This window comes from Punica granatum, chromosome 1 (genome assembly GCF_007655135.1).
Source record: "Punica granatum isolate Tunisia-2019 chromosome 1, ASM765513v2, whole genome shotgun sequence".
In the NCBI taxonomy this organism is placed as follows: Eukaryota; Viridiplantae; Streptophyta; class Magnoliopsida; order Myrtales; family Lythraceae; genus Punica; species Punica granatum.
Window position 1 is genome coordinate 12,627,975 of NC_045127.1, and position 71,639 is coordinate 12,699,613.

General features: G+C 38.4%; 4 protein-coding genes, 2 long non-coding RNA genes, 1 other non-coding gene and 1 pseudogene across 10 annotated transcripts; 5 read left to right on the forward strand and 3 right to left on the reverse strand.

The window, feature by feature from the left end:
* Positions 1 to 1,141: 1,141 nt before the first annotated feature.
* Positions 1,142 to 7,847, reverse strand: LOC116200988 (DEAD-box ATP-dependent RNA helicase 40). Its single transcript, XM_031532034.1, has 8 exons — positions 7,683 to 7,847; positions 5,969 to 7,138; positions 5,267 to 5,479; positions 4,796 to 4,864; positions 4,006 to 4,275; positions 3,561 to 3,911; positions 2,917 to 3,194; positions 1,142 to 2,605 (listed from the first exon to the last, which is right to left on the reverse strand). Exons 2-8 carry the CDS (start codon positions 7,127 to 7,129, stop codon positions 1,591 to 1,593), a joined length of 3,357 nt encoding a protein of 1,118 aa, XP_031387894.1. The 5' UTR covers positions 7,130 to 7,138; positions 7,683 to 7,847; the 3' UTR covers positions 1,142 to 1,590.
* Positions 7,848 to 17,692: 9,845 nt separating this feature from the next.
* LOC116203434 lies at positions 17,693 to 20,148 on the reverse strand. The gene is made up of 3 exons (XM_031535164.1): positions 18,662 to 20,148; positions 18,157 to 18,550; positions 17,693 to 18,079 (listed from the first exon to the last, which is right to left on the reverse strand). Exons 1-3 carry the CDS (start codon positions 20,146 to 20,148, stop codon positions 17,693 to 17,695), a joined length of 2,268 nt encoding a protein of 755 aa, XP_031391024.1.
* A 15,372-nt stretch (positions 20,149 to 35,520) lies between these two features.
* Positions 35,521 to 39,547, forward strand: LOC116196540 (solute carrier family 25 member 44-like). Of its 2 annotated transcripts, none has more exons than XM_031526431.1 (6): positions 35,521 to 35,989; positions 36,697 to 37,073; positions 37,830 to 38,026; positions 38,259 to 38,400; positions 38,628 to 38,787; positions 39,175 to 39,547. In XM_031526431.1, exons 2-6 carry the CDS (start codon positions 36,783 to 36,785, stop codon positions 39,198 to 39,200), a joined length of 816 nt encoding a protein of 271 aa, XP_031382291.1. In that variant the 5' UTR covers positions 35,521 to 35,989; positions 36,697 to 36,782; the 3' UTR covers positions 39,201 to 39,547. The 2 variants fall into 2 exon arrangements, with proteins under 2 accessions (XP_031382291.1, XP_031382212.1); XM_031526352.1 differs by having other exon boundaries at positions 35,522 to 35,989; positions 36,692 to 37,073.
* Positions 39,548 to 40,280: 733 nt separating this feature from the next.
* Positions 40,281 to 42,243, forward strand: LOC116193098 (trafficking protein particle complex subunit 4-like). The gene is made up of 3 exons (XM_031521862.1): positions 40,281 to 40,441; positions 40,525 to 40,693; positions 41,875 to 42,243. Exons 1-3 carry the CDS (start codon positions 40,376 to 40,378, stop codon positions 42,069 to 42,071), a joined length of 432 nt encoding a protein of 143 aa, XP_031377722.1. The 5' UTR covers positions 40,281 to 40,375; the 3' UTR covers positions 42,072 to 42,243.
* Positions 42,244 to 43,225: 982 nt separating this feature from the next.
* Positions 43,226 to 43,298, reverse strand: TRNAA-UGC. Its single transcript has one exon. It is a non-coding gene; the product is annotated as a tRNA-Ala (tRNA).
* A 3,227-nt stretch (positions 43,299 to 46,525) lies between these two features.
* On the forward strand, positions 46,526 to 50,003 carry LOC116195886. Of its 3 annotated transcripts, none has more exons than XR_004154727.1 (4): positions 46,526 to 46,902; positions 47,046 to 47,596; positions 47,679 to 47,837; positions 47,975 to 48,676. It is a non-coding gene; the product is annotated as an uncharacterized LOC116195886 (long non-coding RNA). The 3 variants fall into 3 exon arrangements; XR_004154726.1 differs by lacking the exon at positions 47,975 to 48,676 and adding an exon at positions 49,625 to 50,003 and having other exon boundaries at positions 46,528 to 46,902; XR_004154725.1 differs by having other exon boundaries at positions 46,528 to 46,902; positions 47,679 to 48,676.
* Positions 50,004 to 58,189: 8,186 nt separating this feature from the next.
* LOC116192491 lies at positions 58,190 to 59,454 on the forward strand. Its single transcript, XR_004154090.1, has 2 exons — positions 58,190 to 59,002; positions 59,111 to 59,454. It is a non-coding gene; the product is annotated as an uncharacterized LOC116192491 (long non-coding RNA).
* A 5,434-nt stretch (positions 59,455 to 64,888) lies between these two features.
* Positions 64,889 to 66,154, forward strand: LOC116192672 (annotated as a pseudogene).
* The last annotated feature ends 5,485 nt before the right edge of the window (positions 66,155 to 71,639 follow it).

A 71,639-nucleotide genomic window follows, 5' to 3' on the forward strand; every position in this document is an offset into this window, starting at 1 on the left:
TTAGCTCTATCGGATAATTAATTGAATCATATAAAAATTAGAAAAAGAAAAGAAGATAAAGAAATAGCATGGGTTGGTCTAACGGTTAGACGCTTACTTATTATTATTAAATAAAAACTCGAGTTCGAGTATTATAAATAAAAAAAATCTATAATGAAATTCTAACAATGCTTTACCTTTAATTGTTCTTAGTCGGGCCCATTGGAAGAGAAGGGGATTTCAAAGTTTAATAATATAAACGCGTCCGATAGTAATGATTTTACATTAGCATTTCCATGAATTTCTTTTTATCCATCTCATGATCATGCCTTATCTTCCAATGCAAAACGTACACAACTCCTCTTAATTTATTAGTTAATATAGAGAAATCTCGATGCTTCCTCGTAATTGCTCATTTTACTAAATTAATCAATTAACAATTTTATGCCTTTTGTCTTCCAAGATGTCACCAAGATGTTAGGTTAGGTCATTCCTCCCCATTTGTTAATATTCCATTGGGAAAAAACTAGCTTTTGTATGATTTGAAGGACAGAGAGATTAGATTCAACTCCCAATTGATTCACAGGTTGTGACATTTTGAGGAGCAAGAGTATGATCAGTTGCCCTTGTACTTGGCACATTGGATAATTTGCTCGGGTATATCATTGAATGTACGACGAATCATCTAATACCATAACGCTCATCTTACTAATACCATAACAAGGGTCGGTTAAAATTGTTCTCTTCCTCGTTCACTCTTTCCCTCCGCTCACTGGTGCTCTTGCCTGTGCATCCATTGCCAGCAACAGGGTCCCGGTCACCGGAGGTAACTAATTACTGCTGGCCATCTGCCTCTTTCTGGTTATCTAACCACTAACATATTAGAGGCTTCCCAGAAGTTCCGAGACTCGGGTAGGTTTAGGAGCTTAGGTTCTGATCCGGCCTTAGGCCTAAATCAAGGTACTTATAGCCATGACCGGATACAAGTCCATGGGTCTAAGAAGAAGCTAGCAGGCCACACACAGTTTAATAACTAGCATAGAGTGGTGTTAAGCGAAGGCATACTACTCGCTGGAGTTGCGAGCTAGGTGGAGTTACTAGCTAAGTGAAGAAAACACTTTATACTGCTTAACAAACACATATTTGTACACATCAACATAAATACATGAAGCTAAATGCCTAAAAATTCATTTCAATTTCATATAGGAATCAATAGCATCGCACAGTCGGAATACAATTGTGAGCCGGAAAACAGAGCTCATTTCTTACTACATGTAAAGTCATAAACCCAAAGAAGAACGGCCAAAATAATTCAAAGGACCAAAAGAGCCCTATTACTCAGCTTCCCCACAAAGAAAGGTCCTATATTATCCAGATAAACAGTAAAGAAATTGTGCCGTACCTCTCCAATCGCGACCACCAGCGACACCATAGATTCGATTCCAAACCCTCGCAAACCAAAAAAAATCCCCCAGTGGATTGCCTCGGACATTCTGGAAATGCCATCCCTGTATCAGCTACCAGATCTGTGGAACCATAATGAATCGGTGGGATGGTGGTTGAGGTTCATCCAGTCCGGCCTGAAGCCAGAGAAAAATATCGAGGCAATGTTTAGAGCTCCACAGCCGGCTGCTCATCTTGGTCGGTTGCTCCAGCCTCAGGAGGTGACATGCCAACAGTATCAACCGGCTGCACATGGTCCGAGGGCTCAACTGCAGCAGCTGCACTGTCCTGTGTTTTCAAGGGAACTGGAGGAGCTGGGTTTGGGACAAGTGGAGCATCGAAGCCCGAAACCCTGGGTTCTCTCTGATCAAACTTGCTGACCCGTGGCGCCCTCTCATAACTGCGGCTCCGGCTCCTGCTCCTGCTCCTGCTTCGGCTAGGGCTACGGCTGTAGCTATGAGAACGTCCTCTCGACCAGCTCCGGCTCCTGCTGCGGCTCTGGCTCCTCGACCAACTCCGGCTCCGGCTGCGGCTCCGACTCCGGCTCCTGCTCCGGCTGTAACCAACCCATGTCCTAACCATATCAGGGCTCCGGCTGTAATTTCTTCCTCTGCCTCGATCGGGACCGTCTCTCCTATCCCCAAAACGGCCCCGCCCACGGCCTCGTCCTCCACGTCCATCCATGCTGTTGAACCGATCATGTGGGCCAGGCCCTCCAAAGCCGCGAGGCCCAATTCCACGCCCTGGAAAGAAATCAGCCCTCCCACCCCTTCCGCCGAACCCGCCATCCCTCCCGCCACCTCGGCCACCAAATCCACCATCCCTCATCCCACCCCTACCCCCAAATCCACCATCCCTCATCCCTCCCCTACCACCAAACCCTCCATCTCTCATCCCACCACGGCCTCCTGAATCCCAACGGCTACCACCACCAGAGTCAAAGCGGCTAATGCGGGCCCGGTCCTTTCCAAACCCGGGTCCAGCACGAGAAGCCATCTCCCGGACTTCCGGGGGCACTTGCTGATTTGCACCTTCCAAAACTTTTATGAGGTCGGCCGCATACTTCCAGTCCTGGTCGGAGAAAAAAGTGTAGGACACCCCAGTGGCACCAGCCCTCCCGGTTCTCCCAATTCGATGAACATAATCCTCAATTCCAGTAGGAAAATCAAAATTGATCACCACCCTATATCGAACAATGAACATTTGCATGAAGAGAGGATAAAAAAAAGGGTAAATAGGATTATCACTAGGAGGATCTACAGAGAACAGGCATCCAAAAAGACTGGACCAGACCTCAACTGTAAATCAACCATGTGCCGGGTCTAAATGTTACCAATGTACTGAAATGCATGAAACGGAAAAAGCCCCTTCTTTATGCCATAAGGACACCCACAGAGACCCATGAACTGACCAATCAACCCTAATTGTATCCATTAACCCACACATTAAGGACCGGCCTGACCATAAAAATAATGACAAGAAAACAAGGCTGACCTTATTTCTTTAATGTCCAGTCCCCTAGCAGCAACATCGGTGGCGACTAATATGGGGGACTTCCCACTTCGGAACTGATTCAAAGCCCAGTCTCTCTCACCCTGAGATTTGTCTCCATGAATCGCGACTGCTCCAAAATTGCGCGCGATACCCCGTGCAAGTTGGTCACACAATCGCTTTGTGGAACAGAAGATTATGACCTTAGACCCACGTTCTTGTGATCGAAGAATTTGCTCCAGCCGCCTCTGTTTCTCCATCTGAGGTACAACCTCAACAAACTGCAGAGTGAAGAGAATCGCATTAATAACAAAATCGTCTATCATCTCATTTTCAAGACCAGGTTCACATACCTGACAGGTAGTTCCACAATGATGACTGATCAAATCAAATCAACCAATGATCTGATTTTAAAAGCATCGAATGGAAGATCCTCTCACTCAACAAGTAACAAAAGTGCGCTACCACAAACTATAGTCCACCTCTAGATATATCTATGAAAATAACAACAATTATTGCTGCACTAACAGGAGGTACCTCATTTCTATTTTAGAAATTCAATTCACAAAATATGAGCTTCAAAAATGCAGAATGAGTATAGTCAGTGGGGTAGTTAGAAAATATCTATGACTTACAGGATGCATTACCTGTGTAATAGATTTGTTAGCAGCAAGCTCATCGGCATTCCCAATGTTCACCTGGACTGGATTTACAAGAAGATCGCTTGCTATCTTCCTCACTTCTTTGGGCCAGGTTGCAGTATACATTAGAGTTTGTCTCCTGGGAGGTATCTCATTCACGATCTTACGGATCTGAGGCTCGAAACCCATGTCGAGCATTCGATCTGCCTCGTCAAGCACAAGCAGGGAAACCTGCTGAAGGTCAATCTGTCTCGTTTCAAGGATATCATTGAGTCGGCCTGGAGTTGCAACCACAATATCTGCCCCTCGATCTAGTTCTTTCAATTGAGGTCCCTTTGGAGCTCCACCATACAGGCACTGAAAAAGGAGAATTTACATAATGATTAAAACTCCTCAAGGCACTCAAAGTGAAGAAGATATGAGATCATCAAAAAGATCAAAGAAACCCCACCGTGCAAGATACCCGCGAAGACCGTCCGAATTTGATGGTCTCGTCTTGTATCTGTGTTGCAAGCTCTCTTGTAGGGGACAAGACAAGTACAGTGGGGCCATTCTGAGGGTTATTGCGGCGTGTTCTGAGAAGCATGAAAGCAGGCATTAAGTAACCCAATGTTTTCCCTGAGCCTGTTTTGGCAATTGCTACTATGTCTCTACTTTGCAGAGCAATTGGCCAAGTTTGCGCCTGTATAGGTGTTGGGGCAGTGAAACCAGCAGAGTATATCTAGAAAGAAAGTTTCATTATCAGTAACAAACCAAAGAGGGGATCAAAACACATCTCGTGGAGCTACTTAAAAACTTTAGTTGGGTTAGAATCTATTAGTATGGGAAATGACTAAAGAAATAGAATCCAAAAAAGTGTGGGGTTGCTTACAGAAGCAACTAGAGGTAACAAAAGAGGACAATAAAGACATAGGAGGCGGAGCCAATTAGCAAGGAATCCCAGTCATGAGGTGTGATTTGGACAAAAAGAGCCAACCACCCTTCTAGAAGATGCCCAAGAAAGGCTCCAAGAATCCATTTTGCAGCCTCCGAAAATTAGGGTTATTGTGCCAATAGCAGTGCAGCGTACGACATATGCTCCTCCTCTCGGAGCAAATATCGCACCTGCGACAAGTCAGAATGGATGAGATTAAAGTATATCAAAGGAATTATTGACAACCAAACGAAGCAACAAAAGGTTTCTGCAATTGCTTTTCTAACCCAACATGTTGAGGCATCGCTTCTAGCATTAACAGATATACCTCTCTCAGAATCTCCGGAGGGAAACCAGTAGCCTCAAATGTCATGAATGGCGGTGGAATATTGTCTCCCTATAAAATGGAAAGCACTTTCAGAAGCCAAAACCACGACGTAAACATCATTGATCAAGAAAGCGGTAATATGAGAGAAGACAAATAAAACATGTAGGAAATATAATATAAGATGCCCCCATAACTAATGGTGACAATTCAACAATTATTAATTTTAAAATAACCAAAGGAAGTGCTTTGTCAAACCAAGCTACGCGCATAATACAAATTTAACAATCAAAATGAACAAGATCACTTTCCCCAGGCATCAAGAGCATCCAACTTGTGTCATTTACTTCTCTGTTCTATACAATATTAAGGACTGAAAGTCAACCGCTCTTCCACCCAGTTAGTTAGCACTGTATAAATTTCTGCAAAATTTAAGCAAATATTAAGAGCTGGCTAGAAGTTTAGAGTACTGACAGTTGCTGTAACTTCATGATGTTGGCAGTAAGCTTCAACAGATGTTAGATGACCATCAAGAGGTCCAGCATAAGGAGCATTATTTGTAAAAGGCGGAGGGCCACTTCCATGGCCACCCATACTATGCATCCCATGGCCCGTTAAAGCATTCAATCCACTGGTAGGTCCAGGTGGAGCATTTTGGAATGGCACACTGCCTGGACCAATCATGCTCTGAATGATACAAACCAAAGTGCAATGTCATAATCATTTACAGCATCATAAAGTGATTCAAAAAAGCTTCACACAGATAATCAGCGACAATCCAACATGAAGAAAAACGAAAGAATTTTAAGGATCTAATTGTACAGAGGAATTTGTAATCCTCATTGAATCTGAGCCAAACCATTGGTATAGCAAGTAAAGACGCGTCCCCATCGCGATGCAAGGATGCAGCATCTCATAGATAACTGCAACTTTCATGCAACGAGGAATTTCCAAAGAATTACAAGAGTCATAATTAAAGGTATCAATTTATGAAGACAACTGACTATGCATCGGTTTTCTTTCTAACATCTGATTAGCACAACATCAAACTTGACTTGGACAATGTTTTTTTCATCAGTTACAACCATCTAAAATAAGTGCTTCGCAATAGTATTTCCAGAGTTCGTTAAGTTCTCCAAATCAACTTACGTAAAAGATGATAAGGAGGGAAATTACCGGCTGATTTCTGGCCACTGGTATTGGTGCAAGCTTCGGGAGCTGAGGACTCAGCATCGGCCCTTCCTTATTAGCATTGTAATAATACTCATTTCCGGGTCTGCCACGCGAGTTATCCTCAGGCCCCATTCGCATCCCAGCTGAAGCCACATTAGATTGCTGTGCATGCATCATTGATGGGCCCATCTGATTTGGGAATCTTGGAAAATGCTGTTGGTTACCCATATCAGGCCCAGGATGCTGGAACTGAGCTGTGGTGCTCCGCCTCTGCATATTGCCTTGCAAGCCACTGTACTGCTGAACTGGGCCTGAGTGTGCACCCATCTGTGCCATGACTGAATTTGGACCGCCTTGCAGGTTTGGAGTCGATGTACTTCCACCTTGCTGTGGTTGAGGTGGAGAAAATTTGGCTTCCTCTTGCTTCGGGAATCCTGCACTATATTCTTGTGGGCCAGGGAACGGCAGCCCGTGGGCACTATTCTGAACTTGTTGCGAATTATCTTGCTTCGGAATAGGAAACGTTTGCTGATACCCCATCGGTTGAGTCTGCTGATGCAAAAACTGATGTCCTTGAGATTGACCCACTTTCTGCCCCAGTTGAAGTGGAACCTGTGGAGCAGCCTCCTGGGGAATCTGGTGCCCCGACTGCTGTTGTGGTGCTTGCTGTCCCAAATGGTGCTGCAATTGTTGAGGTATCTGCTGCCCTGTCTGCAGGAACATCTGGTGAGATGGATGCTGCATCATATACTGATGTGGCACATGGTTACCAGGGGGTCCTAACTGAGAAACCTGCTGGGACACAACTTGGCCAATTTGAGGTCCTTCTTGGTGAGCACCCTGCATCCCTAATGGAGATTGCTGCTCCGAATTCAATTGCCCATGCTGATGCGGTAACTGATTCCCTTGCAGCCCTTGAAGGGATTGATTCATCTGCTGTCCCGACTGAGTAAGCATCCCATTCCCTGCAGTATTGGCAGGTGGTGGACCTTGGGGGAGGGGAGGAGGCAAGGCCACAGGCTTCTCGTACTGGGTAACATTAGTCTCGGGATTCCAATAGTACAGGTTACCGGTGCTCCCATCAATCAAACCCTTCCACGGTTTAGGAAGAGTCGGATCATCAGGCGCGTACCGTGGACCGAGGGATGCCTCTGCTGTTGCCATCGCAAGTATCTACAACAAAACACAGGGCATAACTTCGTCAGAGAGGCATAGCTTTGTCAGAGAGGATCGCCACTTTATCATTGCAGAAGGGAACTACAGTTCAACATGAACTGGCTTCCGTTTCCAAGTCTGATAAATGGAGAAATTATATGGTCGGAAGGCATCTCCTCACGTAAAAAACAGGAAATGTCACATCACCTTAATCCCCCGGATTTCTCACTTGATCATGCGGAATGAAAACAAATATAACAAAAAAAAATGCAAATTTGATATACTGGCAACCATATGCTTCCTCAAATTCAGGTTCTCAATTAGAACCTCTGTTTCGCAAACCTCCAGAAGAAGGAAACGAGGAAAGCTCACGAGAGCTCGTTCGCCGATACTAAGTAAACAAGCAATGGAGGATGCACTACCCAGACGCGTTCAGACGTGCAAAAAGATGATCAAGGATCCCAATCCCAGAGGACGAAATCATCTTCCAGAAACCTAGCCAATTTTTTTTCGATTGGGAAAAAAAGAAGGCGAAGATAGAGCGGGCAGAATGGACGCACACCTTGTATGGAGCAGCAGAGACAGCGGCGACGCCGGCAGCCGCGAAACCCTAAGAATCAGCGAGCTCTAGTCATGCATGAAAGGAGGATGACTGAGCAGAACAGAACTATGTGAGCGGAGGAGAAGAATCAGACCCTTTTAGGGTTAGAGGGAAGAGGATGTATTGCCTGCAGTGACGGTTCAGCGCACGAGGCTGTCGCGTTTTTCTCGGTTCGGTCCCTTTAATTTTGTTATTTATTATTTATCTCGGAAACTTTGGCAGGTTCGTCATATGCGTCCCTTTTGTAAGAAAAGTTGAAAACAGCGCTGCAAACCAAAAGTTACCAATCCATCCCAACCCCAGCGACGTATGGTCATTGACTTCCTCATCTATATCTATATATAAAGTTATATTCCCGTGATAAATTGGGTTAGAAATGAAATTCTATATATATTTTAAGGTCATGAAGGTAAATATTTAAATAAATAATTATAAATGTATATGTACAATTAAGATTAAATTAGTAAATGCATATAAATCATTAACATAACGTTTGGTAACGAAGTTAAGTTTTATTTAATTTGATTCAAGAAAATGAAGACAAAAGTAATTGGAAAAAGTATGTGAATGCATATAAATCATTAAACATTTAATAGTTTTTAAATTTTTAATACAAGCACATTCTTGATTAAAAAAAAGTAATCTCAAAGTTTGTTTAGGAAAATCTATATATATATATATATATAATTGTATCCTTGTAATAAATAGAATTAGAAAGGTAATTTAATATATAGTATAAGGACATAAAGGTAAATATTTAAATAAACAATTGTAATTGTATATATACAATTATGATTAAATTAGTAATCTATATCTATATAAAGTTTTATCTCCGTAATAAATGGGGTTTGAAATGTAATTATATATATTATAATGTCATAAAGGTAAATGTTTAAATAAACAATTATAAATATACATACAATTAGGATTAAATTAGTAAATGAATATAAATCATTAAATATTAATTAGTTTTTAATTTTTAATAAAAGTACATTCTTGAATTAAAAAAATGTAATCTCAAAGTTTGTTTAGAAAAATCTATATGTGTGTGTGTGTATATATATATATATATATATATAAAGTTGTATCCCTGCAATGAATAGGATTAGAAAGGTAATTTTTATATAGAATAAGGTCATAAAGGTAAATATTTAATAAAATAATTATAATTGTATGTACACAATTATGATTAAATTAGTAATCTATATCTATATATAAAGTTCTATCCCCATAACAAATAGAGTTAGAAATGTAATTTTATATATATTATAATTATAATGTCATAAATTTAAATGTTTAAATAAACAATTGTAAACGTATACATACAATTAGGATTAGGTTAGTAAATGTATATAAATCATCAAATATTTAATAGTTTTTTAATATTTAATACAAGTACATTCTTCATTTAAAAAATAATAATCTCAAAATTATTAGCTTAGAAAAATTCATATATATATATATATATATGTAAAGTTGTATCTCCATAATAAATGGGGTTAAAAAGGTAATTTTATATAATATAATGTCATAAAGATAAATATTTAAATAAATAATTGTAATTATATGCATATAATTATGATTAAATTAGTAAATGCATATAAATCATTAAATATATAATATATTTTTAATTTTAATACAAGCATATTCTTGTTTTAAAAAAGTAATATCAAAATTTGTTTAGAAAAAAGTACAAAAATAACACATCTATAAAAAAACTTTCCGATTTAATTAGTAACTAAAAGAAAAATCAACTAATATGCAATAAACATGCTTAAATATTGAACATTTTTGGAAAAGTAAAAGGTAAATCTATTTAAAAAAAATTTTAAAGTAAGAATTTACAAGAGGAATTTATGATAATCGATGATATGCATTTTCTTTTTTAACTTAAAAAAATCTACCGACATGCAATAAGAATATTTAAATATCGAAAATTTTTAAAAAGTAAAAGATATATTTAAAAAATTTTAAAAGTAACAATTTGCAAGAAGAATTTATGACAATAGATGATTTGCATTTTCTTTTTAAAAAATACATGAAAGTTATTTATTATAATTTTTAAAATTTGATATTTAAGATAGATAATATTTTTTCTTAGCAATATCATTTTCTTCATCCATATTTGGTATTATAATTATTTTAAATCATTCTTAATTTGTTATTGTAGGCAATAAAATTTGAATGGTTTCAATTTAAGAATATATATAACTTAATAAACATTTCAACTATGATGTCAAAATTTCTAAAACCATCTAAAAATAACTTCTCTAACCAATAACATGTATATCACACGGGTAAAAAAGCTAATAAGTCATTAGGGAAGAAAATTTCCTACATGATCTTTCTTTTTCTTTTCTTTTCGAATATAAAGTATCTTCAACTTATTGCCTATATTGGCAAAAAAAATTATTGGTTGAGACGAATTTTCGCAAGCATCGATATAGCCTTGGTCATGAGATATTCCAAGTGAATTTTGAATTCCTATACTACATGTAAAGCTCACTCTCAGACAGCGCAATTTGTCAATTACATCACGCTTCATTCTTGTAGGTTCATCTTATTTGGACACATCTATGAGTCTAATATAATTAACCTTTAAGAAAAAAAAATTTATAGGTCTAATTTTTGTACGGACATAATTGAGATAAATCATATCGATCCGATTAAAAATACTACTGTACAAGTTAATTGGATTGTGTACCTCAAATCCTAACATCATATATGGACTAATTTTCAGTTTTTAATAGAAAGTAATATTTAAGAGGGTAAATTTCAATTAAAAATATGATGTTAAATACTTGTACAGCATATTTAATCAGTAAGTTTTTAAATACAAACTATTTTTTAGTCCATAATATTTTCCTAATCATATATCGTATTGATGTCATCAAATTGCATAATATTTTGAAATTTTTTCATGGCATAACACGGTGTCAATTTTCCGTCAATTCCTTAACAAAGAGCTGACGTGGCCAACATTGTGGGCCCATTTTGCACAGCTGGACTTTTGTACCCCCTTAAACTTTATATGGTATAGCACGAAACTTTAGAAAATTTCACAATGTAGCACATATAATATTAAGGGTGGGCCCAAAACGTCAGCCACATTAGCTCTTCGTTAAGGAATTGACGGAAAATTGACATCGTGCGATGTCATGAAAAAATTTCAAAATACTGTACAATTTGATGAACTAATATGATATGTGCTATGGTGAAAATTTTCAAAATATCGTGTTGTACAGTAAAATAAGCCCAATTTAAAATTAAATACATTACACTTTTTTATAAAAATATTATGGATTAAAAATAGTTTTCTCTTGAATATTGAATCAATTTATTGGAGGAAAATTGACATTTCATCAAAAACATTGGTTTTTTGAAATCCTAAGTACAATTTTCATATCTAAAATCGAAATTAAATTCTAAGATTAATATATCTCAAAAAAGAAAAACGATTGAAATTATAATAAACCAAATTACTGGAAAAAATAATTACTGAAGTACATAGCCGAGAAATTATTTATCTCTTCAACGATAATGAAATCGGTAATTTTGATTCAATGTTGCAGTGAGAACTAAATAAGTAATCTAAAATAGTTGTTTTGTTCAGAAAAGAAAGACAATTGTTTTAGAAAAACAAAGTAGTTAGAGAAATAATTACTTAAAATAATTAAATTTATTTTTCATGTTTAAGAAATAATTAATTTCGATTTAGTGATATGTATAGACGTAAACTACAAAATATAAAATCATAAGAGGTCCATCAATCACATTTATTGACATATTTATCTAATCTATATATTGAAAATTTGCATATATGTATATATCAACATTTAAATTCTAAACATATATTTACTTTGTTAACATTAGAAATTTTCAAAAAAAAAGTATCATATCCATTAAAAAATATATTATGATTTCAATTCAAAGAGCTTAATTTATCTTATAAGAAAGGTATTTTTGGGAGGAAAAATCTTAAAATCAATAATAATATTAATCTCTTTTGGGAATTAGTTATTGGATCAATATTTTTAGTGGATAAGAGAGGAAAGTTATAATTTTTTTAAAATATTTAGAAAAAAAATACATAATTAGACCGTATCATACTTTCTTTGGGCATAAAATTATATAAATAAAAGTAATCTTATTTTGGGAGAAACAACATGATTTACTTTATTGCTCGGAATCTTGATTCATGATGAATTTGATAATATGTTCCATTTTTTCTTGTAGGCTCCAAGGGATATATGTCAAATGAATCATACGTAAAAAAGAGAAGTTAAATTAGAATTATAAATTAATTAGAAGAAATCTCCTACCTTGCTTTGTAATTATTTTGCCCAATAGATAGGAATACCCGAATCAAGAGTTTGTGATGATATTGGCAAAACAACCTCACCACGTGCATATGAGCTCCAAAACCAACTTAATAGAGACATCTATGCAATTAAAATAATTTAGAAGTTAATAGCCATAATAATACCATTTTTTCCAATTGTTACTAAATTTATTATTTCTTTTATTAATTGATGGCATTTGTGGTAAAATTTAGATTGAATTGATATTGATAGTAAAATAATATTATGAAGGCGATTTAATGCAGACAATTAGTGGAGTTTGTCATTCATAATCAATTTATTAGTATGGAGAGGTGGAAATCAATATTTTTGTACAATATTATAGTAGTTAATGGCAATCAATATTTCTGTATAATATTATAGTAGTTAAAGTAAGGGAAAATGACAGCTTCAGTCCTATATGTTTGCCAATTTTTGACATTGAGTTCTAAAAGTTTCACTTCGAAAAATCAAATCCTAAAAGGTTTGAAAAAGTGCCAGAATTGGTCCTAAAAGGTTTCCAAAAGTGCCAGAATTGGTCATATCCGTCCGCTTCCGTTACCGACCCGCCACGGTGGATTTAACGCCATCAACTCCTTACACGTGTCAGTTAAATGATGACGTGGCACCATTGGGCCGAATAAAAACTCGAGATTTCCGTTCGGGTTGAAACCAACTTCCGAATTTCCGCCCCTCTCTTCTTTTCCCCGACCCGGTTCCATTCAAATCGAAACCCTAAGATTTCCGGATTCCCGCCCTTCTTTTACTTTCCCCAATCTGGTTCCTTTCGGGTCGAAACCCTAAAATTTTCGAATTCCCGCCCTTATTTTCCTTTCCCCAACCCAGTTCCGTTCGTTTCTTCCAAATGTGGAGTATCGGTGCTCTGTAGCAGATTTCATTCTTCCAAACTTTTGAAATCGTGGAGGTGAACTTTAATTTCTTTCGTTGCGAAGATTGTGAGTTCAATAAATGAGGGAGCTTCCAATTTCTTCTAATTTCTTCTAATTGTGAGTTATGTTTCAACCAATTTCTTCGGTTTCAATGTCGGTGAACCAATTTCTTCGGTTTTGAAGATTGTGAGTTCAGTTCAGTAAATCAGGGAGCTTCCAATTTCTTCTAACTTCTTCGGTTTCAACCAATTTCTTTCGTTTCAATCACAACTGGAGTTCAGTTCAGTAAATGTTGTATTGTGAGTGCAGTAACGAAAGAAATTAAACAGTTCAGTAAATTGAAGAGTTTGCTTTTTAAGGAAGTGAATTTGGTCCAGGCGATTCAAGCCATGCATGCCAAAAAAAAAATTATATGTCCTCTTTATGAGAATCGATTACTGTATAAACATGAAAACTGATGAGAACAACAACTCATGCACTTGTGAGTTCCTAAAAGTTCCGAAGAAGATTGTGATTGTGAGTTCTTGTTGTCTCTGCTCGCAGGAGAACAACAAGACGAAGAATAACAAGACGAAGCACCCCCAATTGGTTTACGAGGCCACATTATACGGGAGAGGAGGAGAGGGAAGCAGCAGACCCGACCCATAGAAGAAGAACTAGAAATTTTTACTGATCATTTATGAAGCTTTCCTTAGTAAGTACTCTTCATGAACTGTTGAAATTTTTTGGCAAATCGTGTTTTAATGAAAAATTATCAATATTGTGATGCTTGTTCTATTAAATTGGTCTTGCAGAATGGATGACATTCACAATTTGAACTATCATGGATACCCTCTTGAAATACACCATGGTGGGTCTTTTAAGGAAGAAAGAGGGAAACTGTTGTACAATGGGGGTGAGATATCGCGTTAGGATATTGATCCGGACAAAGTGTCTATCAGGCATATGGTGAAAGAATTAGAAAAAGATGGGGTATAAAGGTAATGTAGAGGTGGTTTTGTGTAGGGTCCATGGGAAAGGGTTAAAAGATGGATTATTTGAGGTGTACAAGGACAGTTCTGTCATTCAACTCATAGGGTAATTGTTGGAATATAAATATTGTCAATTGTATGTGAAGCACATAACCGACCCTTGCCCTAAAGTTGCTGAGGGAGGTGTTGTAAGAAGGAAGGGAGTTGACGCTGTAGTAGATCGAGTTGTAGAAGAAAGCGAAGGGAACAATAGTGGGAGTGAGAGTGATTTTGCTTATGCGGATGTGCTTGTAGATCTAAGTGAAGAAGATAATCCTGAGCTCCAAGACATCAGATCTCAAGTTGAAATTGCAAAGAAGAAGAGAGCTGAAAAATTGAAGAGTTTGCGGCTACAGAAGGATCTAGAGACTGTTATAAGGGAAGCAAGACAAGATAAGCCAGACAAGAAGGGGAAAGAGAAAGGGCGCTATCGTTGTTGTTGAAAAAGGAGATGAAGGATACATAACCGATTGTCCATCTTCGAATGAGGCATGCAGTATTAACTCTGGTGACTCAACTTCGAAATTTGGAGATGATGAAGACACTGTGAGAAAAGAAACCCATAAGTCACTTCAGAAAGTCAGGTACTTTCCCTCAATATGAACCGACTTCTAAGTTGCCTACTTTTACAGTAGGCCAACTGTTTGAAGATAGAAAACAATTTAAGGATGCAATTTGTTTGGCTTCTGTGAAGAGCCAAAGGAACCTATACTTCAAAAAAAATTGCAAAGAGTATATTAGAGTGAGGTGTAAAGAAAGGAGTTGTCATTGGAAGATAGTTGCTAAATTCATGAAGAACCTTGGTGCATACCAGGTGAGGAAAATGTTTAACAATCACACTTGCAATATCAGTTACAAGAATAGTAGAGTGAATAGCCAATGGTTGGCTAGACATTACATGGGCACAATCAAATCTCTTCCATCCATCAAGCTAAATGAATTCAAAAAGTTAGTGAAGGAGCAACTAGGTGTGGAGGTATCTAGATCCCATTGCTTGGGCCGTAGTTCAAGTTGAGAGTAGAGACTCATGGTGTTGGTTTTTGCGTCTGCTTAAGAAGGACTTAAACATAACTGATGGCTTGGGCTGGTCAATCATATCTGATCAACAAAAGGTAATGTAAATAATATATATACTGCTTAATTATTCTCCTTATGTTAATTTCAAAAAGTGCTAATTTTTGAAACTTTTTATGTAGGGGTTGGTACAAGCGGTAAGTGAGTTGTTCCCTCTTGTAGAGCATATAATGTGTGCAAAGCACATCTATCCTAATTGAGGTGGAAGTCACAAGGGGCCAAAGATACAAAGGCAATTCTGGAACATTGCAAAATCAACCACTGAAGTCGATCTCAAGGAAAATATGGAATTACTCCGTAAAATGTCAACCGAAGCATATGACGACTTGCTGGAAAGACCAAATCTCAAGTACTGGTGTAAGGCTTTCTTTAATCCCATGGTTAAGTGTGACATTGTTGATAATAATCTCTGCGAAGCCTTCAATGGGAGAATACTTGAAGCAAGGTATAAATCCATTTATTCGATGTTAGAGGACATTAGGAAGTTGGTGACGAAAAGGATCCCCACTGAGAGAGCAAACTGTGAGAAGTTGACAAATGATTTTGGTCCTAGGATTGAAAAGAACTTGCAAGAAAATCCGAAACTGAGTAGGTATTGTCATGTTATTTGGAATGGTGAAAATGGTTATGAGATCGAGGCTTGGGGCACCAAGTTTGTGGTTGACATCAAGAATAAATCATGTGATTGTAGGGCATGGCAGCTTTCTGGAATTTCTTGTTGTCATGTTGTTTGTGCCTTATTACATAAGAGTTTAGACCCTGGTGATTCCGTTCATAGCTTCTACAAGAATGAGATGTTTTTAGAAGCTTATGGGAAGGTGATGGAGCCTATGAGGGACCCCAAGTTTTGGGACAAAACTAACATGCATGAACCACCAATACCACCGGTCTTATAGAAGAAGAAAGGCAGACCCAAGAAACTAAGAAGAAGAACAGTGTTGAGGACTACTATTGGAAAAGATGGGGTTGAGCAAATGTCTCGTAAAGGTACAGCTAATACGTGCAGCCTATGTAGGCAGCTTGGGCATAATAGGAGGATATGTAATCTAAGAGCCAAAGACAACACTGAACCGATAAGAACATTTTAAGATTTTAATTATTATCATAATTATTATTCTTAATGCATCCTTAATCAGAGGTATCGAATTTTTTAAGATTTTTTCTATGCATCGCAATTATCCTGGTCATGGAACCCGAAGTAGGAAACACAGTGCTGCCCCTTGATGTAAACATCCTCGTCCTCTTGTTCTTGCATTCAGACTGCCTAATACGATGTTATCAGATCCAAATTTGGTCAAACATAGCAGCTGCAATCCTCCAAGATAATCCTAGACGATAAGAGATGATAGAGAGAGTCAATTAAGTTTAACAAATTATTTTTTTTGATAGAGATGAATCTCCCTTATTCCTACAATGCAACAAATGCCAACCCAACAAAATTCAAGGGTATGTTCGGGAAAAATATGTATGTTGTTACATACTAGATATTATATATATGATTCCTTGTATCATTTTATTTCTCACTTTAAACATCCATCATAATTAGAGGCAGAAAAGGCATGGGGATTTTAAAGATGGAAGAAGGACGAAAAAATCCAAGACACAAAAGGGGATATCATACCTTCAATCAGAAACTACGGATATCAGTGCAACTACATACAAAGACCATGCAGCCTCAACTCAGTCATCAGAACAAAATAGAAGCATTACAGCAACAAGGCCTTTTGATAATAGAGAATACATTGTAATGAATGTGAGTGAATTGTTATAATGCATGTCATCCTCTGCTTACTTTTACCAATTATTAATGGAAACATAACTGTATAATACATGTCTGTGTAAGTGCAGCCAGGAAGTGTAGGCGAATTGCTCGTGGCTAGGGAAGCTGATATGTCAAGGCAGATAGTGACAGCCAACCAACTTCAAGCCCAAGCACAAAAGAGACCGACACATAAAAAGTTAGAGGGGAGCACAAAAATGGGACTACAATTATCACAAGGGAGTTCGAGTGTCAAACGTCTCTGATGGAATCTTTCCCTTTTGGTTTCGTATAAGCATTAATGTTGATGGAAAACGTGTCTGTATAGATTGATGTTGGATTTGTTGTTGGAATCTTTTGTTGTTTGGCAATACAGAATAGTGGATTTGGTGATGTGTTATGTTGAAAAAAAACAATTTGTTGTTTGGCAATACAGAACAGTGGATTTGGTGATGTATTTTGTTGAAAAAAATAATTTGTTGTTTGACAATACAAAATAGTGAATATGGTGATGTATTCTGTTGAAAAAAATAATTTGTTGTTTGGCAATACAGAAGAGTGGATTTAGTAATGTATTATCCAAGGTTTTCAGAATCGCGATTCTACCTAGAATCGGTCGAGGGTCGTAGAATCGTGAATCGCGATTCGAATCGTGAATCGTAAGATTCTACCTGTAATTAAAAAAAAATATATATATATATATGTAACATATTTTCCTGAGCAAAAAAAATCAATTCTAACCAACAAATCAACAATAAGTCATAAAATGATAAAAACACAAAATATCGTTACAAATTATCGAAATTCAAGGTCCAAAATTTCAAATCATAACTCAAACTCCCGAAATAAAAAGTTAACAACATAAGTCATAAGTCATAACATAAAATGAACAAATAGATCAAATCTCATCCAAATCTTCATCATCACCAACATCATCATCATACAAAATATCAAACTCATCTTCTTCGGGAAGTTCTAAGTCATCAACCGTGCCATGCTCTTGTGTGCGCATATTCTCTGCATGTTCATCGCCAATTTGAATACCTTCACTTTCTTCATCACCATCATCCCCACGACCAAGAGAACGCAAGTTAAAATTATGACTTAAAGTTGCGGTATTCTCTGTCTCATCTTCGACAATCCATTCATCATCGGAAGAAATGTCATCTACTTGAAGATCAACTTGCTTCCTGATCTTCTTATCTTTCAACTTCAAATTGTACATCACAAATACTAAATCATTCATCTTCTTTTGATGCAACCGATTTCTTCTCTTTGTGTGTACCTAAGCAAAACAAAACAATTAGTTGATATATTAACATGAATTCTGATAAGGTAACGAAATTCATATTCATAAAATACCATTTCAAAAGCACTCCAATTACGCTCACATCCCGAAGAGCTACAGGTCAAACTTAATATCCTTATACTAAATCTTTGCAACTCTGGGGTATCGGCACCATATGATTCCCACCAATCTGCCGGTGTCTTCTTAAACCTCATAGACTTTGCAGATGAGAATCCAAAGAGTCCTCTTTCATGTTTGAATTCCTCTAGCTGCAAATCAACCTTATCCCTCTCTTCATCATCTAGCATCCGATCCATAACCTTATATAATCCACGCATAACTTCTCTATCAGCTCTAAATTCAGAAGAGAAATGCAACTGGGGATTCAGGTAATAAGCAGCAGCATGTAGAGGCCTATGAAGTTGAACCTCCCATCTCTCATCAATAACTTTCCAAATAGGATCATAGCTAAAATCATGAAACAAATCATTATTAGATACTTACAAATTTCAAATATAATGATAAATAAGTAAGTAAAGACTAAGCATATAAGTTATAACAGCTTATAAATAATTTTACCTCTTCCGATCATCCTTGAAGTTTGTTTTGATCTTCTGCTTAGCTTTCTCCATCTCATTATAAATAAAGCCCATCGCGGGCTTTTCATCCGAATCCACCATGCGGAGGACCTTAATGAGAGGATATGCAGCCTTCAAACATGTATTAACATTACTCCAAAATCTGGTATCCATAATAACACGTTCCGCATACTTTCCACCTTCTAACTTCGCAAATCGACTCCCTTTCCATTGCTTGGATGCAAACATTGTCCTTAGAGCATTTCTATTGTCGAAGAGGCATCCCAAAGTCAGATAAGCAGTGGCAAAGCGAGTCACAGCCGGTCTAATCAAATCTTTGCCCTTGGTGAAATGCTTCAGCATTGTGATGAGAAGTGTTCTCGAGTAAATGAATGTCGTAATCTTCCTACCCTTCATTATTGTCAGCTCATGTACCTTAATCTTCTTCTCCAAATCCTCTAACATAAGATCTATGCAATGAGCTGCACAAGGAGTCCAAAATAACTTCTTCCGTTTCTCCATTAGCATCTCACCTGCTGCCTTGTAATTAGCAGCATTATCCGTGACAATTTGAACCACGTTCTCTTCCCCAACTTGCTCCACTATATCATCTATCATCTGAAATACTTTCACTGCAGTCTTAGAGATGTCTGATGTGTCACTGGAAGTCAAAAAAATTGTTCCCTTAGGGCTATTCACTAAGAAATTGCATATGGACCTCTTCTTCTTATCAGTCCAACCATCTGACATTATAGAACACCCCGACTTTCTCCACATAGCTTTATGCTCCTCAAGCAATGACATAGTATTATCAACCTCTTTTCTCAAATATTTATCACTAAGCTCATGATAAGACGGCGGTTTCAATCCAATACCATACTTCCCAATCAAATGACACATCTTTTCAAACTCAGGATTCTTGACACAATTAAATGGAATTGCACTTGTATAGAAAAAACGAGCAATCTGCATGCAAACATCCTCTCTCAAATCTTTCTTCATCATCTGATTAATTGTTGATTGTTTTTGCTTGCTTTGAATGTTCAAATTCCTCTTCTTAAAGAAACTAGAAATTTCAGCTGTTTCATTTCCCTTTCTCTTTGTATTAACCCTTGCATCTTCATCATCATTACCAACATCTACAACATCATCACCTTCTAAACCACAACTACTAGCTTGTTTTTTCTTCACTGAAAGATCCTCTAAACGCATACAAATAGCGAGCATATTATTCTTAACATCATCAGGAACAGCTGGAAAAGGTGCCACGTTAATCTTGGTACATCCCAAGTGATGTTTCAACCTATAGGGACCTCCAGAAACTACCTTGTCACAATATTTACATTTAATCTTCAGCCTCTCTCCTGGAACTTCATAACCGTGCGCCCAAGCCGGATCATCTCTAACTCCAGTTGCATTTTTCCTAGATTTGGCTACTGCCCCAGTATTACTAGCCGATGCACTCCCAGATCCACTTGCAGAAGCCATCTCTATTCAATCCAAAGATTCCAAACTTAATAATCACTCACTCAACAAATCTAACTCAATAGAAAATTATAGCACAATGCGGGAAAAAAATTAGCACAATTTCAGTGCAATAACATAAGCAATTCCATCAGGCATCAGCATTATTACATACAGGGCAAATGGGCACTTTCATTTCATCAGCACAATTTCTTCAGAATCACCACAATTAGAACAAATTCATCAGCACAAGATTCAATTGAAATCACCAAGATTCAGAAACATAAATCACAATTTCATCTGGAAGATTGGAACCATGAAGACAACTAGATTACCCATAAAATTAGCACAATTTCAGTACAATAACATAAGCAATTCCATCAGGCACCAGCATTATTACATACAGGGCAAATGGGCACTTTCATTTCATCAGCATAATTTCTTCAGAATCAGCACAATTAGAACAAATTCATCAGCACAAGATTCAATTAAAATCACCAAGATTCAGAAACATAATCCATCTCTGGAACAGATTACCCATAAACAAAAATGATAAATCGCATGTTAATCTGTTATCATCTAATTCATCTCTGGAAGTTCCAGACTGGAACCATAAAGATTCTGAGTCCGATTTAGAAATCAATTAGAAGCAAGAAATTCAGAAATAAATTGGAATCAAGAAAATCACAGAGGCCATAGTCAATGGAACGACTGAACAGTCCTTATTCATCAACTAATAAGTGACGGAAATGGAACCCGGATGAGAGTTCCCATCAATCGACAATGAAAGAATCGATCAGAAGTTCAAAAGAACTGACTTGGGATTGAGAGGAGGAACCTTGATGGTGCGGGCCTGTTCGGCCGTGAGGGAGGCTCTTGCGAAGGTCACTGTGGAAGCGGAATTCAGACTCGGAACCACGGACCCACGGTCTCGGAGCTTCAAGCTCGTCGGAACAAGAAGAAAATAAGATCAATTTGAAGCAGCAATGTCGAAGATGGGGAAGCTAGGGCACAGAACATAGGAGAAATCGAGCGCTGGAGAAGAAGTGGAAAACGAAGGAGAAGAAGGGGGGAGGGGAGACCTATCGGGCTCGGGCCTGGGCTTCGCCATAATCAGGCCTGGGCTTCACGTGAGGGGCCTGGGCTTCGCCATAATCAGGCCTGGGCTTCACGTGAATCTGGGCTGAATCCGGAATCGCAGAATCGGCCCGATTCCGCGATTCCGCGATCCAACACCCGATTCACATACGATTGTACATTTTCCGACTCAATACCTTGACTCGGAATCGCATGGCCCTCTGTGAATCGTAGAATCGTACGATTCTACGATTCGAATCATGATTCTGAAAACCATGGTATTATCTTGAGAAAACAATTTGTTGTTTGGCAATACAGAACAGTTGATATGGTGATGTATTTTGTTGAAAAAAATAATTTGTTATTTGGCAATACAAAACGGTGGATTTGGTGATGTATTCTGTTGAAAAAAATGATTTGTTGTTTGGCAATACAGAACGGTGGATTTGGTGATGTATTCTGTTGAAAAAAAGGATTTGTTGTTTGGCAATACAGAACGGTGGATTTGGTGATGTATTCTGTTGAAAAAAAGGATTTGTTGTTTGGCAATACAGAACAGTGGATATGGTGATGTATTCTGTTGAAAAAAATGATTTGTTGTTTGGCAATACAAAACAGTGAATATGGTAATGTATTATGTTGAAAAAAACATTTTGTTGTTTGGCAATACAGAACAGTGGATTTGGTGATGTATTCTATTGAAATAACAACTTGTTGTCCAATACAACAAATTCCATTACATATACTTAGCCATCAACTGATATCCAAATATTATATGACAGAACGGCAGAACAACCAACAACTTAGGCAACATTACATATACAGCCAATACAACAAATTCCATTACATAGACTTAGCCATCAACTGATATCCAAACATTACAGGACAGAACTGCAAAATAGCCAACAACTTAGGCAACATTACATATGCAGACAATGAGCCACTTCTGTCACTTGAGGGGCAGCAGAGGAGAACTTTGGTGCAACGAGAATTCTACCTTTGCTGCTGCAGGAGAAATACAAAATTCCATTTCCTTCATTACTGCTGCAGGAGAAAAAGAAACAACACCAGATCCTTGCCTTATCCAAAGTGGCCAGCTGATCATGCAACACAATGCACAGACAAACAAGACAACAACATTGTCTTTCTAACCGAAAAGACCTATGTCAACTGAAACCAGACAAACTAGCACAACGCAGCACAACTTCACCTATAATCACTAACAGCAGCACAACTTCACCTATAATCACTAAGCAGCACAACTAGACAACAAACATAATCACCAAGCAGGGGGAAACATGGCAGGACAAGACATAAGCATAACCGAAATCGAACAAACAGGACCAGGCATAAGCAATGATATCCAACACTGATATCCAAAGATCTGCCAAACAGTGATATCCAAGGCAGTGATATCCAACATTGATATCCAAAGATCAGCCAAACAGTGATATCCAACACCGATATCAAAATAGAAATCCAACATATCCAAAGGTCTGCAAAACAATGATATCAGAATAGAAATTATATTTCATTCACAACCAGATGACTCAGTACAAAGTACAAGCCTACTTGCCAATATAGAACTTACTGCCCAACCATATCCCAAACAAAATTCCAATCATAATACAGATACAAATTGCAGAAATAGCTACCCTAACATCACAACAATGACTCTTCGGTGCTTTAACTCCTTCTCCAATTCCTTCATCTTCAATTTCAGGTACTTCATTTTCCATTTAGAAGAGGAAACTTCTTCTTCAGCAACAATTTCTAAATTCGAAGCTTCAAATGGACGGTCAATCCACCTAAAATACCCACACCCCCTATTATCTCGGTACCTTGGACATCCAAAGAATATTCTACCCGGGTTATTTACTGTCCGTGAAATCTTCTGTTGAAGTCGCAGTCCGCACCTACAAACGCCCACACTGCTCCCAGAGAAGGTAGCAGATTCCCTTGAAGCACATGTCTCCCCTCTTTGGGCCTTTCCTCTAGAACCATGACCACTCACCGCTTCCATGACAGCTACGAAATCCCATTCGGGCCTTCAGGGTTCCTGGTAGGGTTGGGATTTCAAGAAGGAATTGCGTCAGGAAATGAGACAAAAAAAAATCAATCAATTGGGTTTCATCGATTTAGGGTTCTTGGTAGCGTCAGGAAATGGATTTAGGGTTCCTGGATTTAGCGTCAAGAAATGGATTTCGATTGAAGGGGACAGATAAAATCATCAAAGGAAATAACTACAGTCAATCGAAGGGCCGAGGGGACTCAGGAGGGGATTAGGTTCACGAAAGAGGATTCAATCGAAGACGGAGAGGGAGAGGGGTTACGATTTCAGGGTTCGAAGGGTTCCTGGTAAGGAAGACGCGCACGATTTCAGGAGGGAGGGAGAGGGAGGAATTAGGGTTACGATTTGGGAATTAGGGTTACGAGAGGGGTTACGATTCGGGTTGAACTTGAAGCCGGGTTGTAATTCAAGTCGGGTCTTTCGAAATTCGGCCCGTCCACTTGGGTGGAGTCGGTGCAATGTGCCACGTCATCATTTAACGGCCAGCTGGACGCGCCGTCTGCCTTGGTGGCACTTCCGTTAACGGAGGTAACGGATAGGACCAATTCTGGCATTTTTTCAAACTTTTTAGGACTTGATTTTTCGAAGTGAAACTTTTAAAACTCAATCTCAAAAATTGGCAAACATATAGGACCGAAGCTGTCATTTTCCCGTTAAAGTAATATGAATTTATTGAGAAAGGGGGTGTAGTGCAGTGGCTAACACCCTCACCTGGTAACCTAGAGGTTCCAAGTTCGATTATCATTAGTGGGACTACGCGTGCCCCTTTATTTAGATTTCCTTTCCATTTCTTTATACTAGGCCATGAGCCTCCTATTGTAACCGAAAAAAAAAAGTAATATGAGTTTATTGCCTACAATTTATTCCTGTCCACATACATATATGTATATATATATATATATACATAACATAGCTTTCCACGAAGATATATTAACCATAATCATATATACACGCCATTAGGTTATATTTTATTTATTTGATATTATCGTTCTACCGCTATTTATTAACAGGAATGTCAAATATTGGAGTATGGTGGGTGCCTTGCAGTGCATCACAATTACTAGACCAGACATATGTTTTGCGGTGAACCTCGTGAGTCAGCTCATGCATGCACCACGAACCTCACATCTTCAGGCGGTCAAGCGGATCATGCGCTACCTCTAAGGTACGACCTGTTTTCAATGTGTGGTGAATAAGGTCTTAATACTCATTTGGTCTACATCTTTGCGGGTCCCTAGATCTTCATATCACAACATATATTGATGCTGACTGGGATGGTTACCCAGATAGTCGCCGGTCAACGGTAGGCTATGCGGTCTTCGTCAAACATAATCTTATCTCATGGAGATCCTAGAAACAGCCAACCATCTCTCACAGTTCGACCAATGCTGAATATTGAGATCTTGCTTATGTAGTGGTTGAGACCTTATCGCTTCGTCAACTCATTCATCGTATGTCATTCTCCGAGTCCTATTATTTCCTGTAGTGATAACAATAGTGTCACTTACCTTGTGGCGAACCCAGTTCAGCATGATTGCAATAAATACATTACCGTTGATTGTCACTTCATCAGGGAGCAACTCGCTCGTGGAGACTTCTTAGTTTGATATGTCTCTGCACATTACTAAGAATGTATTTGTTTCTATTTTTCAGTCTCATCGTAGCAATTTGTCAGTAGGTATTAGGGATACATATGTAATATTCTCACATTATGGGAATTGTACTGTAATTTCGTAAACTTTATTTTTTATACATACATCATATGGCTACCCACATAGGATAAAGCTTCATAGTTGTACATTCAGTACTGAAGATAAGTAAAAGGAAAAATAGAAGGTAGATTAGATTGACTGACAGCTATGATGGGCTCAACATCAGTATTTCATTTAGCTCCAATGTTGTAGTTCTTTATCTTGTTTGAACCTGAATCCTTATGAGGAATTTGATGGTTTTTGTTTCATTTACTTTCTTGGCTTGGCAGGTTGATAGAAAGGCTAATCCTCCTGTTGTTAAGATAATGGATTACCATATGGAGAGGTACAAACAACAGCAGTAGGAAAGGGAGCGTACTAAAGCCAACGGAAAATGTTGTCCGATTCCTTAATATTTGATCTTGATGCTTCTTTGACTGATGGCGGCCTATATGCATAACCTTTGCACGTATATCAGGCATGGTCCTTTTCTGTGATTTTCAGTATTTCATTTACGTGGTATATTTATGTTAAAACCTTTGTTTATGCAAACGACCATCAAACAAAGGGTTTGCAAAGAAGTTTGATTTACTATAAAAGTTGTGAGTTGGTTTCCCTGAACACCTCTTCTGTTCCCTAAGATCCTTCGTACATCATTCCTTCTTTTAGAAACGGACACCCTTGCCACAGACTATTTTGCCCCTCATGCTACTTATGTAGTCCCATGGGTCGCATGATCGCTCTCTCGCCTCAGTGCAAACTCGAATAATGATCTAATAGTTCAGCTTGACATGCCTTCATGTCTGAGCGCAAACTTATTGGTTCGATAGATAGTTTGACGTGTTATCCACTTTCTCATTTCAAATGTCGGCCCATATTAGAGTAAGCAAGTCAATTTTTAGAGTAAATTAATGATTTGGTCCTCTAGAGATACATGTTACATCAAATCTAACCTCAATGAATTTTTTGCATCAAATTGAACCTTGAGAAATTAAGTGTATATCAAATCCGACCTCTAATTTTTTTTTACATCAAATTGAACTTTGAGAGATTACATGAACATCAAATTGAACCTTGAGAGATTAAGTGTACATCAAATCCGATCTTCCGTCAGAATGCTATCCAAAAATAGATGGAAAAATTTGATATAGCATTTAACAGCTGATGTGGCATTGTTTGATTGTTTTCTTCCATCATGTTGCTCCTTCCCATTGCTTTATGACATTATATATTTATTTTATTTCAATTTTAATCATTCCCTCTCTTATTACTCATCTTACCCCTGCGCAATCATGTTTTCCAACAAAACTAAATTAAAACTATATTGAGAATTCTAAACCCAATTATCAAATGTATTTACAAACCAGCTAGTAAGCATAAAGATTTGCAAAAGCAAAACTAAGCAGGAAAATATTTGCTATTTTCTCATTAAAATCAAAGCTGGATACCAAAGAAAAAAATCACAGCAGCAATTGAGGCAAGACTCGATTAAAACATTTGCATTTAAAGGAATAGAAAAACCGTCTCTCGCTTGTATCTCTTGGGGAAACAACAGTGCTGTTAATGAATCAACATGAGATTCCTCATCACTAGAACAATAGAAAAAGCTACTAGATAAACTGAGATCATTGTTTCAAATTGAGACAAAGCCCCAAATATTGATACCTACCCACCAGAAAAGAATACATAGACATCAAGAGAGAAGGAGAAAGGAAAAAAGAAAAAAAAGAGTTGGCAGAGCACATGCATATTTTTATAAATAAGAGAAGTATGGCTTGATCGTCATGTTGATTGCAGGCAGAGCATCATGAAGATGCAAATGAAGATGCCTATGGAGCCACATCGGAAACACAAAAAAGATGATGAACAGATCTTTCGGCCGATCAAGTCACAACATTATGCCAAAACACAAATGACACACTCACAATCGTCAAGAAAAAAGACGAAATCCTCCCATAAATCCACATTTTGGGCAGAGAAAGCTAATCGACAACGAAACAGTGGCAATTAACACGAAAATGGAGCGGACAAGATGAGCCTCGAACATAAAGGTGAGGCGGAAAAGCGCGCAGGGACACACGATACAGTCAGGTAAGGCAAAGCATAGAGAGCTAGAGGCAATGAAAGAGAAGGTGACTGAGAGATTATGGTGGCAGCGATTGGCGAGTCTACGCTGAGAGCACCAATGATTGAGGAAGATGCGCCGGGAGGAGGAAGTTTCCTGCCTCCGATTGAAAAGTGAAGGAGCTGTAGGAAATATTTTTTTTAAGCTAGACAAAAATGTGAAATAATAAAAAAATGGAAGAAAACAATCAAACAATGCCACATCAGCTGTTGAATGTCTTATCATATTTTTCCATCCATTTTTGGACGGCATTCTGACGGAAGGTCGGATTTGATGTACACTTAATCTCTCAAGATTCAATTTGATATAAAAAATTTATTGAGGCCGAATTTGATGTACACTTAATCTCTGAAGGTTCAATTTGATGTAAAAAATTTCTTGAGTTCGGATTTAATGCACACTTAATCTCTCAAGGTTTAATTTGATGTAAAAAATTTCTTAAGGCACTTAATCTCTCAAGGTTCAATTTGATGTAAAAAATTTCTTGAGGTCGGATTTGATGTATACTTAATCTCTCAAAGTTCAATTTGATATACACTTAATCTCTCAATGTTCAATTTGATATAAAAAATTTCTTGAGGTCGGTTTTGATGTACACTTAATCTATTGAGGTTCAATTTGATGTAAAAAATTTATTGAGATTAGATTGATGTAGCATGCACCTCTGGATGACCAAATCATGAATTTACTCCAATTTTTACTGCACTACACGCATGTGTACCATACGATTGCTATAGACTCCTGTATGTACCACTCAAGGTTTCTGTTGCATTAGTCATTACTCATAGATCGCAATTCTATACGCCTTAGTCATACTTACAAATCGTAATTTTATACGCAAAAGATAATATCTTATAAATTGATAGAAATTGAAAACTCCAAAAAAATAAAAGAAAAAAAAGAAGGAAAATAAGTGTCCAACGGCAATCTCTTTCCAATAGGACAAGTTGATGGGCATTTTTTTTCTTTTGCTGGACTAGCAGCAGTGTGGGCATTTTTTTTTCTTGGCCTAATTTACAGGACGAGGAGCTAATAGAATAGAAAAATGGATATTTTTTTTGTGGTTACAAAAAAATAGATAAGTTTTAGATAATTAAAATGTCGTACAATTCAACTTTTCCTTTTAATAACAGTACTAGATCGATATGCTCTACTAAAGTTTCCAACATGATTAGAGTACTCTTGGGAAATGCAAATCCAACTCAATTCGGACATGTTAGCAAACTATATTATGTAATTCAAACTATTCTCATTAGAGTCTTTCGTTTCGAGCAAGTAAGAGCTGCCAAGTAAACTTTTCCATGGGAGGAGGAACTATCACATAAGACCTATTCATTATTATTATTATTATTTGGTAAGAAGGCCTCTAACGAGGTGGAGTCCACAGGCAGATCGACCCCCCTCCCCTCTTCCTCTGTTTTCGACTCGAAAAATAGAGGAAGAGGGGAGGGTGGCCGACTTGGCTCGAGGCTCCCCTCGCCGACCCTCAATCCCGTCGCCGACGTCTCTTCCTTCTCCTTTCTCCTTCCCTTTCAGCCACAACTCCACCGGTAGGTGCGGTGGCCAATGGGTGGTCCCAAAAAAGATAATGGGCCAAATTTTAAAAATAAGAAATATTAGGGCCTTTTTATAAAAGCGAGTGGTAACGCAAGTCCCTGTGTCGTTATTTTATTAGGCTTAAAATAGTTAGCCACGTCATCCGCCGTTACTTTGCTACGTCAGAAAAATTGACGGAATTGGGATATGATGATATAAGACATGAATCAACTTATGTAATAAAGTTTGATATACCGATTCAATCCAAGCTCTTGGAATTGGAATAAGCTCGTTAGCGGATCACAAAATCTTGGCGATCTTCTCTATCTAATGAATGGAGAGTTCGCTTTGGACGGATATTAGATTTGGACTAATGTCGGCAAGTTGCTATAGATTTGGTGAAAAAAGGTTGCTGCTAGATTTGGAAAAGATGCGAAGGTTCATGATTTTTAATGAAATTAACCCAATAGCTAATGTGAGACTCTATATTTTAAATATTGATGATCGTTCAAAGTCTGTGCAACGTACTCTCACGATGATCTAACTATTTTTTCCTTTTAATTTTTACTAGGGTGGCATCCCCTTCACATTCCATGAGAAAGAGGCAACATATGTAGCCATATGTACCCGCGCTATAAGGAAGATGATTTTAAGTTGTTTCTCAAATCTATCCATACCAACCAAGTTCAACTATTGCCAAATTTATCACTCGATTTTAAGTTTTACTTAAATTTATCACATGCTCAATGGCAAGGATGGCCCACAAAATTTCTGCATAAACGCCGTTACACATAAAACCTTGCCATGTTATCCACTTTGTCAATAATTGATAGAAAAAGTTATGTCAGATAGATTTGGAGCAACATATAAATAATGGACTTTTTTACTTGGTGATGGCTCAAATCCCGGCCACCTCCGCCCCAGATGAAAAGACCTGATCTCACTGCATGTTCATTAAGGAATAAACGAAGAGAATATAGAGAAGTATGCTGATTCTATGAAAACTGAACTGTGATCTTCAATTTGTTGATTCTTATACTATATCTCATGAGTCATGCATGCACCTCTCAAATCAATAATTCCACATATTTACTACTTTATAATTTTTATATAGTTCAGTTTAATTATGATTACAGTGAAATTTCAATGAGCATCAAGCTCGAAAAGAATTATTTTATCTCTCTTAAAACATTAGGTGATGGTGAGTAAGTGGACTTTTCCGACCGTAACCATCATTTTTTTTCTTTTGAAATTATATGTATTTTTTAATATCTTTTTTTATTATAAAATACTTATTTCAATTCATACTCTTTTATTTATACTCTTATAAATGTCCTTGGTTTTCTTGCGAAACGCAAAAATAAAGTACTAACTTATAATGAGACTAATTTATGCTCGGACAATGAGATGACTATCAGTATGAGATACTAACCATTCACTGTAAGTAGATTTCATTACTTCAAATTAACTGAGCCACTTAAAGTCTATCATATCATGACCATGCCTTTTAAAAAAAATATTGAAAATTCAAATTGAAATTAATAGATAAAAATATTAATTTAAATCAATGTTGGTTGGTTAAAGCATATTGGTGCTTGTTTCCTTTAAGTAAGGACTCGAATTTGTGTATTGTAATTAGAGAAAATTCACAATGGGAAAACTTTAGTCCTTATTGAGTCAATACGGCTCGACTGGATTAGTCTAGAAACCCAATAAACTTTCGGATACCATTGTGCATATTGAAAAATATTAATTTAATTCGTGTAACAAATTAATTACTATAATCTTTTTGAAAATTTGGATCACGAAGAGTTAATAATTTCCGACATAAGTAGATTTAATATAAACTATAATATGTATTATAGATATTTTAGATTGTATATATGCATATTAGGAATCTTGTATAATTGTCATTCGATATTTTAGGTAGCAACTGATATTAAGCATAGACTATTTTTCTGTTTCCTTTTCTTGTAATACCAATTGGGCTATTTATCGGCTAATCGACATAATGAATAATAAGTTGGTCTATTCCAATCTTCACATGGTATCAGAGCGCCTACGCTCCTGAACCGATTGAAATCTTTCAGACGATAAAATGTCTAATCTGAGTGACAATGAGAAGAGCCCGAGAAGGGATATTGTCTCATCGAAGGGAAAGAAGGTAGGGGATGGCTCTGGGAGGAGTGTGGACATCCCGCCCGTTTATCACCTTACTTCCTCAGACAACACAGGGGCACAGGTGATTGCATGTATCTTTAATGGAGATAATTACATGACATGGTCACGAGCAATGTTAATTGCTCTTCGGGCAAGGAACAAATTACCGCTCATTGACGGTTCTCTGGAAAAGCCGAGAGAAGGGGATCCTTTGAGAGATAGGTGGGAGAGATGCAATTCCATGCTTCTAGCATGGATTTTCAATACGATGGAAGAACGGCTCCAAGCCATAGTAGCGTATGCAATAGACGCTAAAAGCCTGTGGAACGACCTCAAGGAAAGGTATTCCGAAGGTAATCAGTCCCGTGTTTTTCAAATTAAGACGGAAATTTGTCTGTTGAGGCCGGAGGGATTGAGCATTCGGGACTATTACGGGAAATTGAAGCTCCTATGGGACGAGCTGGAGTTTTATCTCGAGCACCCGAGTTGTTGCTGTTGAGCAAGAGCGACAATCACGGCACAAAGGGAGATGGAGAAAACGTACCAGTTCCTCATGGGTTTAACTTCTGAATTCAACACGATTCGGTCGACAATACTCAGTATCGAGCCGATGCCGTCTGAACAAAGTGTACAACCTAGTAGCAAACGAAGAACGGCAGAGGATCGTTACTTAGGGCCGCGATTCAGTTTATGAAGCAGCGGTTTTTCTCGCTAAGAACGAAGCTGATGAACACAATGCAGGGAGAGCACTGATGGAGACGATGAATAGTGCAGGCCGAGCAGTTTGTTCTAATTGTGGGAAGTTAGGCCATTTGAAGAATACATGTTGGGCCTTGATAGGCTATCCATCTCGGCATTCCAGGTCCAAGATAGCTGCGGGAAGAGGGCCTGGACAAGGGCAATCGAAGCAGTTCGGTGGGCCTGGACAGGGGCAAATGAAACATTTTCGTGGGCCGCGAGGAAAGGGCCAATATCAGCGAGACCCAGACTGGGCGAATATGGCCCAAACCGAACAGCAAAGCAGATCACGGGCAGACCGATTGGAGGACCTTCCCGATGAACAATTCCAGGGATTATTATCCATGCTTTCACAGGAGACCACAGATCCTAATCGACTTGTCGGTAATAAATTTAATTTTGAAATATTGCAAAGTGAATGGATCTTGGACACAGGAGCTTCGAGGCACATGACAGGTTGTCTCGAGAATTTGTCGGCATCAATTCCAATTAAGGCCAATGCACCAATCTATATTCCTAATGGGGGCATAATACAAGCCACTCGTATGGGAAACGTGACGATTGCAAATTCTATTGAGATCACTAACGTGCTTTATGTGCCAACCTTCAATTGCAATCTAATTTCCATTGCCCAATTATCAAAGGAAATGAATTACTTTGTGACTTTTTGCTCCGATTTATGTGTCATTCAAGACCGCACCTCGAGGAGGACACTTGGAGTGGGTGAGCTTCGGGGGGGGGGGTCTATTACCTGAGGCGAGTGGCCATCGAAGTGCAAACGTGTCGGGCAGTCCTAGAAGAATCTGTAGACATCTGGCATCAAAGACTTGGTCATCCATCTCGCACAATAAGGTCAAATGGTTTTGATTTGAATTTTAAAGATAGGCGCAGTAAAGAGTGTGATGTATGTCTTAGAGCAAAGCAGACACGCTCACAATTTGCCTTGAGTATGAATAAAGGGGAATATCCGTTTCAATTAATACATTGCGATTTATGGGGACCATATAAGATTAAGGCTAGTTGCGGAGCGAATTATTTCCTGACTATTATTGATGATTTTAGTCGAGGTGTTTGGTTATATCTGATGCGAGAAAAATCTGAAGCTCGGCGATTTATAATTGATTTCTATAATCTTATCAAGAATCAATTTGGTCGCACAATTAAAATCTTGAGAAGTGATAATGGGATGAAATTTTTATCAAAGGAACTACAAGATTTTTTCTCTTTGCATGGTATTATGCATCAAACTTCCTGCACGGATACGCCACAGCAAAATGGCCGGGTTGAGAGGAAACATCGACATATCCTCAATGTTGCTCGAGCACTTATGTTGCAGGCCTCGTTACCGACACGATTTTGGGAGGAATGTGTCTTTACAGCAGTTCACCTAATAAATGTGACCCCGTTGTCTTTGCTTGACAACAAAAGTCCACATGAAGTTCTATTCGGCAAGATGCCAAACTACTCAAATTTACGAGTCTTTGGATCCTTATGCTATGCTCACACCCGGACTAAGGATAAATTCGCACCGTGATCAAGGAAATGCATTTTTATTGGCTATTCTCATGGAAAGAAAGGTTGGAAACTTTGTGATTTGAAGAGCCAACAAATGTTCGTCTCACGGGATGTTCGATTCTGTGAAACAATTTTTCCTTTTGCCATAGAAGGAGAAAAACCGAAATAGGAAAGGAGGGGGAGTCCATTGTTTATGGGTGGGCTTTCATCGGAGAATTTCCTGGATAAGGGGGAGTCCAGCTCTAATCGGCCCGAAGGAAATGATTTGGGCCCAGTAACTCTTGGATCAAGACAGCAGGCGTCCAATTCTGAGGGGGGGGGGAGTGAGAACAGCCCAAGCCCAGCGCGTTTTGAAGTAAATGGTCAGGGGCCAAGAGATAACGGGCCCAATCTGAATCAACAGAACTCTGAAGCCACTCCAACCCAGAAAACTATGGGGCGGACTTTTGAAAAACGGGGGAGAAGGGCAGGAACAGTCGAGAAGGAAAAAGGCTCAGCCCAACTGACTGATTTTTTGGAGACTTCAAAATCAAATCACGGGAACCCGAGTGGAGTAGTATCTGAAGTGGCCTTCCGACGGTCTGAACGAGTTCCTGTTTTGCCCAAACATTTCAAGGATTTTATTGTTCACACTGCTCGCCACGAGATCCCCTCTCCTGACTCGTCCATCTCCTCTTGCTCCTCAAGTATGTCCTATCCCATTGAAAGATTTATCGATTATTCAAATATCTCTAGAAATCATAGAGTATTTTTAGCTGCCATTGATTCGGACAGAGAGCCCACATCCTATCAAGAGGCTATTCGAGATGAGAGGTGGCGAGTAGCGATGGGTACAAATGGGTATATAAGGTGAAGCGCTGAGCCGATGGAAGTGTAGAATGTTATAAGGCTCGTTTAGTTGCGAAAGGCTTCACACAAGTAGAGGGAGTTGATTATCATGAGACCTTTGCACCGGTGGCCAAGCTGGTGACTGTACGATGCCTGTTGACAGTCTCGGTGGCAAAGGAATGGGAAATCCATCAAATGGATGTCAATAATGCCTTTTTACATGAGGATTTGAACGAGGAAGTTTACATGCAACTACCTCCGGGCTTTTCCACCTCGAAGGGTGGAAGTGTATGTAGACTCCGCAAATCTCTATATGGTCTACGTCAAGCATCGAGGAATTAGTTCTCGAAGTTTGCAGATGCGCTTCGACGGTATGGATTCATCTAATCAAGCGCCGATCATTCCCTCTTCACCTTTACTCGAGGTAATATCTTTCTCGGAGTACTGGTTTATGTTGATGATTTAATCATAGTGGGTAACAATCCCAGTTATTGTGACTCCTTCAAGAATTATTTAGATAAATGCTTCCGCATAAAAGACTTGGAACCTCTAAAGTATTTTCTGGGCATTGAGGTTACCAAAATGAACTCCGGGCTTTTTCTCAGCCAACGCAAGTATGTTCTTGATATTTTGACTGAGTGTGTATGTTGGCATCGCGACTATCACCTTTTCCCATGGAGCAATATCATCGACTGTCCACGAGTTCCAGTGACTTATTATCGGATCCTGCCAAGTATCGACGTCTAATTGGGAGGCTTATTTATCTGACCATCACCAGGCCAGAGATAAGCTACTCGCTACATATTTTGGCACAGTTCATGCAGGAACCGCGTTAGGACCATTGGGATGCCGCTATACAGGTCCTTCGGTATTTAAAGCAATCTCTTGGTCATGGTATTTTTCTACAGCCTACTTCTCTCAAGCTAGAAGCTTTTTCTGATTCAGATTGGGCGAGCTGTCCTTTGACCCGTCACTCTATTATGGGTTATTTCATCATGTTGGAGGTTGTCCAGTCTCATGGAAAACAAAGAAACAGACTACAGCTTCACGCTCATCTGCTGAAGCAGAGTATAGAGCCATGACAGCAACTGTTAGTGAAGTTATCTGGTTACGAAATCTTCTTTCTTCACTTGGGGTGAAGTTGAAGTTGACTACACCGACTCCACTTTTCTGTGACAATCAAGCCGCACTATATATTGCAACTAATCCGGTTTTTCATGAGCGGACAAAGCATATCGAGATAGACTGTCATTTCGTTCGAAAACATCTCAAGTCAGGTGTCGTGGCTACGGACTATTTGCCTACAAGACTGCAGTTGGCAGATATTTTTACAAAGGCACTGGGTCGCGATCGCTTCCGCTTTCTCCTCTCCAAGTTGGGTATTCGTGACCCTCGTGCTTCAACTTGAGGGGAGTATTATAGATATTTTAGATTGTATATATGCATATTAGGAATCTTGTATAATTGTCATTCGATATTTTAGGTAGCAACTGATAATAGGCCTAGACTATTTTTATGTTTCCTTTTCTTGTAATACCAATTGGGCTATTTATCGCTAATCGACATAATGAATAATAAGTTGGTCAATTCCAATCTTCACAATATGTATGATATATAAAAAAGATGACGGAAAATTTTTCCGACTCCGCAGCATCGCGCAGATGCTCCATGGTTTTACAATTAGAAGGTGAAAGGGCAAGGTAGTTAGGCTTTGACGGGGGCCTTGCCCGTGCCCTAGGGGCTTGTCGGTTGGAGGGGGTGGAGTTGGACTTGCTGTGGACCTCTACTGTCGGTGGGCCATTCCTCCCTTCCTCCTGCGTCTGATGCTCCCTTCTCTCTCTCTCTCTCTCTCTCTCTCTCTCTGCTGCTCCTTCACCAACTGCGCCCAAAAAGCCTGGAACTTTCTCAGCTCTTCTCCTCGTCTCTCCACCGAGTTCCTTGCATCCAGTGATCACTTAGCCCTCTAAAGCGGCAGTGGCAATACCCAATAATATTCCGGTGCGCCCCATTTCACCCCTTCGGCAAGAACCGCTGGAGAAGCAGATCGTTCATGGCCGTCGCCGAAGCAGAGGCGACCACCGCCACGGAGCTGGCCCTCGCCGACACCGACATTAACTGGGGCAGGTTGGTTTCCCCTTCTTTTTCCCCTTTGCCCCTTTGTGCCATCGAGTCGTGGAGTTGGTCTCTGATGAATGACGTGAGTGATCATATGTTCTGTCCTTTTCTTTCGTGGGCTTGAAATCCATCTGGGTTCTGCTTCTTGCTCTTGTTTACTTTGTTTCCAAGAAATTTGGCTCTTAGTCTCGGTCTCAGCTTCCTGAACGAGAGTGAATACTGTGATTCTGTTCTGCCGCCCACTTCGTGTTTGATTCGGTTTCGAATCTTTGAAATTATGAAGGAGATTTTCGGTCCTGTCCTTGTTACATTAATAAGCTATTCTCTGCTTTTGGGTTTAGGACGTGCATTGTACCGAGTTCGATGTTTTTGTTTCTTCTTTCTTATTCAGTTGGAGTGCTTCTTGGTCTCGTTCTCTCCCTGCTGAATTGATATCCGGAGTACGCATATGCCCATTTCTGCTGGTTTTCGAACAGTTGGTAGTCTAATCTTTGATACCAGTATGAACCAACATATCCCATTTCATGTTATCTTCACCATCAGCATAATAATTGTGAGAGAGTGTATACTCGTTGAAGAAACGATGACATGACGTCCGATAGCAAACCTGTCTGATCAACAGATGTCCTGAAGTTCTCTCTGTAGAACTTTATCGTGGTTTTCCATAGCTGTATCAATTAAGGAGCTGACCTCTCATTTTCCTTAACTTAGGTTAGACAAGACCAGGTTTCACATCATCGGGGCCATTCTTTTCACAGCTCAATCAGCCCTTTTGCATCCCACGGCAGTCGTCAAGACCCGAATGCAAGTGGCTGGTTCTGGCCTCTCCCACATGCGTGGATTCACCGTGTTTAGACAGATTCTCAGGACCGATGGAATCCCGGGAGTCTTTAGAGGTTTCGGAACCTCTGCTATCGGATCGCTCCCTGGTCGTGTCTTGGCTCTGACATCGCTAGAAGTATCGAAAGACCTGATGCTTAAGTACACTGAAGGTTTGGACATGCCTGAAGCAACTCGTGTCGGGATCGCAAATGGAGTGGCCGGCATGCTCTCGAATTTAGTTTCGTGCGTGTACTTTGTGCCCCTAGATGTGGTAGGTAATTGCGAATACCCTTTTGATTTCCTTCTTCTTTTAGCTTTTGGTTGGTAAAGTAAAAATGGCGGATGTTGTCTGTCTTTGGGTCCATGATACTAGAAAAAGTCTTTCAGTTTCACATTTTCCCTAAAAAGGAAAGAGTAAAAATTTTGCGGGCTCACGGATTACAAAATGTGGTTGCTGATGAAACTGTTTTGTGGGGTATTATCTATTGTGAGTTCGTTCTTCCCTTATTGAAGATGAATTGGAGAACTAGAAAACTTAAAACAAGTTTTGCATAACCAAGCAAACTTTGCTATCTTTTCATACCTGTTAGATTGTGAAACTTGTGCTCAACATATGCTGCATATAGTGAAGATTTTGTTATTTTTTAATGTTGGAGAAAACTCATAAATGACTAAATTTGGCGGATAACTGAGAATTGATGTCCTTTATATATCAGCTTGCCGTCCACTTGAGGGGGGAGGGGGGGGGGGGGGGGGGGGGGGGGGGGGGGGGGGGGGGGGGTATTTGTTTGTTTAGAAGTGGTTAATCTATGCTGCATATAGTGGAGATTTTTTTTTTTTTTTAGTGTGCATGGAGAAAACTCATAAATGACTAACTTTGTTGGCGGATAACTGAGAATTGATGTCCTTTCTATTTCAGCTTGCTGTCCACTTGACGAAGGGGTATTTGCTTGTTTAGAAGTGGTTAATCTATCTGAGTAATTGAGCATAATCATTGTTTCCACTAATGGTGGGGCTGATGGTGCAGGTGTGCCAGAGACTAATGGTACAGGGGCTACCAGGGACCACATCCTGCAGAGGGCCCGTTGATGTTGTTCGGAAAGTGATGAAAGTGGAAGGGGTACGTGGTATGTACAGGGGATTTGGATTAACTGCAGTTACCCAGTCTCCTGCTTCTGCACTTTGGTGGGGTGCTTATGGTGCTGCTCAACACATTATATGGAGGTGAGTTTGGGATCCATTTATCTGAAAATTTATTATAAAACTCACATACATCATTTCTTTCCTTTTTCAATTAAGGCATGATAGTTTTTCGTTTTCCCAATTCTAGGGAAGTATTGATTAAATTCATGTTTTGCTTTTCATTGATTAAACCAATGGCTATCTAAAGGTTTGAGGTTGAGTGCACGTGTTCATCAATCCTTTTCTTCTTGGCCCTGCCTTTTCTGGTTTGTAGGAGCTTGGGGTGTAGGGATGATATAGAGAAGAAGCCATCTCATGTAGAGATGGTAGCAGTTCAGGCTACTGCAGGATTAGTTGCAGGAGCTTGTTCCTCGGTCATCACCACTCCCATAGACACAGTAAAGACTCGACTTCAGGTAATATCTCATTCCTAAGATCTGTATCAGTATGTACAGATTTCTTTTGTTTCAAGGGAAGTTGTTTATTCCTGAGGAAAATGTTGACCACCCACATTGTATCTTTTGGATTGTGAATGGAGTGGACCCTTAAGGACGAAAGGCTTATTTGACTGAGCTGGTTCTTCCATTCACTGAATGCTACATGTCCAGAGCTTGATGCTGCTCCTGATATAATTTCTTGTTAGGTAATGGATAATTATGAAATTGGAAGGCCGTCTGTCTTGAAGACAGCAAAAGCATTGCTCAAAGAAGATGGCTGGTGGGGTTTCTACAGGGGATTCGGTCCTAGGTTCCTCAATATGTCACTTTATGGAACTACAATGATCGTCACATACGAATTGATAAGTATGAGTTTTTCTCCTTCCTGTTAATTATCATTCAAGAAACTGCAGGTATATACAGAGTTTTTTTTTTTAGGGGGGGCTAAAATTTTTCCGAGTTTTACCTTCTCATGGAACTCGATTGTGTTGGCCTTTGTTTTGAGTTTCTTATAGGAAAACTCCAAAAGGTTCTCCTCCTTAATGAAAGGCAAAATGGAGTCTCATCAAGATTTTGCTTTCTTTTCTTGATACCCTACTTGTGTGAGTTGAAACTCACTGAAAGAGAACAAGGAAACAAAAGGAAAAACTTTTGCGACAATCAAATTTCATGTGCTTGTATTTGTATTAAGAGGCTATGCGATCATTTCTCTTATATTGGTACTTATATTTGGTCTCTGGACCCGTTTTGCAGAGCGATTATCGGTGAAGCAGCAGTGAAAGTTTTCGTGTTCGGTGAGGCAGGAATTGTTTAGTTGAATTGCTTCAGGTTAGATTAGACATAGAAGGGTCCTGCAATTCTTGCATTTTTTAGTGGACGGTGGAAGAATTGTTCGGAAGGGCAGCTATAGATTAGGTTGGCTTAGTTTTGGGGAGGATTTTCGAATTGGAAGTTTTCTATTTCCACAATAGATGGGATAAGTTGCAAATTTATGCATCTTTTTCCCAAATTTTGTGACCCTCTTCTTCCTTTTGTTATAGGTCAAATGTCATCAATGGTGACAGTCTTCCAGAACTCTGTTTTTCTTATTTTTCGAATATGCATCCCATTAATTTGTTTCATTTCAGTTCAGCCTCTCAACTTTGAGAAACATCGGATTTCGTCTCTCAACCTTGCCGATGTATGTTACAGTCGTCCAAAAAAGGTGCCATTAGGACTTAGTACTAGGGAAGTTGAACGGAATTGAACTATAACGCCCATATCTTGCATAACTTAAAACTCAGTTCGGGTCGAACTCAATACATAACGAGCACACTTTTGTTATTATATTATGTTCTGTTACCAATCAAATATTGAAACTTCGAGTCTCGAAATTAGGGAATTGAACCATTCCAATAGAACTTGTCTCCAATAAAATACTAATCATGCACAAATATTCTTTATCAATTTTATAGTCTCAATTCCATTTACCTAACCAAATAAGAGTCTCTTCCTACCTGTCACCACTGAAAAAGTACCTGTGCTCCTAGGATAAGGTCCTTGGTTTTTATAGAACCACCGAAAATTAAAATTTTCGGCATATTTATTGATTAAGAAATGATGATAAGTATGAGTTGTAATCAAACGCAGGGAACTGAGTGTTACAGTGATTCAGTGTCGCCCCTTGTCAAATTAAATGTCTGCACGTACTTAGATTAGACGTTTAATAACATTTATAAAATCGGGCAACCATGAGTCGTCAACATCTCTGGTTTTGTGATGATAAAGTTGACAACTATCAACATTTGACAATGTTGTTCAAATTTTAAAAATCAAACCGAAGGGATACAACGGAATAAAGGTAGCAACTTTCAGGGGTCAAAACAGAAATTACTATAATTTGAGTTCACGGCATTGAACTCACTGCTTCACCCGAACAGAACTCCATTAACGGAGCTCGGCAACTCTGTTGGTCATGGCGGCCGCGGCGATCTACAGCCTCTTCATCATCAACAAGTCCGGCGGGCTGATCTATTACAAGGTACACATCTCCAGACATACGGAGAATTCCTCCGATTTCGTGTAATTCGGGGGGAGTGATTTGGGTGATCTGCTGCGATTCAGGAGTATGGATCGGCGGGAAGGATGGACACGAACGACAGCTTGAGAGTGGCGAGCCTGTGGCACTCCATGCACGCCATCTCCCAGCAGCTCTCCCCGACCGTCGGGTGCTCCGGCATTGAGCTCCTCGAGGCCGACGCTTTCGATCTCCACTGCTTTCAGTCCCTTACCGGTAAGCTTGCTTACGCTTTTTCTCCATCGCCTGACTTCCTTATTATTTCTGCCATTATCAAATGACATGAATTTGGCGCCATTGAAGTGTTTTGAAGAGATGAAGAAGGTAGATGTTGGTATAGATTTAGTGATGATTTGATGAAGACTATCCGTGAAAGTCGATTTGGCGGTCAAGTCATAGACCATAGAGATTGAATGCTCATTAGTTGCTGATTGGAAGATCCTCGAGTTCTGGAATACATTTCGTGTGATCAGTACTTGGAATCGTGTTCGTGTATTGGTATTGATCTCGTTAAGCGTGTTCTCTAGCATTGTCGGACGGGGAAGTATCAAGTAAGTGTGGTCACTTTTAGTACACCGGAATAGAACGAAACGGAACTTTGATGGTGTGAACATTTCTTAAAGAAGTTAAAGGAAAACTCATATTTTCTATATCGATAATCCTTACATTTTATTCAGTTACTCTCATTCCATCTCATTCCATTCCATTTCACCATACCAAATGGGGCTTGGCCTCAAGAGTCGTTAACAAATGGGATAAAACTTGTCATGCAAGAAAGAAAAACTATGTGTAGTTTATCATTCGCTTGAAGAACTGGCGGCATATTTATTCTCAATTGATTCCGGGATTATAGGAGGTGCTTTGCAAAACTGGTACAGGTTGAAGCATTGTTGAATGCTAGTTCTCTCGAGGTTGTTCTCTTATGCAGATAGTGGTAGTGTTTCCAATAATAAAGAAGTCTATGTCTAGTTTTGAATCCCTGGCTTCAAATGTAAATTCAGCTGTGTTTTGTCAGTCTTAGAATTCTTTCCTTTCCCCATTCTTAACGGAGTGTTGCTGATCTTGCCACTCATCTGCTCCTTACACTTCATTCTTCGGAAATAGATTTGACATCTTCATGTCCTAAGTATAGTTTAACATGATGGATTTCCCTCTGGGTGTCTGCATGGTTTAGTGATCCTTGCTTATTGCTCATGGGTCGAGCTCTTGCAATCCTCTTTGTCGTTGTGGAACAGAGGAAAATACATTGCGGGAGGGAGTTTGAGTTTGGAATTGTTGAAAAGAATGAATGAAATCATTAAGTTTGGATTTGCTAATATATCTCCACGTGGACATTCATTTTGCACCATCGATGTCAGGTGTTTTAGCCAACCGTTAAGTTTCTTTTCTCTCTGCAGGAACAAAATTCTTCGTGGTGTGCGAACCCGGGACACTTCACATGGATGCTCTACTGAAGGTTATTTACGAGCTTTACACGGACTATGTCCTGAAGAACCCCTTTTACGAGATGGAGATGCCAATCAGGTGCGAGCTCTTTGACCTCAATTTGTCCCAGGCGGTTCAAAAAGACCGCGTCGCTCTTTTAGGAAGATGATTGAATCTCTTTTGAACATTACTCTGTTGCTTCAATTATTTGTACAGAGATTTGAGCACGATGTTAGTACACTGTAATTCCTCTTCTCTTCGATATTTATATATCACCTGTGAACTATAACGAAAAGTACCTTTGCTGTATCCTTAATGAAATTCACGAGTTAATGGAGCAATTCCTGTAGGAGCTCTTCAGTGACAACACCTTGGAAACTCGAACTACAGAGAAGATAATTTTCTAGAGTTCTCGGTCAAGTTCCAATTAGTATATTAACCGGTTTTACCAACATGGGATGGAAACGCACAGGCATGCGCAGGAGAACAGTTGGATGTCAAATAATCCAACTCGGAGTGTTGATCAGGAAGTGTCTCTTTCCCCTTTGATTTTTGGTTTCCTTCTGGCATTAGAAAACAATGTTCTGGAAATTGGGATATCATTTCCAGCAGTTTCTGCTCGATTCGCCGTCAAAAGAATAGGGAAAACAAACGCAGTTCCAACTCCAAGTTCAAGCCGAACCATTTGCACAGATAGACGAAAAAGATGAACTCCAAATTTAAATGCGAATGAATATAGCCGGTTTTATCCATTTTCGCTTATTTTCTCTGAGAATATTTGGTTCTTCCTTCTGCTTTCAGTAATAATCTTTAGAGATCAAAGTATGTGGTTCCACTTCAGTATCTGCCAAAATCAAGACCAAACATTGACCAAGATAGGTGACAGTAAAACTCTAAAACTGAAATTGGAATTCGAGTGGATTGAAATTTAATATTAGCATTTGGTTCCGGATTTTGCTCATCTGCCATTTTTTCAGTTACCAGAAAGGTCTATAAATCTAATACAACAAAATATAGACTAAACTCTGATAACGAATATACTCTCGTTCAAATATAGATCTTGATAGTCAATAAAGGGATATGGAAATATGTAAACGTTAATTGCTCATCAGTCATTTGTTTATTAGATAATGGAAGATAGCTGGCTTGCTCTTCTGTGTGAAATGGATGGATTGGAAATGGAGAAAAGGCGAAGCAAGAGAAGATTATCACTTCCACTTCGGTAAAAATTGTAATCTGTAATTTTGTATCGAGGAGGGCCCAATGGGCGGGCTGAAGCCTGAACATCCAAAACGATATCGTAATCCTAATTAAAAAAAAATGTGGAGATGCGGGGTATCGAACCCCGTACCTCTCGCATGCAAAGCGAGCGCTCTACCGTTTGAGCTACATCCCCAACCAATTGACATTATTTTCCATAAAATATATTTATCCCATGGAGAACCCGTACGAATGGAACTATACCATGAGAGGTTTACCTATATATACACTAAACTATTGAACTCATACGTTGCATGAATTTTATAAAAAAAAAAATTATTGTGAAATATTAACATTGATTTATAGTTTATATTAATACATAGAAAAATTACTTTTATACAATATAAAATTTAATGCAATAAATTTCATATCCATGCTATATAATTTTAATTTAAGAGCTCATCAGTAAAATATTCATGTAAATTATTTCATAGACATGATCACAATTATCAATTCAACATATAAGGAAATTACTGTAAAATCCAAAAAATACAAAATTCCTAACTTTAATTAATGAAAGATTAATAATCATAGTCTATAAAATTTTATATTTATTTGTAGTTGTCATTTTCCCACTCATGTTTCATATATTAAGTTTTGTAAATTTAAATAGTTTTAGATAAAATGACTAATTACTTTGATTAGAGATTTATTTAATCTAAATTTTGTAAGGCTAATAATGATTATTAAAATTAATTAAGTAATTTTTTAAATTATGTAAATTTATTTATTAGTAAAATAGCAATTGCTTATAAAATAACAATAGCCTTTAATGTTTCTTTTAGATATATATTTTTCAATGCAATAACAAAAACAAATAATACTATTCAACGATAATAATTAATATTATTCAATGTCAAATAACGCACTGATTTAACTCTTCGACCCCTATTTAATAGGGTGTGATACAACTTTATATATATATATATAATTACAATAATAATTATATTATTCAACATGCAGCCGGTCCAATTCGATAGCTTACACACAATTAAATCATCCCTAATCCTCCTCCGCTTTGATCAAGGGAGAGAAGGTAAAAAAGTGGGAGAATTACGTTCCACTTTCCCTCTTTCCTCTTCCATACAACTTTCTCTGCATTTCTCTTGTATCCAAAAAAAAAAAAGAAGGTATGCATAGATGTGCTACAGCATAATCTTTTTTTTTTTGGGTAGTAAACGGGCCGTAGCCCTTCTCTTTTTTTCTTTTTTCTTTGATCTAATTTGCGCAATTAGGGATGGAACGAGGGGAGATTAGAAGTCGCAATCGCCGCAAGCTAAAACTTTCATGTTTTAAGGATATTTACATTTACTATTTTAAGTTTTAATGAAAGTTTCTTATATTCTACCCCTAACTCGAAAAAACAATCCTACCATTCGATATGTTTAGAACCTCCCTTAAGTCCAAATCTTGAATCCGGCGCCGTGTACCATTACAAGGTATGTTTGTTAGGGATTGAATTTTCGGCCCGACATCTAGTGAGCCATGAAGGCCTCCGAAGCCCACTAAGGGGTAAAGTTCTGCTGGGCATAGGGGAGCCCAGTAAGGATCGAACGAAGCCTGTTGGTTGATTGGGTCGGCATAGAGACTCAGAAATCTTTCCCAGTTTGTCGAGATGTGATGCTAGAGCAATATATTGGGAGTCACATTAAATAAAGTAAAAATATCTTCATGATCATTTATGAATATCAAGGTATGTCCATTGTCTAGAAGATTACGCACTATTGTTCTCGTAAGAAACCTAGTTGACTTGAGCGTCGGAAAGGAAAATCAGGCCACTACCCTGATCTTTCCTTTTCTGCATGTTGTTCCTATTCGTCGCCAATTCAACGGGTCATCAAAAGGTATTCAATATTGGGCTCTAAAAATTCGTTGGGATGCTAAATTGATGAAGAACATCTCCAAGCACATTTCGCCGATCATCTGCTTGAGACAGAGCACGCCCAAATAATAGAGAAGGCCCCCTTTAACAGAAACCTCCAATCCGAGACTTGTCTGGCGAAACATCAGTAATTGAAGACAAGCCAGCATTGTCCCAGTAACCCTAGCGGCTAGAGTGGTCATGGCAGATCAAACTGTATGAGTCATTCAAGTTTTCCGAGTAACCCTCAAGTAACAGAAAAAGCTTTTTTTAATGGAAATCCATAACCGGAGGTCTGTTTGACAAAATCTTAACACCAGTGAACTGGCCAATGCAATTTTAACAATCCTAAGGGTTTGAGTGAAAATCTCATATTGGACTGCACAAATCATTTAGGTCACCAGAACAGTTCTAAAAAGGTCTTAAGTGCCCATCGGCAAGCCTTCAAGATCTGTTTTCTACAAACGGATATTACATCAATCTCTAGCTACCTCAAGCAACTCAGGAAAAAACCAGAGAAGTTCGACTACAAACTCTTAGGACGTTTCCGATTCCACGTTTGTAGTATAGGCGGCCGAGTCAACTGTTCTGTATAAATAACAAAGCATATCAATACGGCCGATGCAGGACGCAGACACACGATGCACCATCAGAAATGGTTAACTTTGCTCTGATCACCTGAAATGAGCAAAACTGGCTCCCGAGCTTACAGACCATCAAGTCGCCGGTTTAAGCAGAACATATCGATATTAGGTTCGTTGGAATCCTCTCATCGCCGACATCGAGAATGTGACATCCATTTAAGTCACAAAATTCCAATACGCGATCAGTCGAGACCCGAACACCTCGATCTCTCATTCCATTCAATGGGACCCACTCTTTTCTATCTACCTATTACATTACTTCTCTTCTTCTACTATCAACTCTTATACATATATACATACATATACATTCTATCTTACATTTACCAATACCAACTCAATACAATTGCCATCAACCAACTACAACACTTCAATTCCTATCCAAAATCTAAACATCTCATCTCACTACATCTCTTCTCTTTTTTTTTTCTTTATTTTTTCTTTCGGTTACAAGGGAGGCCCATAGGTCTAGTACATTGAAATAAAAATCCTAAATATCTAATAAAGGGGCACGGATAGTCCCATTGGGTATCGAACCTGAGACCTCTTGGTCGCCAAGCGAGAGGTGCACCACTGTGCTATTCTTTATCTTGATTACATCTCTTCTATTTTCTCTTCTACTTCTCTTACCCTACTATCAACTCTTATACACCCATAAATACATATATATTCTATATTCTATCAACCAATACAAACTTCATGAAATTTCCATCAACCAACTATAACTCTCCTATCCTCATCCAAAATCTAAACATCCCATCTCACCACATCTCTTTTTTTTTTTCTTTTCAAAATCTCTTCGTACTTCTCTTACCCTACTATCAACTCTCATACACCCATACATACATATGCATTCTATCTCCTATTAATTCTCAGCCTTTCACCATCTAACACTTACACACACAATCACCATCTTCTTCTTCCAATATACACCCATTAGCTACCATTCAACAACACACTTCAACTATCACTTTCTCTTACTAACTCTCACTCTCTTTCAACTCTAGAAACTCTCTCAAACTCCTTAGAACTCACAAGGTTCGGCCAGCCCCATAGCAGCCCACTTTCAAGACCAAAACCGGCCCGTTTCCACGGCGATCGCCTCCTAACCCAACCTGAGCTTCAAAAAAACGACATACCCCGTTGTTTTCGACCTCCCGAGTCCGTTGGTGGTGGTAGTTTTTCCATTTGAGGCCTCCAACACCTCATTCCAGTATTGCACCAAATCGGATCCCCAGGTACTTTCCCGGTTTCTAGGCGAGTTTCACCTCCCAACCTGACCCGAGCTTCAAACAAACTATATGTCCCACATGTTTTCGACCTCCCGAGTCCATTGGTGATGTCTGTTTCTTCATTTGAAGCCTCCTACATGTCGTTTCAGCTCAGGTCAGCAGCGCCCATTATAAATTCCTCGGTCTCTCGGTGAACTTCTTCCCTCTACGACTAAGGTGAGTCGTGCCCATATCCCTTGACGGGTCACCCACGACCCACACTCTTCCCCGTGACAAGGAGGCCACGGTCCAAGAGCCGAGCCACCTTGTGCAACCATCGTGAGCTCCCTTTCTTCCTCTCGGATTTTCTTCCTTTTCTTTCTGTTTTCATTTGCAGGCGGGTCAGTAGAGGAGCCAGCCACTTATGAGCCACCTCCAGCCACGACCCGGGGTCCCTTAAGAGTCGTAAGCCACCATGCCAAGTTGATGGAACAGTCCCTAGCAGCTCAACTAGCTCTAACAAATCGCAGCTCCACCCGAGCCCTTCCCGAGTCCTTCTCGAGACATCCAACAACCTGAGCGTCCAACACTATTTCTCCTTCTTTTTTCCTCTTCGTTTTAGTTTGTTTTGCAGGTTGGAAACCCTGAGACATTCCAAAATAGCCACTGCACCACCAACAGCTCGAAGACCTCGAAAACTCATTCTCGAGTCCATTCTATGGTTTGCTTCTGCGTTGATCGTGTTCGGCTCTATATCACGACTTTGGCTTGTTCATTTTCCTCTCTTTTACTCTATTTTGCAGGTTGGGAACCTCCGGAGCAGTCCCTAGCAGTCGCACCTCCACAGCTATCCGAGAGAGCCCGAGAGTTCCCTCACGGTTCAATCTTCTGTTCAGCACTGAGCTGGACAGTTGCAGCTTATTCTGGCCCTTTTCCAACTCATTTTTACCTCCAAGGCATAGGTATAATATCCTCGAAACCCTTAGAGAATTTATGACTTTAGTTTCCGAGCTTTGTGGGGTGATAAGGTGGTCCACGACCGATTATATGCATGTTTTACTTGGTTTACATGTTTATTTAATGTTGTGTTGCATGCTAGCATGACATGAAGTGGTTAAATTCGGAGTCAGGGAGACCGCCATGGCTCGAAAAACCCATTGGAGCTGATTTAAATTCATTTCTCGTATTGTTATCACTCTTTAGTGATGATTGATATCACTCGAGCACTCATCTTAAAGTGAAGCTAGAGTGTGTGATTACTAATATCACTCTCGAGTGATGACTAATATCACTCCAGTACTCCTCTTAAAGCGAAGCAAAGCGAGTGTGTGGTTACTGATACCACTCTTTAGTGATGACTGGTATCATTAGAGCATTCATCTTGAAGCGAAGCGAGTGTGTGGTTGTTTATACCACTCTCGAGTGATGACTGATATCATATGAGCACTCATCTTGAAGCGAAACGAAGCGAAGCGAGTGTGTGGTTACTAATTACCACTCTCGAGTGATGATTGATATCACTCGAGCACTCATTCTGGAGCGAAGCGAAGCAAGAATGAGTTACTAATACCATTCTCGAGTGATGAGTGATGTCTCTCCAGCACTCATCTTGAAGCGAAGCGGAGTGAATGTGTGGTTACTGATACCACTCTTGAGTGATGAGTGATATCATTGAAGGCATCAATGAAGGTCCCTAACTAGGCCACATCTCTGTAATAGCTATTAGGTTTCTCTCGGTAAGGTGTTCAATAGCTATCCTCAGCAATAAACGATGCGCAATAAGCTCATACCATGAGCATATCACTATCATGGACTAAAGGTTAATTCTCCAATTAATTAATCATAAGATATCATTTAACTTTTCAATTAAGTTAGATAAAAATATAAGTAACACTTATCTGTTAAATGTGGAGTAGTACATCACAGGTAATGGTCCCCTGGACAGGTAGTTTTCGCCACGAAGGAAGCACTCATTGCTTCGTTCTCGAGTCGTCACTTCAACGCTTTCAATTACAGTATTGTAGAATCAAGATACTAGGTGCCCTTTGTTGCCTTTTATAGTGATATGGGACCTTAATTAATTTGCATGTATGCTACCTTGGACTTTTATTATGCTCTCAAAGTAGGAGAAGTCCTTCAGCTTGGGCTCTTGTTTCAAATAAAATCACTACTTTACTCAATTCAATACTACTCAATTCTTCTACAAATTCAACACTATAATTATTACTATTTTATCATTTTCTTATATATATTAATACTTTTTCTTACCTACTTTTCTTTAATATTATTATAACAAAATTTTTAATAATAAATTATCCCTCTATTTTTATATGACATGTACTCATACATACATATATAAATATATATCCCCATATACAGATACCAACATATATAAATAAATATTGAGTTTATTGTATCATATAACTCAACGTTGACAGATATTCTTAAATCTATCCCAATGTCGATTTTTTCCCTGAGATATCCCAACGTTACTAATTTGATGTCACCATCTATCCTTGATAAAACAAAAATACGAATGTTAGGATACCTCAGGAAAAAAAAAATATCCACGTATATGGATGCACACATAAATATATAAGCACACGCATATTATGGAAGCATTTTCTCACGCGTTGGACGTGGGGCAGTATCCCATCAAAAGTTCCAGACCATAAATTAATATATTCAAACACCGGTACTTCTTACATAAAACACATACTCATATATCTTTAATTGAAATACATCTAAGGTTACGGAAGGGATGAGCAGTGTCCGTACGGGTGCACACAGTGGAGATGCGATTGCTTCTTGCGGAGCAGCGAAATCGGAAGTGATGGAGTGGCCTTTCACGGGTGCACAATTCCTCCGTTGAAGAGAACAAAAATGAAGCGGAAGGCAGTCTGCAGCTTTCTTCTTCCTCTTTTTTTTTGGCTCGTCGGGGTTTTAATTTTGCTCGTCCATTTTTATGTTTAAAGGTTCTCTGCCATTTTGTCTGGGGAAGGTCATACAACTTTTCAGACTCCAGTATACGATTTTGTCCTCTAGTTGGAGAAAATAGAGTTCGAGTGTTCACTCAACTCAAAAGGCCGAACAGAGTGCAGTCACACATTTATAATAAATAAAAGAGATATTTATCTAAAATTGCCTATGATTTGTTCTTTTTGTCAAATCTATCATATATTTTTTTTGTCAAATCTATCATATGGTTTACTTTTTGCTTCAAATCTATCCCGGCGTTATCTTTTTCGTCGACATCTAACGGACGTGCTGACGTGGCGCCTACGTGGCAAGTGTGGCCCACTGTCTCTTCACGTGCCACGTCAGCACGGCAGTTAGATGTCGACGGAAAAGATAACGCCGGGATAAATTTGATGCAAAAAGTAAACCATGGGATAGATTTGACAAAACGGACAAACCATGAGTCATTTTAGGTAAAAACCCCTAAATAAAACTATTATTGTCATTCATTTATTTTGATCAAGCCATCACTTGAGTCCCTCCTCAAGTTTTACCATCAATTTGGCTTACACGTTGGGGTTCCGTCGATCAATTTGGTCCATGCTGTCAATGCCACTAACGGATGTCTGATGTGGTTGCATTGTTGGACAAAACAGTGTCAAAAAAATAATTTTTTAATTTGAATTTTCAAAACAATGTCATTTTCATAATTTTTTGAAAAAAATAATTATTACCGTTATCATTTTTTTATGTTTATTTTACGTTGAGGGAAGTGGAAACAGTCACTATCATCTTTTTACTTTCCTGGAGCCACCACTTTAGTCCCTCATCAATTTTTGCCATCAATTTGGCCCAAACGTTGGAGTTCCGTTTATCAAGGGGGCAACTGCCGGACGGGGAGGCCCCATCCGGTCTCTCCCCTTCCCGAATACCTCTATTTTACTCTGTTGCTGAGGGTGATGTTGTTGATCGAAGGAAGAGATGCATCAGCTCGTTGGAGAGGAAGAGACTGCTCGGAGGGGCCTGTGGCTGAGCGGTTATGATGGAGGAACACTGGAAATGGATTGAAGAGGCGACCTGAAACTTACTATAGCTCTCAAGTAAGGGAAATTTAGGCTAGTCGTTAGAGCTGGACACGGGGCTAAACTAGGGGTCCAGTTCAGGTTTCCTAGAACCTAGCGCTCTACTTTCCTCTAATTCAGTTATCCTTCTGCTCAACTCTGAGGTAGGCTCTGTTAAGGGCTTCCTCGTATGCACAGTAACAATGCCTCTTATTTTACAAAGGGAACGTCCTTTCCTGGTAACCTAGGGGGCCAGTCCAAGATCATATTGTTCCTCTACAATAGCCCCCCGCATAGCAACTAATTTCCGAACTAAACAACCACGAAATCATCAAGAAAGGGGCGTAATACCTCATTCACGACTCTAATGAATGTCGCCGGGAGTAATATCCTGCATTTTTCTTTCCGTTAGTGAAATTTTTTTTCCAATCCATGAATATATTTGAATGAATGATTCATGAATCATCGTCTTCCCCCAAAAACCATTGATTAGGAGTTAGCTCGAAGCTGCGGAGTCCACTGTGGTGGCGATGTACTGGGTGGAAATGAGCCTGGCGGTTGAGATCGAGAGAGAAAATAACCGCGCGCAAGAGAGAGAGAGAGAGAGAGAGAGAGAGAGAGAGTGGGAGGAGGGCTTGGTTGGAGGCCCGTCAAAGGAGATGGGAGGAGGTCATCAAGGTGATGAAGCTGTGCCGAAGATGCCGCTAGAGCTCGAGTGGCTGGTCGCTACCCCCATGATAGATGGAACTCCAACGTTTGGGCCAAATTGGTGACAAAAATTGATGATGAGCTAAAGTGGTGCCTCGAGGAAAGTAAAAGGATGACAGTGACTGTTTACTCTTTCCTCAACATGAAAGAAACGTAAAAAAATAATAATAGTAATAATTAATTTTTTCAAAAATTTGTCAAACGACGTCGTTTTGGAAATTTAGATTAAACAACTATTTTTTTGATGCCATTTTGTCCAACAAGGCAGCCACATCAGACATCCGTTAGTGGCATTGATGGCGGAGACCAAATTGATCGACGAAACCCCAACTTGTAAGCCAAATTGATGGCAAAAATTGATGAGGGACTTAAGTGGTGGCTCGGTGAAAGTAGAGGGATGACAGTGATAGTTTCCTCTTTATAATATATATTATTGGCTGCATGTTCGTGTGGAACTTAGAATAACTTTCGATTGAGGCCAACCTCTTTCGCGTGGCAAACGCTTTCAATTGACGGTAACATGGGAAACTTCTTATAAGAAGACATGATCTTGCTCCCCAAATAAATTCCATTCTTGTAAGAAAAATAATTTAGGTGTTACTACTAGGCATAGTACTTGTCTGCATGTCGGCGATAAGTCCTAGAGGTCTGTCCAGCCAGATGTGTCTCCTTCTCCATTGTACGCCTATATATGTGTGTATAGAGAGAGATGTATATAATGTTCAAATACTTAATACCTCTCCCATGCAGTTTTGAAATAAGCGGGTGCTAGCAGTAAGCACCTTTGCCATCATGCTGGGCCGTCGCCGTGGTCCTTCATGCTTCCCTTTGCACAAATCAGGGTGCTTCGTATTTCATTGGTTTAAATGCTCTACAAGCCATTCTTGCATGCAACCGCTTAGCAAAAATCAAATAAGAGTGATAAATTAAGGACGCTCAATGAATAACTTAGCCCTGAGGAAAAGGTTGAGGTCACACTCGTCGTGGATCCATCACCCGTTTGTAGATTCGATATATAAACTCTCTTCAGCGGTGCTTCCCCCATTCGCATATCTTTGCTTCATTGAACCATCCATTAAAGGGGGATTGCCATCATATGCTTCCCCTTAATTGATGCGCCCCATTTGCCTTCTCGAGACGAGCAGTGGAGTCGCCAAGTTCCGCGCGACATGAGTCATCGGTGGCCATCTCGGTTGCCATGTTATGAGGACATCGCGTCGAATTTCATGATACCTCACGCATTTCGCCTAGCATAATCGCCAACCTCGCCATGTTCCTTGCTTCTAGCTGAAGCCAGCTACCTACACCAGTTCACTTGTGCGATGCTCTTCGCACCTCACTTGGCAAGAATCGATAAGTATTTTCCCGTCGCTGAGACGGGAGCGGCTTCCATGTCATTCAAAATAAATTGCATGGACTCTCGCTTTGATCAGCTTGGGCGCTTTTCGCTGGTCAACAATAGGAGTCGCTGCTTACGCTGCCCAGCATAGCGAACCTCACGCTCATAGGCGTGGCTCCAACTGCTTAGCATGAGTTCACTAGCAAATTTCTCTTAACCCAAAAGTATTAGTGAAAGAAGGGGCCACAATTTTTAAGCCGGAAGACATTCCGCGCAAAATCAATGAGATGGAATCGATCTCATTTAAAAAGTTATTTTTCTGTCAAAAATCATGGTAGTAAGTGATTGGCCCAATATGCCCCAAGAATATTAATTTGGTTCCTTATAATGCAATGTCCCATGGGGATCACGGAGCAAAAAGGTCATTCCCGGTGAGAATCACTCCAAAGGTGCATCAAAATACTAATTGTGGTCACAAAATAAACTATCCCTAATTCACTGTAAGGGATGTCTCAATTTTATCAAAAATAAAATAAAATTGTTAGGCTTAGTTGAAACAAAACAACTTAGCTCGATGGGAGTGGGACCGATGTATCTCCGGTGGGATGAGCTCGTCCTTCAAAAACTCATTAGCAAGCGAAACTTTTCACCATTCCACGTAAGCTATTCCTGCAAATTCGGGACTTAATCCCCAACAGAATCTGCAATGACATTATCATCAGTCCTAAGTGGTGTCGTGATTTACCACTAGCACGGTGATCTAATAGTTAAGTATCAAACGCTTCAATTGAACATCACGAGTTCGAACCTCACTGAAAATATAGAGCTCGCCACTATGTGGGTGTATTATGGGATAGCGGTGGCCGGTCCATAATACTTGGTCCAGTGGGCCATGGACTTAATTCACTAGTGTGTTGGTGGAGCTGCGGTGACCAAGTTGGGCTAAAGTCTCAACGAGTTATGGCGAAAAGAACATTCAATGGCGGTTAGGTTCCCATAGTTGGGGCAGCCACAGCGGGCTAATAACCCGACCTATCCTTTTATTCGGCCAAAAAAGAAGAAGAAAAAAAGTGGTGTCGTGATTTTGCAGGCTGAACCATTCAGAATTTGACAAGGGAATGCTTGATTTATGTTTCCAAGCAAAGCTTGCTCTCAGCAAAATTGGTCAACGTCATCCCCCATGATCACAGAATCAAATCTCATCGGAAACTTTATTAGAATCTCAAGGTTGGAGAAGACTTAGGTTCAAGACGAGGAGCGGAGGGGGTTCCTGCTTCGGCTTCAATGCAGCTTCGACGTCCAGTCTCGGAATTCCATGCTTGGGATTTAGCCTCACTTTCCTGTTATAATCATTGTATCTCATCAGGAAAATTGTGGGAAGTCAGCCGATTTGAGCGACCTGTTGTGCCATTTTCCATATACAGCGCCAATGTTGGGACCTAGAAAATCGGTCTTAACCACGAATATTTCATGTGCATGTTGTTGATGATGATTCCACAATTACAAATCACGAACACCTCGAACACCTGTAAAAGGGGAGATCGGGAGTGGTGTATCAATTTTTCTCTTCGATGCTCAGGTCAGATTGAATCTTATGTGTTCAGAAAGAGTGCAAAATTGCCAATTAGCCCCAACCCTAAGCATAAATCACATATCTATAGGAGAGTTCAGGGATGAAATGTATTATTACCTTTAGAGATATTCCCCGAATTACCTGCTTATCATATCTCGGTAAAATGGAAAGTATATCCGGGAATACTTAATGATAAGTAATCTACTCAATTTCAGTCAATAGACTTCCCTTGATAGATTTGAGCCAGCGTTACTCTTCATCGTAATGGGCTCCGCTAAGGCTCACCATGCCCTTCTAGGCTTCACTGAATATAGTCGGGCTTTATGGGCCTAATTGGGTCACAGACTCACGAGGATGTGACTTCAGTACGACAAAATGTACTCATAACGGGTGAACTTTATCTTGCAATGTAAAGCAGATTTGAAATTCACTGAAGGCACATTATAGTCAGCTATAACTGACATTTGTATGAGAATTATGAAGCCAACAAGCTAAAAATACTTGGTGGGCTCATCGAATAAAGAAAGCTGCCTAATGTGGGATGGGCCCACCTGAATGAAAACAACATTTATTATTATTATTATTACAAATTTAGTACAATAAAATAAAATTTTTAATAACTAATAAAAGGACACCGGTATTCTTACCACAAGTATTGAATTCAAAATCTCTTTACTATCAAGCGACAACATATGGCGATTACATTACACTCTCTTTGACAGCTATATAGAGATCAAATTATATTCTCTGTTTGCACTAGTGTATTTTTCAATTAAAAGGGAAGTCCGTGGGTCTAGTACAATGAAATATAAATTTAATAGCTAATAAATGGATATGGATAATCTCACTTGGTATCGAACTTGAAACATTTTGATTACCAAGTGAGAGCGTGTACTATTTCATTACACTCTCATTTGATTTGTTTGTACTAGTTTATTTTTCAATTAAAAGTGAGGTTTGTGAGTCTAGTATAGTGAAATATAAATGTAATAGCTAATAAATCAGCATGGTCCGGTCAAACCCTGAATCCATAAAACCGGCCGATTTCTCAAGAGAAACCCCTAAAACCGGCAGTTCAATCGGTTCTCTCATGGGCTCTTTCCTATTGTGTTAAATCAGAAAAATTGAAGGTTTCGTTGTCATTCCTGACAGAACCGAAACTTTGAGAATGAGCGTTCTTGTATACATACTTGGCTTTTGCTTATAAACTATATACATGCAGAGCTCTGCAATTGCATGCCTATAGTGAATTAATTGACCATTGCATATAAACCCCATACTGCAGCGAGGAACGTTGTCAGTATGTCATACAATTCCGTCATTTCTATGACCTCGGATCCAATATCTGAGACCTCCCTGCATAATACTCCGTCGTTTCTATGATCCCAAGATCCAATATCCCGAACAATCGTATATGCCAACTCCTCCGAGCTTACTGCATCACCATCTAAATTATATGTTTCAGCAAAACACTCGAATCATGCTTCTAACATTCCATCCAGATATATCACACGCGAATCATACTTCTATCTTTCCATCCAGAGACATCACCCTCGAAGCATCCATCCAGAGATATAAATTATAGGCTACTTGGTAAAGTATAAACAGAGGATATCCATTACTGGCTAACTGGGGCTTCTCCATATATATATGTATATGTCAACACTCGAATCATGCTTCTAACTTTCCATCTAGAGATATCACCCTCAAGTCATGCCTCTAACTTTCCATCCAAATATATCAATTATAGGCTAATTTGTAAAGTCTAAGAACTCCCAAGTTCCGAACTAATCATTTTTTGGATATTATATTTCCATGTAATTAACCATTTCTTGAAAAAGTAAAAGTACACTTAAAATTTTAGTAATTTTTAAAGTACCTATGTTAATCCTAAATATACTTAATTCGAAATACCAGAACTCTCATTTTTAACATAGGAATACTATTTAAAATATGTTTCGTTGATTATAGTACTATTTTTTCCATCTATACATAAATATATCACTATACATAAAAAAGAGATGTTTAAAAAATCATTACCACTCGATGAATTGCAAATTATAAATATATAAAGGCTAAGTAGCGCGAGGATAGATGTCACATATGCTCAAAACGCAAATCACAACTCATTGCTTTTTCAAATATCTTATTCTCCATGTAATAATCACTTCTTGGAAATGACTAGGAGTTTTAGAAATTTTAAAAATTACCATAGTTCCCATATTATTAAAGATACTCTTTCTGTTACAACACATGCTCGTTAGCCTAGTACAACATAATAAAAACCGTAATAACTAATAAAGGGTACGAGTATTTTTATAATGAGTATCAAATTTGAAATCTCTTGGTTACCATTCTAATTGACAAAAAAAAAATCATTCTAAACAAATCGTTTGACAATAAGTACGTGGATAAGGTTTTTATTTGACAAACTTTCCTCCTCAATTTCAATGTCAAAAACATGCAAGCTTGCAATTTTAAAAGTAAATATACAAATAACTGTACCTCTAATCTAATAATAAACGTAGATAATATTTCAAACTTCAGATATAAGTAGTTAATATTTTTTATAGTAGAACATTTGTTGCAAAAAAATGCCGTATTATTACCTCTATGCTTTTCGATAAAAAAACATAAATTATCACAAAAAGTACTAGACATATGAGAAAATTGAATTTTTGGGAAATGTTAATTATGCTTATTGCATATTGCCAGTGACAAAATTTAATTTTCTTTCCAACTCTTATACTTGAAGTAGATAAGACTATATAGTTTTTATATAGAATTAAACAATTAAGTACATTAAAATAGAGTATTCGCAAGTATGTTGTTTCTAATTTAAAGATATTATATTGCATATATATAAATATACACTAAGAAATATAATTCTCAAATATAATGTGACAAATTATACTTAATCTCTCACATTGTTTTATCTGATTAATCAACCAAGGCAAATTTTAGTGGATTCATCAGTTATCAATTTTCATTTACAATTTTAGGTAGCGCAATGTTGGGAACTATATTTTGATAATTCTCCTCTCTCTAAATTCTTTGAATTGTTTGATTTTATTAATCTTAGTAAAACTATGAAACTTATTGTAATATTATAAATCGCTAATAACTTAACATGGAAGGCTCTTCTTGACACTTCTTTTTCCTTCTAAATGGTACGACAAAGACTTTCTATTTAATAGAAATCAAATAGGAAAAATAACCATATATCTAAATATTAGCATTAAAAAATAACCGATTGTTATAAATTTAGTTTGGTTCAAGCGGTTCGATACTTGTCTCTTTTCAGCAAGGTCTCTGTCTCGAGTTCTGTGATTGAAAAAAAATTCATATTGTGAAAGTTTTACCCCCTTAGTGGTATCCTTTAGTAGAACTAGATCAGTTGGGACCCGCCGAACTTCTGCATACCAAGGTACATATCGAAAAAAATAACCAATTGTTCTATTTTATTAATTTTGTGTGAAAAATAAAAAGAAGAAATATGAAAAAAAAGTCCAATTTGATAGCTTTATTTATTAATCTGGGGTGAAAATTAAAAAGAAACAAATGATTTGCTTCCTTCTTTCGTGTAACAATTATAGTACTGTCTCAGTGTCTCTCTCTATAAAAAAGAAAAATTCATTTTTATTTTCTTGTAAAACCCAATAATCCTAAATTACATCTGCCCCTTCACTCTCTTCTTTCCAGTAGAGGCGCGGCCCCTGTTCGTCCTCCATAAAAACCAGCCGACCCCGTCATTCAATTCCAATCGCCATTTTCCCTCCTTCACCCAATGGGACACACCCAGCCCCTTCCCTGGAGAATCCATCAATGCTCGCTGCAAAGAGACCCAGTGATTTAGCCATCAATCGATGCTCCACTGAGCACCCATCTTTCTGCTGGTGGAACCCTCCCGCCTTCACTCGCAACTGTTCATCTGAAGCACAGCCATTGACAGTCCTACAATATCCACAAAAGGACACTCCATTCGGTGCCCAAGCCTATATACCAGAGAACTACCACGTGCTGCTCTGCTTGGCCGCCCATCCTAAGAGGACATAGCCAAAGCTATACACCCAGTCCCAGAGTCAGACCCCAAATTCACCACTTATTATTTGCAGTAAATCCCCTTGACTAATTTTCAGCGGAGGAACCATAAAGTCTTGTGTCCTTCCGTATAGAGTTGCCCCCTGTTTTGCTATATTAATCTAGAGATCGTTGAATTCTGTGAATATTGCTTGTTATGTTCGCGCTTGCCGTGAGGTGAATCTCGGAGGAGAGAGTGGGGCGGCTATGGATAGAAGCTCCAGAGCGGTGTGCCAGGCAAATGGGTGTGGAGCGCTGCAAACGGTGGAAGTAAAGAGAAAAGGATTGAAACCGTGCAATTCCATATCTTTTTAGACGATCATCTTTTTGTAAAATTGTGCCTTCCATGCAAGTTTGCTCAAGAGAACCGTTATATTCTCTAACTCAAGGCCGCATATCCTCTGACATGTAATGTATTTTGCTCCATAATGAAGGGATTTAAAGTTTTTGTCTATCATGGGATGAGTATTGTATTATTAGAAGTTTGATGATTTTCTCTTTGTGAATGTGCCCAAGGTCCCGTTGAGAAGGCCGTCACCCCGCCACCTGCTACAAAGGGAAAGAAGGGCCTGACCTGTGATGAAGGTTAATTTTAACTTTTATGTTAAGTGTCTTTGTTGGTTATCATCTTCTTAAATTAATATGTTTTGCTTTGCATTTGTTCATCCTCTGTTGTTTCTGGAACATGCTTCTTCCCTCCTGTATGTCTTTGTAGTGCCATACTTTTGTCATCGAGATAGTATGTTGTCCATAGTTCGAAACAAAAAAATGTACATGCTTATTTTAAGGGGGTCAGTCTAATACTACGACAGTCGGCACCAATCCATTTCATTTAGTTCGATTTTCGCTGAGCCTATAAATGAGGGTCACTCTATTGCCTGACAACTATTCCATGAAATGCAGTGGTGAAATCTTCGTTCTTTCATGTGATATTGTGCTGCCCATAACAATTTTCAATTGTTGATAGAATTAGAACTAGATTGTGGCTCCCATGTTGTGTGACAGATACCTGGTCCAAAACAGAGCAATCTGGAAAAAGAGCGAACAAATAATCTCCCCCTCAAAGCCCAAGAAATAGCCTTGAAAGGATTGTTTCTTCTTCTGCTTAGGGTCCCATACAATTAATTGATGGGTCCTGGAAAAATCATCATTGAATGGAATGAAGAAAGTGGAGATGGACACACACTGCGTCAACTTTAAGTATGTATAATCAAATGCTTCTGACATTATGTCGCTTTTTGTTCCTCGGTTAACATTGCACATTCGTGGTATCAATCCAAAGGTGCATGAACAATTCTAGCTTTGCATTTTTTTTTCTTTATAAGTTTCCATTGTATCCTTTCCTAGAAATTCTTAGGGAAAGCATTGATTGCTGTCGATTGAGTGAAAGAATATTAAGGAGTTTATAAGGTTTTTCTGCCTTGTTAGGATATACGATATTATGTGGATGACCCCATAGACTAGCATAGAAGTATTTGCACCATCAGCTTTTAGGATAACTCTACCCTTCTTAAGAATCGGTAAATAATTCAAATGATATAACTCCTCAAAAAGCTGCCACATAGTTCGGATCATGTACAGTTTTTCTCAATACTTGCTAGAGCGATTGAGATATTTTTACGGCCAAACTGGCAGGAGGTGGTTATTGAAGAAAGAGAAAACGGGACGAAAATAATAAGCACTGGAGTAAATTGTTAATAGCAAAAATTTGGTGAAGATGTGTTCTCACTTCATTAATTTGACTGATATTCATTATAATTATAAAATATTAGCCAGTTACACCTGCATTGCGTGGGATTTAATTATTATCAAAGAGTTATTTTCATATATATTATATGTTATTCAACTTGTTGCTTGAAATTTGAAAATATCAATTAATTTATGTTATCAGAATACTTTCAAGCAACGTCCAAGTTGTTCTATTTGCATAAATTAATCTAAGTCATATTAAAAGAATATTAAATACATCATATTGAGTTAGCTCTATAAAATAAAATTTTGAAGAGTTTTGTCTAACATGATGCTTGTAGGGGAGAAAAAGAAAACGAGGAATATGAAAGAAACCCTACTATAATCACATTGGCCAATTTCAGTGTAGTCCAAAAAATATTAGAAACAAAAAGCAGGAAAAACTCATCGTAGTTTGTGGATTATCAATTTGATGGCCTATTTAATAATTATTCGTATTGATTTAATCCTAAGTGCAAGTAAGTGAGGAGTGGAATAATGAAGAGCTGAGGATTTGTGATTTTAGAATATGTGGCGATTAATGAATACTAGTTTGGCTATTATATATTATAAAACTTAAAATATATCGAAAAGTGAGGTTAGTTCTAATGTTGAGTTTTTTAAATTTTTTTAGATTATTTAACTTTTATGTAGAGTTGATTTTAATTTAATATATTTTGAAAATTTTTTAATTAAATAATAAAAGTAATAAATTGCATGAGTATAAAATATAAAATTCAACCAATTGAAATGATCAACGCTTTTGAAGCTAAGTTTGTAAAAATTACATGGTGTTATACGTAGAGTATTGTATTTCGCCAGATTACATATTGTATAGAATATATAGATACATAGATATTGTATAGAATAGATAGATATATAATTATATCTTAGAATCGACATCACGACAATCTTTAGTAGCTAATATTCTTTTTTTTTTTTCATTTGACAACAACACACACATAAAAGGATGAAATTAACAAAAAAAACTAGGTAATAGATAATCGTTAGTTATTATGAGAGAGTTATGCCAATGAAAATGTCAAAGAGAAATCAAAATAAAGGAAATCATGTTAAGATATGAAAGCAAATATATCAACAAAGAATTTGATTTTTTGATGCCCCTAGCTTAATGATAAATTTAATGGACAAAACATATCATGTTGAATATGGGTGTTAATTAATTTAGCATCAAAGAAATGCTCATTTTAATTTGATAAAAATGATAAATATAATGCTTTTTCCTCAATAATCCATGAAAGTAGTTTTTTTTTTCAAAAGGTATGCAAGCTAATTTTTAGAAAAAAAAAGGGTGATGAATTGTAGCTGTCATTTTAGAATCCAATTATGATATCTTACCCATTAACATAAGGATGGCAACATATATAATTTAGAAAAATCCATACATACATACATATATATATATATATATATTTATATATATTAAGGAAATGATTTGTGTTGCATTTTTTTGCTGGTTGCCTTGTGAAATTAATTATTGCATATATGTTTTCTCATATTTCATTTGTTTTTATTTTAAATTATTTTTCATTCTCATTTTCGTCCTCCTAATCTTTTCATTCTCATTTAGGAGTTCTGTTTTTTTTTTCTTCTGTGGAGGGCTCTAGGTTTTGCATTAGAAGACAAAATACGACCTCCCCTAACCAAAAACTCTTTGTTAATTAATTATATTCATGGAAAATTACGAAAAATATTAATGGATGAACGAACAAATGAATAATTGAGAGATTCGGAGAGAGAGAGTTATAAAAAAAAAACAGAGAGTGGAAGGGGATTGTCGCATATTCCATGTGAGGAAAGATTTTTCACTTTTCTAATTTTCTCTAACTTCTCTAATTTTCCGTGTATGAATTTAAAAATATTAACTTCTTAAATACTTATTTAATATTTTTAGGGATTGTTCTTATAATAATTAATTAGAATGAAGTTTCCTTGTGGATAAAGTCATGCAATAGAGAGTTAAAGGCTTGACACATGACAATAAGGTTATCTTATTAATCCTGGAGTGGACACGTGACACGACCTGGTTGAATATTCTTTTTCATTTCAATGTTATGTATTATTATATATATTGATTATCATTTTGGTAGGCTTACACGCTTCCTTACATCACCAAAGCTGACGCAACTAGATGTTCGTATATTGATTTTTAAGATATAGCTAATTAAAGTTCTAAACCTGCACATGTTCTGCCCCTTAGCCCTTCCCCCTTTATGAAAAATCCTCAATTTATTTAATGACTGGATTAAGTTAGTCCAGTGCAGTTACTGATCGGTTCATTTATAATCTAATGAGATAACTACTAAATAAGGCCAAAATATTTGGCACTTTGTTCCGATGAGGTAATAACATTTAATTTTGTGTATATAAGGTTGTAACGTTTTTTAAAATATTTGAATAAGCCCATTTGCATGTTTAATTTTTTTATTTTATTTCAGAAATTAAAACTTATGTTCCGAAAATTACAAAAAGCAAAAAAATTTAGAAAAAGAAAGGCGAAAAAATAAACTAGAGTTAAGAGATTGAGTGGGTGAGGGTTGTCGCGGGCGACAGCCACAACACTCATCCAGGATTGTGAGGACCCTTACAGGGGGTGGTGACCATTCTGATGATAGCCCACAACCCCCAAATCGAGATCCCAGAGATCGACCTATGGATCTCTATTTTGGGTACTGTGTGTTGAACCCCTATTCGGGGTCGACAGTGACCTTTCAGTCGACCGGCGACCCTAGACAGGGAACAGTGGTGGCTAGCAGCGACACCCAGCTTGAATCTCTGGTATCTCGACTTGGGTGGGTGGAGGTCGTCGTGGGCGGGCGTTACCCCTAACGGGACTGCGCCCACCCCCAGTACCCAAGTAAAATTTCATATGTTTTAATTTTATTTTATTTTATAATTTTCGGAATGTAAGTTTTAATTTCTGAAATTTTTAAAAAGTCAAAAGTCCTTATAAACATTTTAACAAACATTTTGGCCTCAAGAGAAAAGAGTACGAAATATTTTGCAAAACTAGAAATATGATTATTCCTAATACATATATAATGTGATAAATCATATTCTATTTTTTTTTTAAATCAATCGATGAATTGGTTTTCAGTTATCATATACAAATTTTAAGTGGCGAAAGGTGACAACTACATTTTAATAACTTCTCATCTTTGTAAATTCTTTGATTTTTTTTATTAATCTAAGTCAAATTATGACGTTCGTTGTTATATTATAAATCACCAAAAAATATTTTTTAAAAAAATAAAAAAATTTCGCGCAATGTACGAGTACATGCCTACTTTTCATTCATAGTGGCATTTTAGTTACTCTTTCGTCTTCAATCGGATCATTTAAGCTAAGGTCTTTTCCATGTTCTTTGAACTTAGTCCGACGTTAATTACTATTAATCTCTTCTGGCACCTTTACCCCATGTTCGGGAGGAAGAGAAATGGATGGAGAGGGAGGACGATCGACGAAGGTAAATGAAGGGATTTATAAGGCGACTCTCATATAAATATCCTTCAATCTCCCTCCTCTCCCAAAGACACCCTCAATGTCAACGACGAAAGAGCCATTCGAGACATTGCAAGTATGCGACTTTGACAACCTGGACTGGAGAAGTCCTTGTATGTTTCTCGTGTTACATAGCTTCATTGGTTGACTTTAGATGTAGTTATGAACACTATTCCGGGGCTAGCTGTGGCCAGGATCGGCAAACAGATTATGGAAAGGAGACCTCAAGAACTAAGTAAATGAATAAATTAATTAAACTCAAAAAAGAGAAACGGGACGAAAATAATAAGCACTGGTAAATTGTTGATAGCAAAATATTAGGTGAAGTTGTGTTCTCATTTTATCAATTTGACTGAAATTCATTTTAATTATCATGTATGGCTTACACCCTTCCTTACATCACCAATGCTGACGCAACTATATGTTCGTAATAAATCTATAGAATATATATATATATATATATAAGACTAATTAAATTTTTAAACCTGCACATGTTCCGCCTCTTATCCCTTCTACTTTCTGGCAAATTGTTGAGATTTAGAATTCCAATTTGAAAAGTTAAAGAGGAATTGAATGAGTTTATATGAGATTGGGTACTACAACCTATCAGTTCAAGTTTTTGAGTTGGAGAGGCGCCCAAGCGCTTATAAATCCATTGACAATTTTATAGAAATGAACAATTTTTCTAATGACTAGTTTAATTAGCCTTGCTGTTATCAGTAAGCTCATTTTTAATCTAATACAAGTGTGTCTATATATATATATATATATATATATTTCTGAATAAGTATGTATATATATATATATATATTTTAATATAATACAAGTATATATAATACCTAATTGCACATGCTTGACTACAAATTACCTAAAGCATGGGAAAGTAGTGTTCCAGCACTGGGTATTCATAAAGTATAGAAGTTTATATAAAATATAATTGCAACAATTTTTAACAAAAATATCAGGCATACTTATCCAAAAAAAATGACAAAATAAACTTTCGGATGGCATATAAATGTCCTTTTGTTCGCTTCAGAACTGTGGCGATTGAAGACTTCTCAGTAGTCATCAGTTCTCACCCAAAAGGAAACAAATCAAAGGAAGGGCAATGGCAAGTTCTCTCGATTATGATGCTGATAAAGATGTTGGACTGAAGAAAGGGGCATGGAGCGTCAAGGAGGATCGGAAACTCATAGCCTACATCAAGTGATACGGCATCTGGAATTGGAAGCAAATGGCGAAACCTGCTGGTAGGTCCATTCCCATCCAATACATCATGTCTCTCATCAATTTACAAAGAACCTCTTCGTCATTTTACATATATATATATAGAAAGGTCCTATTGACAAATCATTTTTCTGCATTCACCTTTCTTTAATTAGAAACATCTCATATTGTATGAGTAATATGTGTCCCGGTATTTTCTGTCCGGTGATTTTGTTGTTAGTTTTGTCTCTTTCTTTCTTGTATAAGGTTTGTCGAGATCGGGAAAGAGTTGCAGACTTCGGTGGATGAACTATCTGAGGCCCAATCTCAAGCATGGAAATTTCACCAAAGAAGAGGAGGAAACCATTATCAGACTGCACCGAAAGCTGGGGAACAGGTGAATGCTTCATTTCTAAATTTAGTAAAAATATGTGGGATGCAGTTTTAACAAATTTGAGTGACGCCGCCATTCTTCATGCTTGTTCGTAGATGGGTAGCTATTGCAGCAAAACTTCATGGAAGAACAGACAATGAAATAAAGAACTACTGGAACACTCACTTAAAGTTCTAAATCAGAAGAAGCAGCTGCAGCTCACTCACCAAAGAATTCGAACATAATGGTAGCCCAAGAGGCCAGTGGCGGCAGCGGCAGCAGCAGCAATAGTACTGCTACTACTACCGAGCCAGCATCATCAGAAGAATATAATGACCCTGGGGTTCCCCTAGCAAGGCTTTGGTCCAATGGCACTGAGACAAGCTCCGAAAACACCACTGAGAGCGTACTCGTTCAGGTTGGAAGCCCCCAAGAGCAACATTTGCTAATAACTGTTTCAGAAGGCATCTGCATGACAATGGAAGAGGATTTTCAAGAGACCATGTCTATGATCATAGCGGCAGGAGGATTTTATTCCCCCCCTTATCCTAATTCGCAAGAGTCCCTATCTAGAGAATACCTAATCTATGATTTGTGGGACAATTAATTGACATTTCAGTTAAAGAAAGAGTAGTAAGTCATTAGTCATACATAGGTTGGTCAGTTTTGGATGGTAGATTTTTAATTTGTTTGCCCTAAAATTAAATGCGTGCAAGAATAAGGTCGTTCAATTGTTAATTATATATGGAATTTTATAAAGGCCATGGTTTTCTTGCAAGAAAAGGTAGGGGAAAAATACCCCAAAAAAATGAAAATAGATAAGAAGTTCTTGAGTTCTATCTTTTTGATTATAAAGTAGGTTTATGTGCTAAAACACAATGAAATAAAACTCTTCAAAGATAATAAGGGACACAAGCAATGCAATACGATAATAAAATCTATAACCTTTGAATTATCAGGCGATTACACTACACCCTCTTTCTTTAGGATTCTACAGTTGAGACTTGAGAGAAGAGAAAAAGGGAGAAAATCTGTATATTTGAGATATCCCAATAGTAGGCCAATTCAAAAGACAGCGTAGCACAGTAGCGTACGCTATCTCCTGTTGACTTAGAGGTCACAGGTCCGATACCTAATACGACTACTTGTACCCATTTATCAGTTATTTAGTATTTCTTTTTTATTGTTCTAGGTGTTGAGTGTCATTTATAACAAAAAAAAAAGATGAGAAAAGGGAAATAAAATAATGCATAATAGTTCATAATAATGAATGTAGACATGTACAAAAATACTATACATTAACATGCCCCCTCAAACTCAAGATGGTAATATAGACGGCAGCTTGTGTTTGTGAATTAAATCATGAAAGAGTCAAGGAGGATGAGCCCTGATGAAAATGTCTCCTGGCTAGACCTTTGAAGGAACATGAAGAAGATAAACCAAACCACTAAGAATTTGCTTGCGAACTACATTACAATTTGTCTCAGTGTGCTTTCTCTCTCATGAAAGACATCGTTATGAGCAATCTGCTAGCAATACGATTAACACATTGCAGTACGGGCCTTGAATGTTAGCTGCGGCTGAAGCCACAAAAGTTCTGCTACATTATCAGCGAGATCACGATAGTCAGCTTCAATACTGAACTCTGCAGCAACAGGCTGCCGCAGTAACCGGTGGTGGATCACCCATCTGTAGGATCACCAACCAATCAACATCGCTGGAAGTGGAAGCCTGCGATTTTAGAGCAGAGGTGCAAATTGATAGTGCCATTTATACACCCAAGTGAATGCAAGTTAAAGGCATAATGTGAGGATCGAGGGGCTGCATAATCAAAAGTGGGATAGGGGAGTAATAGATATTTTGATGCCCTTACTAACGGAAATACCCTTCTCATTAATCTCTCTCTCTCTATATATATATATATATATATATATATATATATATGAAAATAAAGTCTCTAGCTAAATTCATATGCTAGTGTCAGCATCCCGTTTTGATCTACCGATTTCAGGGGAGGACATCGACAGCACTTCTAATGACAACCCTGAACCGCAACAGAAAACTGCTAGGCAATAGTCAGGTTACTATTCACAGTCGGGTCGGCCATGTCAACCAGACGGCCCTAGGAGAAAGGCACAGAGTATCGCAGCACGATAAGAATCCAAAACCGACAACTTAGCATGATCTCGTGGAGGAGAGGTAAAATCGTCATTTTTTCATCAATTGGAGGGAAGTATTTTTTATCGGTTACCGAGCATTCATGGCTTTCGAAATCAAGGGACTTCCTTAATTTAACCCTAATCTTATATTTTCAGAAAAAATTACTATACTGGACGTTTTCGGGCTTTACGTGTGTCATGTTCGATCTTCAAATTCTGGAATAAAATTCAGGACCAGAAAAAATTCTCTCCATAATATTGATTCACGAATTTTTCTTAACACAGTGGTGATTAGGAATTATTTTCGGATACCTGATTGAGAAAACGAGAATTTCAGGCCTCATGTGCATTAAGTTGTCTTTTCAAAATATGGAACAAAACTTGAGGCTGAAAAATAATTCTCTACATAATATTGATTCCTGAATTTTTCTGAACACAATGATGGTCCCGAATTATTTTTTGGGTATCCGATTAAAAAGACGAGAATTTCAGACTTTATGTGCACCAATTTCGATTTTTTTTTAAAATTCGACACTATACTCGTGATTGAAAAATATTTTTCTGTATAATGTCGATCCTCGAATTTTTTTGAACATAACGGTAATCCTGAAATATTTTTCAAATATCAAATTGAAAAGACAAGAATTTCAGAAATAATTGAGCAATTATGATCGACATGCTACAAAGGTTCGATATTGATTTTTATTGGGATTGAATCTCAGTAGATGTAAATTTGAACTTTCACAAAGTCGATTATTTTTTCTAATTTCTCAATTTCGAAGTTCTCATTCTGAAAATGTCAAAGAATCTTGAGAAATCGAATTTCTCCCGAGACGCAAGTACGAATAAAAAAAAATTTAAAATTAAAAAAGAAAAGTAAAGGGAAAGGTGGCAAATGGGTCGGCCAAGGGGCCTGACCGACCCATGCCATCTTCCCCCTTGCTTTCTTTCTGGTTCTTCATTTTTGGCGCTGACTCCCCTGCAAGAATCAGGCCCTGCTCTCTGACCATCCCCTTTTCTTTTTCATTTTTTTTTCTTTTCTATTCTTCCTCTGAGATGCAGCCTTCAGCTCAACGGATCTTCGAGTGATCCGGTCTTCTGCAACTCCTCCATCCCCAGCCACCCTTCCCTTTCACGCTAGCATCCTCTCCTGTCAACTCTATCAAACTACCATCACCTCCTCTCGACTCCTCGATCTTTTTCTTCTTCCACCCGAACCTGCAACCGTCAACTCAATTCTGCAGTCTACAACTTCTACATCATGCCCATTCCCAATTTCTTCCACGGCAACACACGGAACATCCATCAACATTCTTCATTACCTTCTCTCACGGTTCCAAAAACAGTGACTTTAACCGTAAGACAACATCACCATTCTTCATTTTTTTCTCCCTCCCAGCTATCTCCTTCTCTCTAGCTCTCTCTCGAGCTCCCCCTGTCTTTCTCTTTCTCGTGGAAACAACGGATATAACAGATCCTCAACTCTCTCACGCTCTCTGTCTCATTCTCTCGCTCCTGAAACAGTTCACCAGCACAAATACCATTACAGCAGCATCACCATCGATCCCTCTCCTTTCCTTCTTGCTGGTCACCACAGCAGCACCTTGACCACTGGTTCATCTCCCCTTGCTGACCACTGACCATCCTCCTCAGACTAGCACGCATGACCCGCCCCTCATTCACTCTCTTTCCCATTCTGAGACCAGTAACAGAACACACACACACACACAAGCCCAGTCTTCCCAACTTCATCTTTCTCATCTCCAGTTTCATCAACCTACAGCAACACCCCAACCGAAACAGCAGTGGACAGACCATTATCAACTCCCTCTCTCATCCTCAATTCACTCCCTCATACTCTGCGTTTCTCTCGGGCAGAAGCGGCCCACTCTGACACTCCTTATGTCGTTCATCACCATCATTATAATTAACCAATCCTCTCTAACGCATTCTCCCCAACTCTGCCCGCTCTCTCAGGATCTCTCTCTCTCTCTCTCTCTCTCTCTCTCTCTCTCTCTCTCTCTCTCTCTTTGTGCTGAGTGCTATTCTTCCCTTCCGTGGCCTCACCGAAGCTAAGTCTATTTCCTCATTGCTTTTTTTCAGCTTGTCTTTCGATTCCGGTCTCTTTCTCACCATATTTTTCTGCTGTAGTTGTTGCTGTCCCCCTCCCTTTTGTGGCTGTAGCGTCCATGGACAGCCCGTAACCGGCTTTGTTTGAAGAATCTTCGAAGCCCCTCGAGTTCCTCCCATCTCTCACTCGGGAGAGGTACAAAAATCTCGACTTAGTGACACGTTTAGGGCTCTTTTATCGGTTGATTTGAGGATCTTGTCAATGATTTCTAGAAATAATGTTTTGGTCCACAATAACATGAACTGGTATAATGATTAAACTCGATATTTAAAAACTGGGTTGTGTGATTAAAAAAAAAAACTACATGAGCACGAATTTGAATATTTTAAAGAATCGGACTTAAAATTGGTTGCATGAAATGAGAATGAACTCATATGAATCGGACTCCATGCGCACTTAGCTTTAAGGAATAATATCGACTAAATACACCAAAACCGGCTTAATCGATAACTCGGGTATAAAACCGACAAATTGGATTTTCTTATGATTGTGTATGCCGTGTTCATGTGCTTTACGATGTGTAAATGCATTTTTTATTAAAACTCCGTACGAACCAGATTAATAATGAAAATTCGGGTTAAAATCGGGTTTAATTTCAAGACAATCGGGAATTAAGGCTTTTATTGAATGGTCCATCAATAGTCGACTCGACGGCCTGTGAAACCCACAACTTTAAAGCATTTGGCAAGATTTTAATTAACTCAATAATTCCACATACGTGGAAATCGGGACGTTTCATTTGGCTAAATAAATCACTCGATTTTTTTAAATAAACTGCACGAACTGGTCAATAATCTATAATCGCGTTAATAGTTTAAGAATTGTTAGGCGCGCCCTTCAAAAACTCAATTTCAAAATCGCTAAGACATGTAACACGAGTAGCATGGACATATAGGGAGTACTTCTGTATCTTGATTTGAGTCTAGGCCCAATTTGAGGCGGCTCAAGTCGGGGTACATGAGTCCTTCTTAGACCACTTGTGGGCGGGGCGATCGGTTTCTTAGCTCTTTTGGGGTCCTCACGACCTCAGTGGGTCCAAGGGATCGGTCGATACCGTCTACCGACTCTTGATAGCCTGTATCACGTGGTCTCGATTTTTCCTACACACTTACACATTTCTTCGATCTAAAGGAATGACCATCGGATCTTGACCCGCCAACACCCTAGATGCTAGGATGACCTAAACATACTGAATAAGGAAAGCAGCGAGCGCCTGTCATGGCGTGATTGTCACTCGTTCCCCTTTTCTTTTTTGTCTGTATGTGTCTGTCACCCTCGCGTAGATTCAGGAACTTAGGGAATAGGATTAGAGGCATGAGCGAGGGTGGCCTGTGAAAGATTGTTCGATCCCTCGTGGGACACGTGCAGAGATCTTAGCGCCCTCGTGGTGATTTGTGCCCCCGTTTCCCAAAGTTTGTGCTTAGAATGAGTTAAAATACGAAAACGGATTAATATCAAACTTGGCTTAATCAACCATAGGCAAATAGTCAAATAAAAGCTTAGGTATCGAGTTTTAGGCGAAAACACGCCTCTGTCATATTCTATAAATGCTACATCGTCAAAATGCAGAACAATTTAAAAGCAACTGACACATTCGAGATTTGACTACTAACGTCATGTCTGTCAGATCCCTTTAAATATTGCTGAATGCAATATACCCTTCTAGAGTAGTCCATGACTGATTCACATTGAATACTTCACCCTTGCTTTGTCTGTTTAGGGTAGGAACTTGTCTGCCAAGCAATCTTGGTTCATAATTTATTAATCACGTAAATCCGGTGATAACACATAATTTGTCTGTTTTCTTCTGTCTTGATCTGTTTTTTTTTATCTGTTTTGTCTATTTTCAAGCGGTTCGAGCCTGTGCTTGTAGGATACGATGCACATGGGGTCCAACGCTTTTTTACTGTTGATCACGGGGTCCAA

Bases quoted from the DNA above. Each gene is read 5' to 3' on its own strand.
- LOC116203434 (XM_031535164.1), bottom strand. From the start codon at position 20,148: ATGGCTTCTGCAAGTGGATCTGGGAGTGCATCGGCTAGTAATACTGGG. The intron at 18,551-18,661 runs GTAAAATTATTT...TCATGATTTTAG, and splicing joins TTCAAGGATGATCGGAAGAG to CTATGATCCTATTTGGAAAG. The intron at 18,080-18,156 runs GTATTTTATGAA...TGTTTTGCTTAG, and splicing joins ATTGGAGTGCTTTTGAAATG to GTACACACAAAGAGAAGAAA.
- LOC116200988 (XM_031532034.1), bottom strand. From the start codon at position 7,129: ATGGCAACAGCAGAGGCATCCCTCGGTCCACGGTACGCGCCTGATGAT. The intron at 3,195-3,560 runs GTAATGCATCCT...TTCACTCTGCAG, and splicing joins CTAACAAATCTATTACACAG to TTTGTTGAGGTTGTACCTCA. The intron at 2,606-2,916 runs GTCAGCCTTGTT...TGTTCGATATAG, and splicing joins CTGGACATTAAAGAAATAAG to GGTGGTGATCAATTTTGATT.
- LOC116196540 (XM_031526352.1), top strand. From the start codon at position 35,916: ATGGCCGTCGCCGAAGCAGAGGCGACCACCGCCACGGAGCTGGCCCTC. The intron at 35,990-36,691 runs GTTGGTTTCCCC...TCCTTAACTTAG, and splicing joins ACCGACATTAACTGGGGCAG to GTTAGACAAGACCAGGTTTC. The intron at 38,401-38,627 runs GTAATATCTCAT...ATTTCTTGTTAG, and splicing joins CAGTAAAGACTCGACTTCAG to GTAATGGATAATTATGAAAT.
- LOC116193098 (XM_031521862.1), top strand. From the start codon at position 40,376: ATGGCGGCCGCGGCGATCTACAGCCTCTTCATCATCAACAAGTCCGGC. The intron at 40,442-40,524 runs GTACACATCTCC...GCTGCGATTCAG, and splicing joins GCGGGCTGATCTATTACAAG to GAGTATGGATCGGCGGGAAG. The intron at 40,694-41,874 runs GTAAGCTTGCTT...TTCTCTCTGCAG, and splicing joins CTGCTTTCAGTCCCTTACCG to GAACAAAATTCTTCGTGGTG.